We start from the raw sequence: 72,089 nt of genomic DNA, 5'->3' as shown, positions 1-72,089 counted from the left end.
CAGTGTTCTTGCCTGGAAAACGCCATGGACAGTGGAGCCTGGTGGGTTACGGGGGGCGCGGGTAGTAAAAGAGTCAGAAGCAACTTGGCGACAGAAGCAGCAGTAGCAGCAGCAGCATATACATTTAGCAACACTAATAGAGATAAATCATATTGTTGAATGAGATTGATAATAATGTTATATGCTATAATTTATTTCATTTATACAATATGTAACTGGCAAAACTAATAGATAAAAATCCTATTGTTGAATCTATTGTTGTTCTAGGGGCATAATAGGGGGCACAGACATATCAGTTAAAATTCAGGGTCACCTTAAAAAGTAATGTATATAACAGAAATGTGGAAATAGTCGGAGAAAGGCACTAAAACGGTCAATCTTTGAACAAATATATCTAATGATCACCATGGTAACAATCGTGACGGGGTAGCTATGGAAAAACATTTCCTTCACCATCTCAATAGATAATTTTCCTGAGGATGACCTATATTGAGGCTTTAACAGGATCACCTCTGTAGTTGAAAGAAAATTGCCACTTCCATAGGAAATTGCCTAGAAAACGACTTTCTCATAGAACCACCACCTGAGTCACTTCAAAATATAGTACATAAGGGACTGTTTTGAGAATGGTGAGAGCATTACTAGCATTCTAAGCGAGTGTTCCCAGAATCACTTAGACTAGGCTGAGTTCCAAACCATCCTTTTGTGTTGTTCCACAGGACTCTATAAATGAGGGATTTAAAACCCAGAAACTTCTCAAACTGAGGATGCGTCCATTCACAAGAATATTTAGTTGATTCTGAAAATATTTTATCATATATGTGTGTGTGTGTATGAGTGATCTTATTGGTGCAGAGAGGTGAATGCCTTATAGGAGGACCTCAAAAAAATCTCATTTGGGAAATTTGAAATATCCACTGCCACCTTGTAATGGTTTTTTCCTGCACGTGGGAAAAGGTGAAATTGATGGGCCATGATTTTTTCCTATTGTTCTTACTTAAAGAAGTATCAAGATACTTTCCTAAAAAATATGCTGCTACCTCTGTGGAAAATTCTCTGGGAAAGAGAATTTCTTGTGATGTGTAAATCCTTAGCTCATAGCAGCTTGGTTTAGGTATCAGTCTTGTTTTTTTGTGTTTCTGTGAAGGGATAAGGAGAAACTTGCCCTCAGTGCCCCAAATGAGGTGTGAGGCTTGTGAGTGGGTCTAATCATGGGCCCTCAATTTTTTCCCTAAGGTAAGTAATAAAAGGGGTTGGAACATCTTAATTCCTTCTGACATTAACCCAGTCCTGCTGGTAGAAAACTCTGCTGTACGTATTCAGCAAGTCGTTTGCCATTCACTACCACTTACTTCTGGGACTCCAAAACCATCTGGAAGATTAAAGAATCCCACTTCCAGCAGAGGGCAGGACAGTACAGGTGATATCTGGATATTGCTTGTCACTGTGGTTGAGATGGAATAAAGGGACAATGAAACTTTTGGCTGACATTTATGTCTTGAGGACTTACTATTTTTCTGTTTGTGATTAGCAGTTTCAACAAGCAGACTAACCCCAAATGGGAAGTATCTCTATTTTTGACAAGCCCTAGAACTATGTTCCCTTGCTATCTCCAGTTTTCTTGAAGAGATCTCTAGTCTTTTCCATTCTATTGGTTTCCTTTACTTTGCATTTTTCATTTAACAAGGCCTTCTTACCTCTCCTTGCTATTCGCTGGAACTCTGAATTCAGTCGGGTGTATCTGTCCCTTTCTCCCTTGTTTTTTGCTTCTCTTCTCTCCTCTGTTATATGTAAAGCCTCCTCAGACAACCACTTTGTCTGATGCTGGGAAAGACTGAAGGCAAAAGAAGAGGGTGGCAGAGGATAAGATGGTTAGATAGCATCACCGACTCAATGGACATGAATCTGAGAACTCCAAAAGACAGTAAAGGACAGGGAAGCCTGGTGTGCTGCCGTCCGTGGGGCTGCAAAGAGTCAGAAATGGCTTAGCGACTGAACAGCAACAAAGAACTGTACAGAAGCCACCCAATTTTTGACTGAATTTCTTCAAATATTGATCCCATGTACATGCAGATCTGAAATAAGGTGACAAACAAATATTAAAAATTTTTAGAAACAAATATAGTGGATGAGGGGAAAATGTGCTAACCTGATAACTTTGGAAGTGTGTGGAATTTTTAAGACTAAAGGCAAAAAAAAAAAACAACCCACAAAAACTGTGCATAAGTACTTTAAGTAAGTAAGTGTTAGTCACTCAGTCGTGCCCGACTCTTTGCGACCCCATGGACTGCAGCCCACCAGGCTCTTCTGTCCATGAGCTTTTCTAGGCAAGGATACTGGAGTGGGTTGCCATTTCCTTCTCCAGGGGATCTTCCCAACCCAGGGATCGAACCCAGGTCTCCTGCACTGCAGGCAAATTCTCTACCGACTGAGCTACAAGGGAAGCACTTTAGGTGGTAATATTTTTTTCTCCACAATGGTTTAGGGTGACAATTTTAATACTGCTATTCATGTATGTATGTTGGAATTGAAAATTTAAGTAAATAGATGGCAGGTGGTAGGAGCCAGGCGTCTCACTGCAGGAGTGAGACTTTACAGATAAACAAGTAGAGGGGCCAGAATGAGCCATGTGGTAGTGGATTATAAAGCTGGAGATACCAGTATGAACTCATGTTTAGCTTAAGCTTAATATAGATACAGATGGTTACATACAGAAATATTTGTGCGCGTGTGTGTGTGTGCGTGTGTGCGTGTGTGCGTGTGCGTGTGTGTGTGCGTGTGTGTGTGCTCTGTTGCTCAGTCGTGTCCAACTCTTTGCGACTCCATGGACTGTAGCCCATCAGGTTCCTCTGTCCATGGGATTCTCCAGGAAAATATTTATAGATATGTGTCTGTTTACAGGTCAATATACACACAGATATTTCCTTGCTCTATCGGCTTAGAAGGCCTGGAGGCAATGACACCTCAAAAGTAAAGAGCACAACTAGTGCTCAGATCTGGTTTCTAAGACCATTCTCCAGTCAAAGTAACAACAGATTGTTGGAGAAATGGCTAATTCTAGGACTGGCTCAGGCAATATACAACATGGAGGGGATTTCTTGTAGTGTCAGAAAGTAAGGAAGTGCTCAAAATGAAACAAAAATCTGCAATAATGGGGGTATGTCAAAGGAACACAGAAGCCAACTATAAGAGATCCTAATGGTCAAAACTGACACAATTTGAACAAAAACATAAAATAACTGATTATAATCCAATGTAAAATAAATAAATGTTTGTGAGTCCATAATAATATAAATTAATGATTGAATAAATAAATAAGTGGTGGACAAAACACAAATCTCTCCGGCAGAATTCCAAATAATTCATATAGATCCTCTACTCTCAAGGAGGGAGAACATGACTGCCACTCAAGTGTGACTGTGCATAGTGACATGCTTCCAAAAATTATAGTGTGGAAAGAGAAAGAAAAGAGTGACTTTACTGTGTAGAAACCTGGCAGACACTGACTCAGCTGGGTAATCAAGTCAACATCCATAGTTTGTCATGTTGACGGTATGTACTCTTGATACGCTGTTATGAAAACAGCACTTTAACTCTGTGGTCTTCCTCTCAAAAACTACATATTTGTCTGTCTAATAGTGAGAAAAATATGAGAGAGGCCATAATTGAGGAACATTCTACAAAATACCTAAACAATACTCTTTAAAAAGTGCCATCATCAAAAGCAAGTCTGAGAAAATGCCACAGCCAAGAAGAGCTTAATTAAATCTGACAACTAAATATAATGTGGTATCCTGAGTGAGACTCTGGAACAATAGAGCGAAATTTGGTGAAAACAAAGAAAATTTGAATGAAGATTTTACATGTATGTATAGGCTTTTAGCTAGTAAAAATCTGCCTGCAATGCAGGAGACCTGGGTTAAAGCTCTGGGTTGGTAACATCCTCTGGAGGAGGGCATGGCAACCCACTCCAGTATTCTTGCCTGGAGAATCCCCATGGACAGAGGAGCCTAGCGGGCTACAGTCCTTGAGGTCACAAAGAGTCAGACAGGACTGAGTGACTAAGCATAGTACAGCATAGACTTTTTAAATAGTAATATGTCAATACTGTTTTATTAATTCTAATAAATGCACCATACTAATGGAAAGATGTTAATAATGGGGGAGGACTTCCCTGGTGGTCTGGTGGCTAAAAATCCACTTGCCAATACAAGGAGCACTAGTTTGATCCCTGGTCCAAAAATATCCCACATGCCACAGAGCAACTAAGCCCATAGCCACAACTACTGAGCCCAGAAACTCAACTACTGAGCCTATGCACCACAACTATTGAAGCCCATGACCCCCGCCCATGCTCTGCAATAAGAGAAGCCCCCACAGTGAGAAACTCATGCACTACAACTAGAGAAAGCCCAAATGCAGCAACGAAGACCTAGCAGAGCCAAAAATTAATAAATAAAATTTTAATTGCAAAAAAAGAAAAAGCTAATTATTTTAACCATTATTCTCGCTGTGTACTTTGAGGTGATTTGATTCCTATTCAGTGCAAGCTGTCAACAAAGCTGTAGGGTCTTGTTATTAATACTTTGTAGTTTATAACCTATTAGGTATATTCTTTATCATTCTCACAATGATCTGTGTGATAGATGATACAGACAAGGAACTGTGGTTCAAAGAATTAAAGTTATTTCTCTAAGATCGTGTAACTGTAACATAAGGAGCAGGAATTCAAAGCTGAGTCTTCCAACTGAAAATTCTTTTCCACTTGTATTTCTTTCCAAATTTATCTGATTTCCAACAGGACAGGGACTCCCTAACCTTAACTCTGACCTAGCAAATTATTCATACTTTTTCTTCATCACCAGAAAGTAGTTTGTCAAGAATCACTGTCAAAAATTCTTAATCTGGTGAACTATATTGTCCTCCTAAATTTCACTCCATACCAAATTATTCAGACAGAGCTCCCATGGCCTATAGGCCTGAGATTCTGAAATTTTCTGTAATGTCTGATAGACCTTTTTGATCCATCACATTGAGTTACATCAATCATATCATCTTGAAGAACACATTGTAAAGAAAATAATGCAGTGTGATTAATATGAACAGATGTGACGTGGCACAATTAAGTTTCAGTCTAAGGACCCAAGGAGAAAAACACCTGGTGCTCTGTAAGGTTCACTGAACGAAGACTCCCTGTTAACAGAGTAAAGACAGTTTATAGCCTTTGTTTTCCCAAGTTGGAGAGAGAAGAAACACAATATATGTAAATAATGTAATGTGTGTTTATCCACTCTGTGTAGGCAGAGAATTTCCTCTGCCTGAAATCTAGTATTTCCCATTTCATTCCCAAGCCAAGTTTAACTTACCAGTGCTAATCCACAGGGGAAAACATATTGTTTTTGGAAGTAATTTATTATTATTATTATTATACATATGGATGAGAGAATTTCAAAATAATTCAATATATTACTTTCAGAAAAATAATTTTAATAGATTTGAAATGTAAATGATATTTTATCACAAATATTCTTGCATCATTTTAGATGATGAATTCTTAAAAGTTGTTTACACTGTTACCAAAGGTTGTGATCATTCCTTTGAAGGTCATCTTTTTGTTTAGTTTTACTTTATAATCTTTTTTTTTAGCTATTTTGCAGTATGTGGGATCATACCACCCCAATCAGGGATTCAACCTGTGCCCTCTGCAGTGGAAACTTGGAGTCTTAACCACTGGACTGACAGGGCAGTCTTGAGTTTTACTTTATAATTTAAGTCTATGTAAAACAAAGATCAAAATAAACTGCGAAGTGTGTTCTTCAGAGTTTCTTTTTTCATTATGTATTGAGAGATGTAACATTTGTATATTTGTATACCTTGGTAGAATAATAATTTATAATTAACCCAATGCTTTTAAAGCATATCTTTACTATCTTTGTTACTGAACGTAAGTTAATGTATCTGATACATGTGCTTGTGTATGCTCAGTTGCTCAGTCATGTCTGACTCTTTGAAACTCTATGGACTAAAGCCCGCCAGGCTCCTCTGTCCATGGGATTTTCCAGACAAGAATTCTGGAGTTGACATTTCCTCTGCTAATGGATCTTCCTGCCCCAAGGATCAAACCTGCATCTCCTGCTTGGCAGGTGGATTGTTTACCACTGAGCCACCTGGGAATCCCGTCCAATACACAGTGAGGCCAAATAAATCAAAACATCAGAGTTTGGAGCAGAATAAGGTTTATCACGAGGACCAAGAAAGGAGAACAAGTGAGTCATGCTCAAAACCCCTGAATTTCCCGATGGTTTGAGGGGAGGTTTTTATAGGCAAGATGTGGGGTGAAGACTGCAGGGTACATGACTTTTTCTGCTTGGTGGTGAGGTAACAGGGCCCCTTTTTAATGTTTCTCTCCTTCTTATCTCCATTTCTTTTTCTATCTAGCTTTTCTCTCTTCCTCTCCCCGCTCCCCATGCTTTCTTTTACAAAGAGAAGCCATGAAACTGCTCAGGACCCTGTGGGGCTCCCAGGCACAAACATCTTTGTGTATCCCCCATTCCTTGTTTGTAGGAAATAGGCTTCATTTAGCCTGCTTGACCTTCCCTGAGTTCCAAAAGGCAGGTTGAAATGGTTTCTAATCAGGGAAGGGAGGGAATGCAGAAAGAAAGGAGGAGCCATCAAGAATAATAGTGCAAGCTTGGGGCAGGATCTTGCTTCCTCCTCAAGGAATATCAGTCAGTCACTTCAGTCACTCAGTTGTGTCTGACTCTTTATGGACTGCAGCACACAAGATTTCACTGTCCAACTCCCGGAGCTTGCTCAAACTCATGTCCATCGAGTCACTGATGCCATCCACCCATCTCATCCTCTGTCATTCGCTTCTCCTCCTGCCTTCAATCTTTCCCAGCATCAGGGTCTTTTCTAATGAGTCAGTTCTTCAAATCAGAAAGTATGGCCAAAGTATTGGAGCTTCAACTTCATATCAATCCTTCCAACAAATATTCAGGATTGATTTCCTTTAGGATTGACTGGTTTGATCTCCTTGCAGTCCAAGGGTCTCTTAAGAGTCTTCTCCAACACCACAGTTCAAAAGCATCAATTCTTCGGTGCTCAGCTTTCTTTATAGTCCAACTCTCACATCCATGCATGACTACTGGAAAAACCATAGCTTTGACTAGATGGACCTTTGTCGGCAAAGTAATGTCTCTGCTTTTTAGCAGGCTGTCTAGGTTGGTCATAGCTTTTCTTCCAAGGAGCAAGTGTCATTTTATTTCATGGCTGCAGTCAGCATCTGCAGTAATATTAGAGCCCAAGAAATACAGGAATATATGTAACAGGAAATATGTGTTACAATATCTTTGAGTTCTTCTGTAGGAACTAAGGCCCCCATCCAGGTGGAGAATGGTAGCTTCAGGCTGAGCACAGCATTCCTGGGACACGGGAGACATGAGTTCGATCCCCAGTCCAGGAAGATTCCACATGCCACAAAGCAATTAAGTTCATGTGCTACAACTATTGAGTCCAAGCTCTAGAGCCCATGAGCCGAAACTACTGAGCCTGTTTGCCTCAACTACTGAAGCCTGTGCACCTAGAGCCTGTGCTCTGCAACAAGAGAAGCCACCGCAATCGGCCCACATATCACAGTTCAAGAGCATCCCTCCCCTGACCACCCCTGCTGGAGAACGCAACGGAAGGCCCAGCACAACAACAACAACAAAACACTTCTTCTCCCCATGAACCACTGGGGAGTTTGGGGGTTTTGAGCATGAGCCACCTGTTCTCCCTGCTTTTCCCTGTAATAAACCTTTCTTTGCTCCAAACTCTGATGTTTTGGTTGTTTCGTCTCACTGTACATTTGGCACATGAACTGAGCTTCTGTTTGGAAATACTCCCGTAACATGGATGGACCTAGAGATTATCATACTAAGTGAAATAAGCCAGACGGAGGAAAATATATATATATGGTTCATATGTGGAATCTAAAAAGAAAAAAAGAAAAGATACAAGTGAACTTATGTACATGACAGAAATGGACACACAGACATAGAAAACAAACTTATGGTTACCAAAGGTGAAGAATGGAGGGATAAATGAGAAGGTTGGAATTAACATATATACACTACTATATATAAAGTGGGTAACCAACAAAGATCTACTTCATAACACAGGGAACTATACTCGATATTTTGTAATAACCTATAAGGGAAAAGAATCTGAGATAAACTTTGTGTGTGTGTATTGTATGCAGGTCAGGAAGCAACAGTTAGAACTGGACATGGAACAATAGACTGGTTCCAAATAGGAAAAGGAGTTCGTCAAGTCTGTATATTGTCACCCTGTTTATTTAACTTGTATGCAGAGTACATCATGAGAAACGCTGGACTGGAAGAAACACAAACTGGAATCAAGATTGCCAGGAGAAATATCAATAACCTCAGATATGCAGATGACACCACCCTTATGGCAGAAAGTGAAGAGGAACTCAAAAGCCTCTTGATGAAAGTGAAAGAGGAGAGTGAAAAAGTTGGCTTAAAGCTCAACATTCAGAAAACGAAGATCATGGCATCTGGTCCCATCACTTCATGGAAAATAGATGGGGAAACAGTGGAAACAGTGTCATACTTTATTTTTCTGGGCTCCAAAATCACTACAGATGGTGACTGCAGCCATGAAATTAAAAGACGCTTACTCCTTGGAAGGAAAGTTATGACCAACCTAGATAGCATATTGAAAAGCAGAGACATTACTTTGCCAACAAAGGTCCGTCTAGTCAAGGCTATGGTTTTTCCTGTGGTCATGTATGGATGTGAGAGTTGGACTGTGAAGAAGGCTGAGCGCCAAAGAATTGATGCTTTTGAACTCTGGTGTTGGAGAAGACTCTTGAGAGTCCCTTGGACTGCAAGGAGATCTAACCAGTCCATTCTGAAGGAGATCAGCCCTGGGATTTCTTTGGAAGGAATGATGCTAAATCTGAAACTCCAGCACTTTGGCCACCTCATGCGAAGAGTTGACTCACTGGAAAAGACTCTGATGCTGGGAGAGATTGGGGGTGGGAGGAGAAGGGGATGACAGAGGATGAGATGGCTGGATGGCATTGCTGACTCGATGGACGTGAGTCTGGGTGAACTCATGGAGTTGGTGATGGACAGGGAGGCCTGGCGTGCTGCGATTCATGGGGTCGCAAAGAGTCGGACACGACTGAGCAACTGATCTGATCTGATCTGATGTGTGCATGTGTTTGTATAACTGAATCACTGTGCTATATGCCTGAAACTAACACATTATAAATCCACTATGCCTGTGTGTGTGTCTGTTAGTCAGTCGCTCAGTCGTGTCCAACTCTTTTCGACCCCATGAACTGTAGCTCGCCAGGCTTCTCTGTCCATCAAATTCTCCAGGTAAGAATACTGGAGTGAGTTGCCATTACCTTCTCCAGAGGATCTTCCCAACCCAGGGATTGAAACCTGGTCTCCTGCATCACAGGCAGATTCTTTACCATTTGAGCTACAGGCTTCAGTTAAAAAAGAAGAAGAAGAAAGAAAGGGACTTCCCTGATGATACAGTGGATAAGAACCTGCTTGCAGATGCAGGGTACATAGTTCAGTCACTTGTCAGGAAGATTCCACATGTCTTGGACCAATTAAGCCTGAGAGTCGCAACTTCTGAAGCCAGTACCCTAGAGTCTGTTCTCTACAAAAACAAAACCAAGCTATGGCAATGAGAAGCCCATGCATCACAATGAAGAGTAGACCCCTCTGGTTGCAACTAGAAAAAGCCTGTGTGCAGCAAGGAAGACCCAGGGCAGCCAAAATTTTTAGAAAGAAAGAAAGGAAGGAAGAAAGGTAGGAAGGAAGGAAGAAAAGGAACCCTCAGGATTCCAGCACTTAACTCTCAGCAGCCGCTTCCTGGGAAGCCTACTGTCAAAGATGAAACTGTTCAGAGTGCTCCATGTCAAGGTAGTTCTGTGACCGTGGACATGTGACTGGATTCCTATACCTGAGGTTTCTTATTTTTATACCTGAGATAATTACAGTCACATATCTCTTGGAGTGATTTGTGAGAATTAAATAAGGCAATTCCAAGGTGCTTACCGAAGAAGGCAATAGCACCCCACTCCAGTACTTTTGCCTAGAAAATCCCATGGACGGAGGAGCCTGGTAGGCTGCAGCCCATGGGGTCGCTAGAGTCGGACACAACTGAGCAACTTCACTTTCACTTTTCACTTTCATGCATTGGAGAAGGAAATGGCAACCCACTCCAGTGTTCTTGCCTGGAGAATCCCAAGGACGGGAAGCCTGGTGGGCTGCCATCTATGGGGTCGCACAGAGTCGGACACAACTGAAGCGACTTAGCAGCAACAGCAGCAGCAAGGTGCTTACGTGGGGTTTCCCAGGGGGAGCTAGTGGTAAAGGATCCTCCTGTAGCTGAAGGAGATGCAAGAGACACAGGTTCGATCCCTGGGTTCCCTGGAGGAGAAAATGGCAAACGACTCCAGTATTCTTGCCTGGGAAATCCAGGAACAGAGGAGCCTGGCAGGCTACAGTCCACAGGATCACAACAAGTCAGACATGACTGAGCATCTGAGCACAAAGTGCTTACATACTTAGTAGCAATAGCAATAATTAATAGTAATCGTACAAGGTCACTATGTCAGTTTCTTTTCCTCATTAATTAAGGAACTGACAGTTTAGCCTTTTTGTCGAAGCAACAGTTTTATCTCCTGATTTGGTCTCATTTCTCTTCATTAACACCCAAGAAAGGAGATCAAGATGACAGCAGCAGGTGGGAGGGGAGTTTAGAGATGGGTAAGTGTATATATGTATGACTGAGTCACTCTCCTGTGCATCTGCAACTATCACGACATTGTTAATTGGCTATACTCTAATACAAAATAAAAAGGTTTTCAAGAGAGAGAAGATGATAGGTACCCGTTTCTTCTCCTTTTTCCCTTCTCTAAGTGTATATTACAAGGCATTCAGCATGGTGCCATATCCTATGAGAACTAAAGAAGACTAGAACAATTTATGGGGAGATGAAAATTGGGATGGAGAGGCATTATAATCAAGCGACAAAACATTATTTCCAGTATCCCAGAGCCTTCATGGCAGTCGCTTCCAAACTGTCAAGCTCCGGGACTCTCTTCTTGAGATGTACCTACTTCAGCCATGCTGGAAGGCTTTCCATGCCCCAGACTTTCCAGTCTCTGTACTTTTGGTCTCTCTTCTCTACCTATCAAAATTCTGCTCGCTCTTCCAGAATTATCTCAAATGTTACCTCTGGGAACCGTTCCCAGGTGATGCCAGGTGAGATTAATTACCACTTCTCTCTGGTTCCACAGCTTGCCTATAACATTAGACCCAACACCTCCTGAAGATGGGATCTTGTCTTATTAATGTATTTATCCTTGGCAAGGAAATTCAGTTAATTTTTATAGAAGAATAAAAAGTAAAAATCTATGTATTATAGTAGGCATCTTATAGTCATATTGTTCTTAAATTTATTCAAATGATATTTTTTGGATGTTGAGTGCTTAAAAGATATTTATTCCATTTTGCCTGCATAGCACCCACTTTTTGAGATTCCCTCATGTAAGCAAAGTCACTAACAAGAAACAGAGATGTGTGGAGAGAGCACTGCAATGGAAGATTGGAAACCGGTTAACCTGATTCTGTTCCCGCTTTGCCACTCACTAACTGTATCGCCCTGAGAAGATCATGTCTTTGGGCCACAAGCAATTCATTTGTAAAGTAAAAAGCTCAGCTAGATGATTTCTAAGATCCTGTCCAGCTGTCATATTCTACCATTCTACAAATACCAGTCCTGAGGTCTTTCTATTACATTTCTTTATCCCAAGGACTTATTGATAACACTGAATTTAAATAAAAGTTTAAAATAAGATAAGGGTGGTGACTTCAAAACAACTGGACAATACTTATCTGTGGGACTTCTTGGCAGTCTAGTGGTTAAGACTCCTTCCACTGCAGGGGGCACAGGTTTCATCCCTGGCCAGGGAATTAAGATCATGGTGCAGCCAAAAAAGAAGAGTTATCTGTGATTAGGATGCTGGGACATTATTTTTCTGAAAAATGTGGGAAAGATATCAATGCAATATGTGGTCTTGATAGCTCTGAGTATGCAATCAATGAACCTTAGATCATGTTCTCTAGAAGAGCCAGAAATGGAGATTCTTGTTCAAATGACTTGTTGGAGCAATGTTCTCAGAAGGTGGTGGGGGGGGGGGGGGCCATATTTTTTACTTGTTAGTAGTTAACATTCTGAGCCCCTGTAGATGGGTACTTCATCTAACAAAAGTAATCTAGGCAAGCACAGGCACCATCCTATGATTAAATTCCTTTAAGTCTAAGCTATCCTTTCTGCAAAGGGAGAACTGAATGGATAGCTGTCCACCAAAGGGAAGACCTGAGCCTACCAGGAGAAACAATAACTGGCCTGTGGATGTCAAGACCCAGGACCCATGGATAATACTTTTGATAAAAACAGAGCTCTTGACAGTTTACAAACCTCTATATAACACATGGGGCTTTGGATTAATTTGCTCTACAAGTTTGGTGCTTCCTCTTGTGTATGTATTTTTCCTCTTGACTAAACTTTTTGGGTTATTTTTGGACTGGAGAATTCCAGGGACTGTACAGTCCATGAGGTCACAAAGAGTTGGACATGAATGAGTGACTTTCACTTTCATGCTGCAAGTAAGTAAGTTATTGCCAGCCTACTGGGTTGTGCAGAGTGTTCACTACAACTCTCAATATAAGCTAGGTTCTGTGCGTCAAGAATGTGTCTAATAGATAGGCAAAGTCCTATTTAAATCACTTCCTTCCTGAAAGAGAGAGACTGCAAAAGATGACTCCAGGGCTTCTAGCCCTGGAGAATAGTACTAGCAAGTAAGACAGAAAATACTGGAAAAGCAAGCTTGTAGGACAAGCATTTGAATTTCTTCAAAGAACTTAGTCCTCTACTGTGCACACAGATGTCTCTTAAGAGTTCTCCCTTGTGGAATGCTTTGCATCCTTTTTGTTGTTGCTTGCTTGGGCTTTGCTTCTTGAATCTGATAACTCCTTCTTGCCTAACATCATCTCTGTAACCCCTCTGGATTCAACTCTTACTCTTTTCTCCCTAATTGCAAAGTTTCAAACTGTTTCTTGCATTCTTAGCCACTTTGATAGGTATTACAATATATGCTGTCCTTTATCCATGTCTTTTATAAACAGGGACTAACCTCATTTTTCCATGCATAGCCTTGAATTGAGGAACCCAAACGAAGAAGCAGCCCAGATTTCCCAGTCACCAGGGAAAAGAAATATTTTATTTATCTTTGAGGACTCAAGTCTTCAGGAAAGTTTGGATCTCTAAGACAGTGGTTCTCAGTTAGGGGCAATTTTGCCCCAGGGATGTCTGGCAATGTTTGTACATTTTTGATTTTCACAGTAGGGAAAAGAGTGCTACTGATGTCTAGTAGGTAGAGGGCAATGGCACCCCCACTCCAGTACTCTTGCCTGGAAAATCGCATGGACGGAGGAGCCTGGTGGGCTGCAGTCCATGGGGTCGCTAAGAGTCGGACACGACTGAGCAACTTCACTTTGACTTTTCACTTTCATGCATTGGAGGAGAAAATGGCAACCCACTCCAGTGTTCTTGCCTGGAGAATCCCAGGGATGGGGGAGCCTGGTGGGCTGCTGTCTATGGGGTCGCACAGAGTCGGACACGACTGAAGCGACTTAGCAGCAGTAGTAGCAGCAGCAGTAGGTAGAAGCTGGGGTTTCCCTGGTGACTCAGCAGTAAAGAATCTACATGCAATGCAGAAGACACAAGTTCAATCCCTGGGTCAGGATGATCCCCTGGAGAAGGAAATAATAAATGCCTGGCAAATCCCTTGAACAGAGGAGACTGGTGAGCTACAGTCCCTGGGGTTGCAAAAGAGTCGGAAACGACTTAGCGACTAAACAACAGCAGGAAGAGACCAGGGATGCTGCGAAGCATCTTATGATGCACAGGACAACCCCTAAGAATGAAGAATTGTCTAGTCTAAAATTTGAACAGTGCAGAAGATCAAATCTAGAATACTAAGCGTATTAGCCTCTCTCACGTCAAGGCTCCACAACTTGGCTCTTCTCTTTACTGGAATTGCAAAATCATCTTCTGCAGATAACAAAAAGACATCTGTTTTTATTAACAAAGGGCCCCCCAATCTCTTGCTCAGGCTACTTCAGCTGCCAATGCAGGAGGTGACCAAGGAATTCCTTAGTGGACTTGCCGCTGGTCTCCATGGTCTGATCACTCCCTCTAGTGGTAAGCATTGAAAATGCAGCTCAGTTCAGTTCAGTCCCCGAGTCGTGTCGGGCGGACTCTGCGACCCCATAGACAGCAGTACACCAGGCCTTCCTGTACATCACCAACTCCCAGAGTTTACTCCAACGAATGTACATTGAGTCAGTGACGCCATACAACTATCTCATCCTCTGTCGTCCCCTTCTCCCACCTTCAATCTTTCCCTGCATCAGGGTCTTTTCAAATGAGTTCAGCTCTTCACATCAGGTGGCCAAAGTACTGGAGTTTCAGTTTCAGCATCTGTCCTTCCAATGAACACTCAGGACTGATCTCCTTTAGGATGGATTGCTTGGATCTCCTTGCAGTCCAAGGGACTCGCAAGAGTCTTCTCCAACACCACAGTTCAAAAGCATCAATTCTTCGGTGCTCAGCTTTTTTTATGGTCCAACTCTCACATGCATACATGACTACTGGAAAAACCATAGCTTTGGCTAGATGGACCTTTGCTGGCAAAGTAATGTCTCTGCTTTTTAATATGTTGTCTAGGTAGGTCATAACTTTTGTTTAGCTAGAAGGACAGAATTCCCCAACTGCTGGCATCAATGCAAGGAGAGTGGTATTGGGAATTAGTTTAAGATATTTTAATAGATTGTGGCGCTAGTGGTAAAGAACCTGCCTGCCAATGCTGGAGACAAAGAGACGTGGGTTCGACCCCTGGGTTGTGAAGATTTCCTGGAGGAGGGCATAGCAACCCACTCCAGTATTCTTTGTCTGGAGAGCCCCATGGACAGAGAAGCCTGGCGGACTTCAGTCCATAGCGTTGTGAAGAGTCGGACACAACTAAAGCGACTTAGAATGCACACTTAATAGAGTATCCCCGTGCCTTCAACTTCCAAAAACAAACATATTTTTTTAAGCCTTGCTGAGTAGCATGAGAGATGTTAAGTTCCCCAATCAGGGATCCAACCTGTGCCCCCTGCATTGGGAACATGGAATCTTAACCACTGGACTGACAGGGAAATCCCAAGAATATATATGTTAAAAACACACCAGAACTTAAAAAAAAAGCCACCATGAGACCAGCTTGAAAAAGATTTATTCAGTTACAGTGTAAAAATTGTTCATTTTTTATGATGAACCCCTTGGATTCAGAGTACAAATATGAGCTCAGATGTTTAGTAACTGTATGATCTAGGTCAAGTAACTTTTCAAAGCCTCAGTTTCTTCATTTGCTAAAAAAGAAAAGAAAAGAAAAGAAAAATGTTCCTTTTCCTGTGTAATAGTACCTATCCTATATGGTTTAGTTACAAGTAAGTGAACTGTTGTGTGTGAATCACTAAAAATGGTCTTTGGCATTCAACAAATGGCAGATATAATGCACATTAAGTTATTTGGACAGGCAGCATTTGTCACTTTCTTGCTTTGCATTATATGGGAAAAATAAGACGCGTACAGTGCCTCCCCTCTGGCCTGCTCAAAAACTACCCCAGGCTATTGCCACACAAAGGTGCCTGCTTTGTGACATCATAGAAACATCCCACGGTTACTGTTAACAATCCCATTGGAGGTTTCAAGCTGGAAGCCTCTGCCCACAGCCTTCTTGTGAGAGCTGCCACAGCAGTCTCCTTGGAGGTGCGGATGCACTGCCTCCCCAAATAACGTCCTTTCACGATCTGAAATTTCAGGGTGTGCAAGCCGTAAAATCCGACCAGAAGGTCCTTTAGTCAGACAACTTTGTAACTTTTGTTCCCCTTGAGCCAGCAGGTGGAATGAAAATTATTCATAAGTAAACGTGGTGTTGTTGTTCAGTCACTAAGTCGTGTCCAACTCTTTGTGACATCATGGACTGCAGCAGGCCAGGCTTCCATGTTCTGCACTCTCTTCCAGAGTTTGCTCAAACTCATGTCCATTGATTCGGTGATGCCATCCAATCATCTTACCCTCTGTTGCCCACTTGTTTCCTGCCCTCAACCTTTCCCAGCATCAAAGTATTTTCTAATGAGTCGACTCTTTGCATCAGGTGGCCAAAATATTGGAGTTTCAGCTTCAGCAACAGTCTTTCCAATGAATATTCAGACTTGATTTCCTTTAGGATTGACTGGTTTGATCTTCTTGCAGTCCGAGGGACTGTCAAGAGTCTTCTTCAGCACCATAATTTGAAAGCATCACTTCTTTGGCACTCAGCCTTCTTTACGGTCCAACTCTCACATCCAAACATGACTAATAGAACTATAGCTTTGACTAGATGGACCTTTGTCGGCAAAGTAATGTCTCTGCTTTTTAAAACACTGTCTAGGTTTGTCATAGCTTTTCTTCCAAGGAACAAGTGTCTTTTAACTTTGTGTGTAGAAAATAAATTAACTCTGAATATACATAACATATATATATTGTATATATGCATTAATAATACATTTAAACATTAATAATACAATATAATAATTCTAAAATCTTGCAGAAAGACCATTTACACAATAAATGAATTTTATGATTGCAACTGAATGCTACTGTGCATAATCTCTTTACACACAGTAACTCTGACAAAATTGCTAACATTCATGTAACTATTTACTTAAAGCGAAAAATAATTAACATCTTTTAATCCCAGCAAAAATCTGTTCACTGACCTATGATAATTTAAAAGCTTTCTTACCTTTCCAATTTTGGGAAATTTCTTCAGAGGTTATTTTCTAATTCCTTCAACATCTTATAGGTGGTGACTTGATAAATGAACATATGAATCACTCTGTCAATCAACAGATTTATGGCTCGTTTAGAAGGAAAATATTCTTGTGGAGCAAACAGACCTGACAACTAATTTCATAAGGGACACACTGATTGAGACAGTGTACCTGAAAGCACCTTAGAACGATGTTTGGAACATAATAAGGATTTAAGTAAGGTCATTAGAATTTCAATCTAAATGTAATGCACCTCTGAGTTGCTTATTTTAACATATATAAAAATACAGAAATTATAGAGACAATAATAGAATAAAAATTTCTGCATAAATTATTCTAAAAATACTTTTTGAATAAGTGAATTTCAGAAGTTTCTTAGAGCTAATTATTATTTTAATAAATGTTTCCTCATTTTTTTTCTGTAAAATTTGTTACAGATGTGAGATCATATTCTAAATTATCTCATTCTGCCATTATGGCTTTCTATTATAATATATTCTTTCCTTATAAGCACTAAAAAACATTTGAAAATATAATATTAATAGCTCCCTAAAGCACTTTAAATTCTTTGATTTACAATTTCCCTGTTGTTGGGCAATAAGTTTGTTTTTTATTGTTTGTTTCTTGTTTTTTAACATTATCAGTTTAGTTCAATTGCTCAGTCACGTCCGACTCTTTGTGATCCCATGGACTGCAACACGCCAGGTTTCCCTGTCCATCACCAACTCTCAGAGCTTGTTCAAACTCACGTCCATCGAGTTGGTGATGCCATCCAACCATCTTATCCTCTATCATTCCCTTCTCCTGCTTTCAGTCTTTCCCAGAATTAGAGTCTTTTCCAATTAGTCCATTCTTTGCATCAGTTGGCCAAAGTACTGGAGCTTCAGCTTCAGCATCAGTCCTTCCAATGAATATTCAGGGTTGATTTCCCTTAGGATTGACTGGTTTGATCTCCTTGAGGTCCAAGGGACTCTCAAGAGTCTTCTCCAACACCACGGTTCAAAAGCATCAATTCTTTGGCACTCAGATTTTTTTATATATAACTTGGACTGCAAGGAGATCCAACCAGTCCATTCTGAAGGAGATCAGCCCTGGGATTTCTTTGGACGGAATGATGCTAAAGCTGAAACTCCAGTACTTTGGCCACCTCATGCGAAGAGCTGACTCATTGGAAAAGACTCTGATGCTGGGAGGGGTTGGGGGCAGGAGGAGAAGGGGACGACAGAGGATGAGATGGCTGGATGGCATCACTGACTCGATGGACGTGAGTCTGAGTGAACTCCAGGAATTGATGATGGACAGGGAGGCCTGGCGTGCTGTGATTCATGGGGTCGCAAAGAGTCAGACACGACTGAGCGACTGAACTGAACTGAACAGCTGTAATGAACACTAATGCAAATTTGCATCTTTTATTTCTTTTTTATGTAATTTTATTTATTTATTTTTGGCTGTGCTGGGTCTTCATTGCTCTTCGGGTTTTCTCTAGTTGTGGTGAGCAGGAGCTCCTCTCTAGTTGCAGTGCACGGGCTTCTCATTGTGGTGGCTTCTCCTGTTGCAGAGCTCAGGCTCTAGGTGCACGGGCTCCAGCAGTTGTGGCACATGGGCTCAGTCATCGCAACTCCTGGGCTCTTAGAGCACAGGCTTAGTTGCATGTGGGGTCTTCCCAAACTAAAGATGGAACCTGTGTCTGCTGCACTGGCAGGCAAGTTCCTTACTACTTGAGCCCCTGGGGAAATCCATAGTTGGGGTGCACTAATAGATATATAATGCTTGCCAAACTGAATTAATATGATTAAATAAGACAGCATATTAACACGGTGAAAGGAAAAAGGGATCATGTTCATGTATTACACAGCAATCTTTCTTTCTAGATTTCATTGACATCAACTTGTCATTGTTCAATAATGCCAGGACTTCAGTGAGAGCGTCAAATACATGATCAGACCACTGAGTTATAATTAACAATCAACTGATAAAGATTTGGGGTGGTGAGGGGAAACTTTTATTTATTTTTTTTGATAATTTTTCTGACCATCCTGGTCTTAAAAAAAAAAATTTCATGATTATTCTTAACATGAGACAGCCTCTCTTTTTAATGCTCTAGTTCTAAACATTTCATTAGCTCAAGATATATAATAGATTTTGTATACCAAACAAACAAACGTAAATTTTTTAGTTTTAAAACACCTTTTTATGGGAAAAGGCAATATTTTTAAAATTTCATGGGAGAAGTTCTGCTTCTAATGATGATGGGAAAAGGTCAAACAAGACTGAATCCTCCACAGAAAACAATAATAAAATCTGAACCTAATACAATAGTAACTAGCAAGGAAATTAAAAGATGCCTGCTCCTTGGAAGAAAAGCTATGACAAACCTAGACAGCATAGTAAATAGCAGAGACATTACTTTGCTGACAAAGGTCCGTCTAATCAAAGCTATGGTTTTTCTAGTAGTCATGTATGCATGTGAGAATTGGACCATAAAGAAAGCTGAGCACCAAAGAATTGATGCTTTCAAACTGTAGTGTTGGAAAAGACTCTTAAGAGTACCTTGGACTGCAAGGAGATCAAACCAGTCAATCCTAACTAAAGGGAATCAATCCTGAATATTCACTGGAAGGACTGATGCTGAAGCTGAAGCTCCAGTACTTTGACTGCCTGATGCAAAGAGCCAACTCATAGGAAAAGATCCTGATGCTGGAAAAGATAGAAGGCAGGAAGAGAAGAGGTCAACAGAGGATGAGATGGTTGGATGGCATCACCAACTCAATAAACATGAGCTTGAGCAAGCTGTGGGAGGTGGTGAAGCCTGGTGTGCTGCAGTCCATGGGGTTGCAAAGAGTTGGACACAACTGAACAACAACAAAAGCACTAGAAAGTAAAGAGAAAGAGATAGATTATGATGGAGCATACTCCTCTAGAAAAGTGGAGTTCTCATTTTCTGAAACTTTCATCCTGAGGCCAAGTGCAAATGGTGCTGAAAACAGTGAAGACACGATTGAAAATAGTCAGGTAAACCAGAAAACTGAAGGTCATAAAACTGAAGCTCTTCCGTCTGCTCATGAAAGAGAACAGGTAAATTTTGGGGAAAAAAAAATCAGAAAGGGGACTCTGAAATTGTTCCCACACATATCTTTGACCCATTAATTACACATGTGTGAAACAGAAAGCATCTTGGCCAATAGTAATCCATCTGAAAGGAGACTAAAGCTGCCACCCAAGAAACAAAGTTTGCAATTCAATTTTGCATAGATTGATAATTGAAAGGATTTACAAGACTCCACAGAGGTCACAGTTGGCCTCTATATCTGTGAGCTCCACATGTTTGGAATCAACCAATCATGGATCAAAAATATTCAGAAAAAGAGAAATTCCAGTGAGTTCCAAATAGCAAAACTTGAATTTGTCTTGCGCTAGCAACTATCTGCATAACATTTACATTGTATTTAAAACTATTTACATAGTGTTTACATTATATCAAGTATTAGAATAATGTACAAATGATTTAAAGTATAGGGGAGGATATAAGTAAGTTATGTGCAAATACTATGTCACTTTATATAAAGTCCATGAGTAGCATTGGATTTTGGTATCTGCTGGGCCAATACTCCAAGGATACTAAAGGATGAATGTACTCATATACAATTTTATTAAAGGCAAAAGCTATTGTACAGCAAGAGAAGAAAGGTAAAAAAAGAAAAAAAGAGAGAGCGAGCACTGAGGGTGTTTGAAACCTCTAGGCACAGCTCCTCAGGGTCTGTTATATCCACAAATGAATACGTATTTCACCTTGGGGTTGAATTGCCAAGATTTCTCTGATAAATCTTAGTTTCAGGAGAGCTGCCCAAAAGTTTCCAGAAAGTCCTTTTCTGCTCTTCTGGGTATAAAGCCAATCTCAAAAGTTTAACTGGTCATGGCAGGTGTAATTTATCAATAAACAAGCCAGTCTTGGGTGTCTCCAGGGAAGCTTTGAACTTAGAATATTATAAATCATTAGTTAGCTCACTGACCTTTTCTTGGCCAAGATAAGGTGCCAGACTGCCAGATGTCCCTGGAGATAAACATAGAGCTGGTCTAGTCCAGCTCTAAAACAATTTTATCCTCACAAATCCCAATGAGATAATTGCCTTCTAAAACAAAACAAATAGCACACATCAGGGGAAAGTAATAGAATCCAGAATCTCAACAACTTACCATTTATAATTCCTAGAGTATAATTAAAATTTGCCTGACATATGAGAAACCAGATAAATGGAACACATTGCCAATAGAAAAGAAAATCAATTATGAGCAATTCTGAGATACAACACAGGAGACAAGTGTTTTATCCCTGTTCTGGGAAGGTCCCACGTTCCATGGAGCAACTAAGTCTGTGCGCCACAACTTCTGAGCCTGTGCTCTAGAGCCCAAGAACCACAACTGCTGAAGCCCATGCACCTAGAGCCTGGGCTCTTCAACAACAGAAGCCACCAAAATGTAGCCTCTGAGCAGCAACGAAGATCCAGCATAGCCAAAAATAAATAAATAAAATTATATATATATATATATGGCTTTTGGAAAATTAAAAAAAGAAAATGCTTAAAGAAAAAAATTGTCAACTCTAGATTCTACATCCAGTAAAAGATATTCTTGAAAATAAAGGCAAAACAAAGAATAAAATCTATAGATCTATCCCAATGCCATCTCAAAATCCTAACAGTTCTTTTTTTATTATTAATCTTTTGTGTATACATGAAAATGGAGATGATGATTTTTAAAAATCATATGAAAGTGCAGAGCCATGTCCACCCAATAAAATTTTTTAATGAATAAACATTTATTTTAGAACATTTTGATAAAAATTTACATGAAAATTAAAGAGTAGTACAGAGCATCACCGTGTACTCCTAACTCCCTCACATAGTTCCCCCTACTATCAACATCACTCTAGTATGGTAAATTTGTTACAACGAATGAACCAATATTGATTCAGTATTATTAGCTAAAAGACATAATTTAAATCTAGATTAATTCTTTGCATAGTATAGCTCTATAGATTTCAAAGAAGACATAATATCCTTTATCTAACTTTACAGTTTCACGTATAATAGTTTCACTGCCTTAAAAATGCCCTGTGCTTCACCTAATCATCCTTCTTCCCTCCCCCAAATCCCTGGAAACCACTGATCTCCTTAATATCTTTACGGTTTTGCCTTTTCCAGAATGTGATGTGGCTGGAATCACAAAGATGTAGCCTTTTCAGATGTCTTCTTTCATTTAGTAATAGTCATTTAAGGTTTCTGTATTTCTTGGGGTGACCTGATAGCTCATTTCTTTTATCACTAATTAATATTCAATTGTATGGGTGAATCACTGTGTACATATGTTGATTCACCTATTGAAGGGCATCTTGGTTGTCTCAGGTTTGGGGCAATTATAAATAAGGATACTATAAATAATGATTTTCAGGGTTTTGTGTGGACAAAAGTTTTAGAAGGTAAAAGTAAAACTAAAAGTAAGTAAAACTTTTAGAAGGAAACAGGAGAGAATAGCTTCTTGATTTTGGTTAGGTAGGCAAACATTTCTTAAAAGATTTTAAAAAGTGCTAATTATAGAGAAAAATGGATAATTTAGACTATATTACATCTATATTTTTGTAATCAAAAGAAACAACTAAGCAAGTGAATAGGCAACCCAGAAAAAGAAAAGCTATTTACAATACACTTATCTAACAAAGGACTCATAGAATAAAGAACTCCTACAAAATGACAGACAACCCAAAAGACCTGTACTAGCATGTTCAGAGGATCATCAAAGTAGAAACTACCCAAAGGTCCATTAACAGTAGAAAAGAAATTGTGACATACAGAGGAATATTACACAATAATGATGAATGATTTATGGCTGCCTGCAAGAATATGGATGAAAATGAAAGAAGCCAGACACACAAAAAAGTACATTCTTTAAGATTGAATTTAAAGACAGGAGAAAAATAGGAAAGAATGAACAGTGAGTACTCTTATGGGGCATGTATTAATGAAAGGAAGTGTCTTCAAGGAAAGCTGCTGCTACTGCTGCTAAGTCTCGTCAGTCGTGTCCGACTCTGTGCGACCCCATAGATGACAGCCCACCAGGCTCCCCCGTCCCTGGGATTCTCCAGGCAAGAATACTGGAGTGGGTTGCCATTTCCTTCTCCAATGCATGAAAGTGAAAAGTGAAAGTGAAGTCATTCAGTCATGCCCGACTCTTAGTGACCCCATGGACTGCAGCCTACCAGGCTCCTCCGTCCATGGGATTTTCCAGGCAAGAGTACTGGAGTGGGGTGCCACTCCATCAAGGAAAGCTATGGGGATGCTATTGATGTAATTTTTTATTTCTTGATAAACACTGGTTAAACAGGTGTATTTTATTTGCAAAAATCTTTCAAACTGCACATTTGGTATATGTTCCTTCTTCTTTAAGTATGTTACATATTAAGAAGTTGGAATAAAACAAGAGACAGAAAGAATTATCCAAAGCAAAATTAAATAGCAAGTAAGTGGCAAAGGAAGAGTTCTAACTTCTAGCCTGGAATTCAGACTCATTCACTCAGAGGCTGAGGACACAGTGAGGGCTGGACAAAAAGGCCATTATTATGAAGGGTCTCCTATTCAGGAAGGGTCTCAAATGAGAATTTTTTTATATCATTTCCAAATAAGATTATACATACAGATAGGAGATAAACTGACAGTTTGAAGAGTATGTTCATCAAAAATCTTTAAACATTGCCAGCTCATCCTGCCTCATGATAAAACTATTGGACAATTTTATATTGTTTTAGTAGATCCTATAATTTATGATATGAATAGCACAGTTATATATCTTTATGGAGACTTATATTAAAATTATTAACTAATTTAAATTTTAAAGTTTATCAAGCACTTTGTAATATGGTTTTGGCATGTCTTCATTGTTAAGGACATTGAAAACCTCCCAAACAAAGGGCTTATCTTAGAATTACCTCTAATTAAAGGAGAATTAAATATCTCTAAACATTTAATTAGAATTAGAATTACAAAGAACTACTAAAGAAATAATAGGCTTTCCATAAATGTTTCTTGATCTAAAATTAGTTTTCAATGCCTAATTAAGGTCTAAAATAAAGACTGATTTTATGTCCTACCTGGTTTAGTGGTCAATTCATTGAAAATGTCTACTAAAGCTGACAATATTTTAGAATTTAGTCTAAATACACAATATGCTATTTTCTTATAGATGGGTATAATCAAAAAGTCTGATTGACAACCTTGGTAATCTTTTCCCCAATGGATAAACTGTTTCATAAAAAGCCAACAAAATTATTGAAACTCTTTATAAAAAGTATTCATATAAGGAGAATCACATCTGTGTAAATCCATTGTTTCTATTAATGTCTTAGATTTAAGAAATTTCTATTGTCTATAATAATCATAATGATTTCTTTCACTTTCCACATGTTAATATTTTGAACTTTAATAGTTAAAATCCATTTGTACTTTATTCAAGAATGAAAATAAAAGAACTATTAAAATTATTGAAGGGAAATTGGTAATTGGAATGAATCCATCTAACACTACATGAATCTCCAATAGATTAAAAAAGTCACCTGAACCTCCCAAACATATCAAGGTTGCTGTTGTGACTGGAAATTTTATAAAACAGGACTGCCAGGAGAATACTGAACACACCTAGTTGCTGCTGCTTGCCAGATCACATGTTGGGTGATAACAACCTCCTACCAGTATTTCAACATGAGTGGCCCAGGGCCAGGAAATTGACAGGGTTGCCAGGGTGGGCTGAAGAGGGTCACTGTAAAACATAAAGGAAATCCCACTGAATATGAATAAATTTGAACTTCACATGATGTAGGATTCAAGTTACTTATGAAGCAAATATTTAGAAAGCATTATGAAGCATTAAGAACACATATTAACTTCATACTAAAAGCATTTAAAATATTCTTGCCATATTTAGGGGCAGATACATAACTTGAAGGCTTCCCAGATGGCACTAGTGGTAAAGAACCTGCCTGCTAATGCAGGAGGCGCCAGAGATGTGGGTTTGATCCCTGTGTCTGGATGATCTTCTGGAGGAAGGCATGGCAACCCACTCCAGTATTCTTGCCTGGAGAATCCCATGGACAGAGGAGCCTGGTGGCTACGGTCCATAGGGTCACAAAGAGTCAGACGCTACTGAAGTGACTTAGCATGCATGCACATAACTTGAGATGGGGCCATTTAAACGTAAAATTGTTAAATTTCATATCCCTATACATTCTTAAAATGCTCCAATTCTTCCGGCATCTTCTTTCATCTCACGGCTTTTGCTTCCATTTCTTAACATCAGGAATCCAGGAGCTAATTCCATTTTCCAATGTACTAAATTGCACTACATAAACAGTACACAGTTTCCCTGTTTTATGTCTGTAATTTACTTTTAAAAATTTTACCAAAGATGCAGTACCATAAATGTGTGTGTTGGTTGGTTGTTACATATAGAGTTACATATAGAGTCTGGCTACTTAATCAAGAACACATGAAAAGATGCTCAACATCACTCATTATCAGAGAAATGCAAATGAAAACCACAATGAGGTACCATCTCATACTGGTCAGAATGGCTGCTATCAAAATGTCTACAAACAATAAATGCTGGAGAGGGTGTGGAGAAAAGGGAACCCTCTTATGCTGTTGGTGGGAATGCAAACTTGTACAGCCACTATGGAGAAGAGTGTGGCGATTCCTTAAAAAACTGAAAATAGAACTGCCATACGACCCAGCAATCCCACTGCTGGACATACACACCGAGGAAACCAGAATTGAAAGAGACACGTGTACCCCAATGTTCATCGCAGCACTGTTTACAATAGCCAAGACATGGAAGCAACCTAGATGTCCATCAGCAGACAAATGGATAAGAAAGCTGGGGTGCATATACACAATGGAGTATTCAGTTCAATTCACTTCAGTCGCTCAGTCGTGTCCGACTCTTTGCGACCCCATGAATTGCAGCACGCCAGGCCTCCCTGTCCATCACCATCTCCCTTACTCAGCCATTAAAAAGAATACATTTGAATCAGTTCTAATGGGGTGGATGAAACTGGAGCCTATTATACAGAGTGAAGTAAGTCGGAAAGAAAAACACCAATACAATATATTAATGCATATGTATGGAATTTAGAAAGATGGACGATGACCCTATATGCGAGACAGCAAAAAAGACACAGATGTATAGAACAGTCTTTTGGACTCGGTGGGAGAAGGTGAGGGTGGGATGATCTGAGAGAATAGCATTGAAACATGTATATTACCATATGTGAAACAGATTGCCAGTCCAGGTTCCATGCATGAGACAGGGTGCTCAGGGCTGGTGCACTGGGATGACCCTGAGGGATGGGATGGGGAGGCGAGGTGGGAGGGGGGTTCAGGCTGGGGAACACATGTACACCCATGGTGGATTCATGTGAAGGTATGGCAAAAACCACCACAGTATTGTAAAGTAATTAGTCTCCAATTAAAATAAATTTAAAATAATAAATAAATAAAGAATTCATGGTTTGGCATGGGTGGCAAACATACACCAAAAAGGCAACCTCGGAGACTACAAGTGCTTCTGTATTCATGTCTTTGAAAAACACCAGTTATTTTCTAATTTGCATCCTGAATGTCAGATACAGATTTTTACTGACAAAATTAATGATTTGTTAATTAGCATAATTAATGGTAGAAACAGGCTCTCCTTGGTGAAATGAGTGGTATTCAATTTTCGTAGGTTGGCTATAATTTAAGATTGGTGTGAATAGGGTTTAAGAAACTAGTCACTTGACTCTCAAATGGCCCTGTACCCAGTCACTGGCTGGGAGGATATCCGGTGGCTGAGTCTTTCTATAACAATCAAGTGCAGTTTCTGGAATATTGTCACTTCTGCTTTAAGAGAACTTTTCATGCAAGGTGGTGGTCTCAGCACCTAAAAAGAACAGAGAGTTGGGACTTTGTAGAGAATGCAAAGCAAGCTGTATGAAATGTTTAGGGTCTGCTTACTAATAAGTGTTTATTAAATAAATATTTAAATATGAAGTCAAACTTGATCTAAGGCTTGTTTTACTTTGAGCTGGTACTAGTGTCATGAGGGAATAACTTTAATACACCCCTCAGGTTTTTGCGATGATCACTAATATACGCCAAAAAGAACTAAAAGTCAGTTAGATCAAATTTAGGTGAGTTCCTAGGCCCTTTATTTCTGCATATTCCTGTAAAAATTTATATCTTCAGTCTTCTAAAACTATCTTTGTAAGTCACAATGGTAAACTAATTTTTGTTCATTTTTGTTTTACCTTCTCCAAAAAATACTTTCACTTCCATTTTCACCTTCTTAAAAACTCTAGTGTCTTAGTCCAAAAATCAAACTTAATGATGGAAAATCCAGCCTCCAAACAGAATGACTAAGTCAGATGCTATAGATCTGAAAGAAGTTTGGATGTCCTTAACCTATACTTCCGGAGAAAGCGATGGCACCCCACTCCAGTACTCTTGCCCGGAAAACCCCATGGATGGAGGAGCCTGGTGGGCTGCAGTCCATAGGGTCGCTGAGGGTCAGACACGACTGAGCGACTTCACTTTCACTTTTCACTTTCATGCATTGGAGAAGGAAATGGCAATCCACTCCAGTGATCTTGCCTAGAGAATCCCAGGGACGGCGGAGCCTGGTGGGCTGCTGTCTATGGGGTCGCACAGAGTCGGACACGACTGAAGCAACTTAGCAGCAGCAGCAGCAACCTATACTTCACTGGGTGATAATATTCTGACTTTATATTGGGCTGACCTTGACCTCAAGGGTTTTGTTATAGGTGACCACATGAATCTCCAAGAATTAAAAAAGTCACATAAACCTTCCAAACATATTAAGTCTGCTATGACAGATTTGGATCTTGTTTTTATATCAGTAACCACTTGAGACCTACAACTCATTTCCAGTAGCAAATAATTATTAAGAAAATAGGAGTCTCTCTTAAAAATCAACTGGGGTTTTTAAATTTTGTCATTCTTAGAGCTATGTGTTCTAAATTACTTTTCAATACATATAAAATTTATAATTACTAGGAAGCATGATGCCTTAAAGATAACTGTGTTGCTTCATGCTATTCTAAATAAAATTCTATGAAATTTTGTGACGGCTAAAAGGAGATGTATAAAGCTGTCCATAGGTACCTTTTCCTGTGCACCAAGGAGACTTAGACATACAACAGAAAGGCATTTTAACGACTTTGGTAAGTGGTGCTTTAACCAAGCATATAAATATTTTTTTTTATTTGGGAATTTTAATCTTGGCTGACTTTTGAAGCAACGTTAAGTCTTTTCTTTTTCTTGGCATCAACTCAACAACTACGTATGTTCATACATTTGTTATTATAATTATATGTTTGTTCATGTTCTTGATTGTTTGCAAACTTTTTGCACATAAAGAAATCACGTGGACTTAAAAATGGTCTCTATGTTCTCCAAATTTCTACCGCATCTACTACAAAGCCAAACATAAGGTCATGGCGAATGATTATGCTAATGAGGTAACTCCTTTATTGAATGATTTGCAATTTTTATTCTACTTTGTCCTAAAATAAATGTTTATTCTATTCATCCTAAAATATTATAATATTTGGAAGATGATATTTAGCTGACTTAAACTGTTAGAGCAAACAATTAATTGTCAGTCCATTCAAAAGCCACATTGTCTTTTCTAATATAATCAGAACTAACCTATGTGCAAAATCAAGAGTTTCAGATCCAAAACCTCCAGCTTTGCTTCTGGTAATATTTTTGTTGTTTGTTTTTCATTTTTTTTTAAGTGGGCACACCATTAATAGGGTGCTAAAAAATGCAAGCTCCTTTCATGGTCAACATAGAGAAAAAGAACAGGTTTTTTTGAAAAAAGGTCTCAAACTAATATTATTTTTCTTACCATTATGTGCTTACTTTTTCAAAGTTCAGTTAAAGAAAAGCCAGAGCCTCAGGTTGAATAAAGTTCAACCTGATACTGTTTTTGTCTTTCTTGCATAACTAAAATACCCTCACCAGAATGCTTCCTGAGACAAAATAAATATTTGCTGAATAAATGAATGTAAACATTGAGAAATGATCATAAAAATTAGCCAAGCTTAATAAAAAAGGGTGAAGAAATTTAAAGTCAAAGAATTAGACGCTGATTTTCACTCTGTACAGAAGGTGGAGCCAAAGACATATTTATCTACTGGCTGGGATTCTTTCCTGTTAAACAAAACAAACAAGTCTTTTTTTTTTTTTTTGACAAATACTTTTTCTTTGTGCGGCCTCACAGTAAGATTGACTTGGAAACAGGTGTAGGCTACAGAATAAGTTCAGATTTTACCCAGGTTGAGACAATCTTTTATCTTTAAATCACTCACATGGATGACAGATAAGTAAATGGTAACCAAGTTTCAGTTAAGTGAATACTCTGGAGTTCTGAAGTACATTGTCAGACCCCAGAAATATTTATCTATTGAAAAAGGATGCTAGCACAAGTCAGTAAAATGCTGGGAAATCTACACTATTCCAAGGAAAATATGATTGACCACCTGTCACTTTAAGAACACATTTTCTAGCTAGATTTATCAGTTTAGGTAGAGTATTTCTGAATATGCATACTTTTGAGGTTGCAAATTAACTTCTTCCTTTCAGTCCAATAAATATTAGATAAAACAGAAATTTGGTGCCTGGATAGAATTACTGATGTTAAAGAAAGGAAATCCATCTGACAATGCTATCTTAATCCAATACAAAATCATCCCAGACATTGCCCCCAGCCCTGGCCCAGTTTTAGATAATCCTTTTATTCTTCTAAAGCTGACTTCGTATTCCAGCAGAGGTACTGCAAACTTCAACTCTGATCAATCTGTTCTATTCGGAGGCAGCTGATAACCTCATCTACCTTATTTGAGAAGTTATCTTCAAACTCTAGCTTCCTAAAGCACACACTCTCCACTTTAAAACTTTTTTTTTTTTTTCCCTTTATGGTCTGCATTCACTCTCAATTTAAAGGAGTAATTGCCCTTTTCAAGCAGTCCCTGGTAGCTCAGTCAGTAAAGGATCTGCCTGCAATGCAGGAGACCAGGGTTTCATCCCCTGGAGAAGGAAATGGCAACCCACTCCAGTACTCTTGCCTGGAGAATTCCATGGACAGAGGAGCCTGACGGGCTACAGTCCATGAGGTCGCAATAGTTGGACATGACTTAGCAACTAAACCCACTCCCTTTGCAAAATTAAGGCTGCCCCAAGTACCAGGGTGATATTTTCCTCACAAATAAGCCCACTCTCCTTTACCTGATTCCACCTTGCCTCTTCTTTCATTCTTTTTCTTTGCCTACACTAAAGGAGGAAATCCGCTGAGTCTGTGCGTGCTTTTTGGTCCACTGCCTATAGCCTACCTCTTAGTTATATTACCTGTACCTGTGGTTTCAAATATCAATTCTATGAATATAATCCCAAATTCACAACACTTTTAACCTGAACTTCACAACCCATGTTTTAAACTGCCAGTCAGGTATCTTCACCAAGATGTTTCAGTTCTTCAAACTAAATTTTCCAAACTGAAATCATTAAATCTCTTTCAGCAAATCAGTTCTTCCTACCAACTTACTTTTTTGTGTTAGTAATATTTTCCCAATCAAAACTCCAAAATCAGTTTTCACATTCCTCTCCCTTGTCCTCCCAATTCAATCTGTCATCAAGTTCTAGGGCTGGAAAGGACGAGTACCTTCTGGTCCTTTTTGACTCCTAGTCCCCTAATTCAGGTTCCTCGGGTTCTTATAATTCACTCCTGTACCATTACAATATTCTCCTTACTAGTCTTCAATCTATGGCAATCAATTGTTTTTTAATGTTCACGCTACTCACTGAAGTGGGAGAGTTGGTGTGAGATAAGCACTTAAAAGCCTTAAAAATTAATCCGTTCATCTCTTAAAATTTCAAAAATTGCTATTTCGAAACAAAGGTAAAAATTAGAAAAATGCAGTTGGTTTTCACATTAAGAAATACTTCTCATGATTCTGAAAAATATCGTGCTCATCACTGTGCAACATGGGTAAAACAGAGTCCAAAGCCTGGCTCATCGTGGCGCCTAAAGAACTCTGCAGATGACAGAATTCTCAATGCCTGCCTCTCATCCCTCATAGGGCAGTATAGCCTAGCAAATCGGGCCACATCCATTTCTTATGCATTGACAAGGCCTGAAAATCAGAGAATATATAGTTCTGTAAAGTCAGTGTTTATATTAATGAAATGGTATTTTTGAGAATCTGAGGAAAACACGTTTAAAAAATCTATCCACAATTTTTGCAAAAGATGCCAATGGAGATAAACTTCTAAGGTCAGATAAATGGGATACTTTATAGAAAATATATTATTGGTCAAAATATAACTCACCAGCACTGCTACAGTATGAAATATAATAGGAATTGCTACTAGACATTTGGAGAAGCTTCAGGTGTCCATGAAAGATAACTGTGGTCAAGGCTCAGTGGCCTAGCTCTTTCTGAGCTCTATTACTCATAGGATCAAATCTTGGTGGTATTATTTCAAAAGAAGAGAGGATCACATAGGATGTCTTCATCTCTTTCATGAATGATTTTTGTGGCAATCACTCTAGAAATAAAAGATATAATACAGTCCATATGTTAAGAGAACTTATTTAATTACTGGCTAATGCTATAACTAATCTCTTGGGCTTAGAAAATGGTTCAAGTGATTCTCATGAGTAACTTAATTTGGTACAAAGAGGTTCTTTCTTTCTCTTTGCAGTTGGTCACATAAGCAACAGACTGAAAAGAAAAGGAACCAAAACATTTAGATAACAATATCTTTTTATACATCTAACAAAACAGAATCAGAAATAAACATAATTTTTCATTAAAAAAAAAAACCCTGCTGTAAAATAGCCAATTCCAACTTTTCCTTAATGTAACTAATTCTGAATTAGCATTTTAGGAAATTTTAAAACATAAAGTGGATGATTTCAGTAATAAGTGTACTTGATAAATCCTTTTACAAAAATAAGCCAAATAGTTACATAAATTAAAAGAAGCACAGATTTCTTCCCTTTTTTTAAGAGGGAGGGAAAGCATATTTTCTTAAAATAAAAAGAGTAAATCATATTTTCATGAATGTGTTCTGAATCAAGGAAAGTAATTTTTAGTTAGGACCAAACAGACTCATCTGAAGGAAAGGACAATACGAATATAAGACTGAAGCAATAGTCATGGACTACTGATCTTGAAGACTTGAAAATCAGATTATTATTTCTACTTCTTTGTTCCCTTTATTTAACATAAAGAAAAACGTACCCTTAGAAATAGCATGGTCAGCAAATAAGAGAGCAAAACTGTGTCTTAATGCTACAACATTTCAGAAGATGTTTTAGTAACACCTATTAAGGTGTTTTATTTTAATGAAATGAAATTTAGGGGAGGATATCTATCAGAAAACACTTGCGATCATCTTTTATTCTAATATTTGTACTAGTGACAAAAGAGTAAAGAGTATTAAAGCTGGATCAGTTTGCCTTGTTTCCAGATAATAATGGCCAATAATTTCCAGAGAATTCCCTGCCCAGCCTCAGGAGCATCACTGAAGCCAGTTTATGGGAAGTGTCCTGCCACAGCCTCTAGCATGGCATCTGGAGTGTCCTCAAAGAATCTGTCCACTCTAAGATTGAGGCCACATGACTCAGGCTATTATAAATCCTAAGCCAGAGGGCTGAAGAGGGAGGACCCTGGAAGTGGTGGGAAAGCACATAAAAACTGTATGTGGAGCTCTGGGGGCATCAGGCAGAAAACTATCCAGTGGGCTTTAAAAAGGCAGATGGTCTCAAGAAAAGTTGATAGTTTCGGGACCCACTCAATGTCAACTTAACATGTGTATTTCACAAAAAAATAACCTGCTATTTCACTACAAAAGAGATTTCATTTTTTGTGAGTTGGCACGAATGCGGCTGAGATAGTATAAATTTTCAGTTCCCTGGAGATCTGGTAGGGGTCAGACATCTAGATCTTCATAGTCAAAATGTATTACATATAAAGTAGTTATATCTATTGTTTTATAAAACAATAAGCTGCAGTAAAGAATAAAATTCAAAGCTGTCATGAGGTTGGAGGGTGGATTTGGGATGGGTATATCACCATGAAATGTTCCTTTTTGAAATTTCTCTCCCATCTCCATTTCCTTTGTTCGTTGTCCCTACTTAAACTAAGAAGAAAGGAATTCGCTGGTGAAAGAACTCACTCACATCCACCCACCTTTAACTTCACACACCTTTGTCCAGTAGGAAACAAAGTCTGTGCTGGCTATATTCTTTTCCACCACTTTAACTTACTACAGCACACATATATATTACAGTAAGTAAACTTTTAGAAAAGGTTGTATTATTCTAAAACACATTACTTTTTTTTTTTTTTAATCCCCGAACTTTTGGTGAGAAAAGCACTAACTGAAACCCATAATTGTATTTGTAAGCAGTGACTTAAGCAGTGGCACTCACGTCTCTACTGCTACTTCGTCTCGTCAGCACATTTACAGCACAATTTTGTCTGGACCTGGCTACTCCTTCTTTCCCCAACCCGTCCACGTTCTCCGGCCCGCTCTCCACCCCCCTGCCCGCCTTTCCTCTTCTCCTCCCCTTTCTTCTAGCCCCTCCCTCCCTGTTGAGTCAGTGGCTTGAAACTTTTAAAAGCTCTGTGCTCCAAGTAAGAAAAAAGCTTTTACGAGGTATCAGCACTTTTCTTTCATTAGGGGGAAGGAGTGAGGAAAGTACCAAACAGCAGCAGACTTTTAAACTTTAAATAGACAGGTCTGAGTGCCTGGGCTTGCTTTTTCATCTTTCTTCATCCTCTGAGGAGTTCAATCACTTGGCTTGCCTACTTCACTTCTTTTAAGAGAAAGAGTAAGTTTTTAAAAGAACTTTACCTAACCGTGTCTTTTTCTAGCAGTGAAACTTTTCTAAAGTTTTTAAATATGTTAAATGTAGCTTTCATATGACACAATAAAGGGAATGATGAACTTGAAGATGTCTGTAGTTTTAAAGTTAAAATTAAACTTACGGTATTTACTTTTTGACTGCTGAAAAGTTTTTCTTTTAATAATGCAACAGGTAAATAAGATTCACATCTTTCTGATGAGGATAAAGAACTAATTTACTGGATATTTCGTTTTCCATTTTAGACTGTAATTTTACTTTTGGGGGTGATCAGTAACAGTCTAGGTGCTTTGTAACTTTTTGGGGGGGGGGAGGGCGAGGTTAGGGGCCTACGTTGGGGGTTTGACTGACAATACAAAAATCAAAGTGCAAATTTGCTTAACGTGCTTGCTATAGAATTCTACGCTTTGTTCTTTTTCATATGGAAATCTTGACTGATGTTCTATAGCCTTGCAAAGCAAACTTCCTAACAAAGTGCTTTGTTAAGATCTTGCGGTTACTTGACTTCCACGTGGTTCCTTCCTAGAATTTTACCCAGTAAACAAAAGGTATAAAAATCAGAGTTGTGATATTGAGGTTCTTAAAGCCACAGTAAAGGGTTACTTTATGTTAGCAGCACTATGGAAAAATCTTGAGACTCGCAAGAGAGCCACCATTGACTCGACCACGCTGGCAATTCAGGAGGTGAAATCCCTTGAATGGGTGATGGTTACTTACAAAGCATGAACAGAGGGAGAACAGAAGTCTCGGAAAGAGTGTATGCCTGGGTGTTTTTCCAAAAGGTCTCGTAAGGCAGGGGCTCCTAGAAAGAATAGGAATCTAAATGTCTTAAAACAGCCCCTTAGAGGGAGCTCCCCCCACCCCACGCCACCCCATCTTCCGCTTGTCCGATCCTGTAACAAACTTCAGACCTCTGGGGCAACTTTTTTGAGTCGCTGGGTGCTGCCAGTAGGCAAAGATAACGCGGATTTGTTATTTAAAAGGGTTCAATTTCTCACATGCTCTTATGGGTAACACACATTCTGTTAGCTAGAAATACAACCTTGCGTTTTCGTGTCCGGTAGGGGTTTTGTCTGATCTAACTCCACAGACTATTAAGTTTAAATTTTTGGTGTGACCCTGCAGTTTGAAGTATTTGCACCAGAGAAGGTTGAAAAGCAAAGAAAAATGAAAGCTTTCGGAAGGAGGACGGGGGCCTGGGGCCCGGCGGGAGCGGGGTGCCTCCTGCCATCTTAGCATCCGCCCGGCTCGCCCGGGGCTCCTGCGCTGTCTGAGCCCTGGCGATTTGCAAAGGTTTGCTCAAAGGAGTCCTTCCGATCCTCTCTAGTCTAACCCTGAGCAGGTCCGAGTTCCGCCACTGGGAAGGAAGCGGGAGGGGGAGAGCGGCAGGGGGCGGGGGACGGGGGGTGGGGGAGATGGACTGTGTGCCAAATAGTAAAAAGAAGAGCAAATGATTAATTGAATTAACTGTATCAATCTAATTTCCCCTCCAACACCCACTCCCGCAGTGGTTTTTTTTTTTTTTTTTTGGAACTTGCTGAATCCTACTGTATAAACTGTAAGGAAACCTGAGCGCCTTGGGAATTACCTACCGTACCTAACTGGCACTTCTAACTCTTCTGTAAGTTCTCGAAACTTCTCAAGAATGAGGGTGGAGTGGGGAGAGCGGAGGAAGCCCCATCATGAGATGAGTAAAGTGCTAATGACGTGTCCGGAGGCAAATCAGTTCCAGAATTCGGGAACTCAGATCTTCCCCGGTTCCTAGCAGCGGCTCGCCCACCCCATCCTTTTCGCTAGTCATCCAAATATTTACAGAGCATCTCTGATAAAGCCTATCAAAAGTTCTCCTTAACCAACCGCATCCTCACCCTAGGGCGTGCCTATTTTTCTCTCTAGGAGTACAAAGTGGGGTTGGGAAGAGGAGAGCTATAAACTGTTGGAAAAACAGACATGGCTTTACTTGGAGGTGGGTTTAATTTCTTTTGCTTCCCAAACCAAGTTGGTAATGAAAAGATGCTTAATTTCCCCCTCTGAAAACTGGACACATATGAAGTTAGTCTAAAATGCCTTGGGCACTTTGAAGAATAGATGATGAAAAAAATTTTTAAAGGCCTAACTTGTCCAGGAATTGCTGAGAATAAAAGCCTCTAGTAATACAGAGATCTCATTAAATTAACTCCGTCTCAGAGAATGAAAAAAATCCAGGGAAAAAAACACTTCATGGAAAAGAGTAATTAATTCCTCTATGTAGGCCAGGTTGCCTGAAATTGCCTCTGTCCTGGCAACGTGTACGTGGAGTGCTTTTTAGTTTCCGAAGTCAGTACAGTTTTCACCTGTCCTTTGCCTGCAAAATGCAGTGGTAATGCGTTGATCCTACTGCAGTGGCTTTGATCCCACTATGTTCCATATTTTTCTACTACCTTTTATGGTTTATCACTGCTGCCCTATCCACTCAATTCCTGGCCCTTTACAGTGTAATTCTTACATTGCTCACCCTTCCTGGAAACACAGTGTCAAAGCAAGCATCTGAAAGGGTGTGTTTTCAGATATTGAGAGTTGTTTTGTTACTTACATGTCTTCAATTCCTACCTAGAGGAGAGTGGGAACCTCACAATAAACTGCATTCCTTCCTTTCTCTGGTGATGTGCAGAGATGCAGCTGGGTATGAGCCTCAGCGCCTCTCTATATATGATACCCGAGGGAAGGGAATGATAGGAAAGTCACCAGTGATTAATACCTCCTACTCCACCTTTCCGGTTCTGACTTCCCTTCAAGATTCTCAGTTGTTGAAATTGTTGAAGCGTATCTACACACGTTAGTTCAGTTCTGGAGAGACAAGTTATTATCTGGTGTTTACCATTAATGTCAGTATTCAATATAGATAAGTCAGATTTCAAAAAAATCCCTGGAGTTCAGTGGGAGTTCTCCCTCCTCCCCCTCTTCAGATAAGCACCTAAATTCTCTACTTTGTCTCCACATTGCCTGTCTAGGTTCCCCATTTGCCTGTGTATGTACACACTGTCTTTTGCCAAAGGTAAAACACAGACCATGCTGAGCCATTTATATAGAAGTTTTATATATATAAATTTTTCCATAAGAGTTTCTTAATTTTCAGTAACCTTCGCATCCAAGTTTTCCTAGCTGTCTAAATACTTTATTTAACAGACGTGTTTTGGGACGTCCCTGGTGGTCCAGTGGTGAAAATGCCTTTCTTCCACTGTAGGGAGTGCAAGTTCAATCCCTGGTGGGGGAACTAAGATCCCTCATGCCACGTGGCACCGTCAAAAAAAGAAAGTGTTTTATGGAATGTCTAAAATTCACAGTAATATAAAAAATACATAGTGGGTTTTTTTTAGCAATTTCTGTAAGGCAGATGCATTCTCTAGTGTATGACTTTTTCCATGATTTAGAGAAGATGTCTCCAAATAGAAACACAAATACAGGCAGACCTTTTTCATGGTCTTTTCTCTTCAATAATTGATAAAGGGTAAATTTGTTTCAATCTCTTTGAGGTTGCTATTGTACTCATTTCAGGAGCTTTTGGTTACCATTAGGAAAATGTTAATCACTTCTTAGGTATTATTTTGCTAAAGGAAAGAATACCAAAGTTAGAAAATAAAAGGGCTATATCTATATCTAAAAATCATTTAAAGAGGAATGAAACTTTATTGAGCTTTTACTAAGAGCTTCATGTTCATGAGTTACTCATTCAGTGTTCATTAAGGAAAGAAGATTTAATACACTTGTGAGGGCTTTTGCCTCCATCCAATGGCAATCTAAGAACACAGCTTTTAGCCTGCAGCTTCTGACTTAGGCTCTTTCTTGTATCACCATCAGTGACCATGAGAAACTTCTGCTAGTGGGGAGTTGAGTGATAGCTGTTGGACTAGGGAGAGGATTATCTATTTTTGTAGGTGTCATCTTCTCTTTGGATGGAGTTCCTCACTCCTCCACTCCCATCTCACATCATTGTTCTGTGGAGGCTGATGTAGATTGACTATGTGATGAAAAGAGGTGAGAGCCAAGGTGAAAAGGCACGTGTGTTCCCCATCCCACCCGCAAAAAATCAATGCCACACATCAGGTACACGTCAGAAGAAATGTAGCAGCATTGCATTCTTTACAAAAGAATCTAAGGCTAATCATGGAGCCATGGGCAGAATTTTAAATAGAGTAGATGTTTACACGAAATAGGTTTGATACACCAGGGCTTCCCTGGTGGCTCAGACAGTAAAAAAAAATCTGCCTGCAATGCAGGAAACCCGCGTCTGATCCCTGGGTTGGAAAGATTTCCCTGGCAAAGGGAGTGGCTAAGGCTGCAGTATTCTTGCCTGGAGAATTCCATGGACAAGAGGAGCCTGGAGGGCTACAGTCTATGGGGTTGCAAAGAGTTAGACGCGACTGAGCAACTAGCACACCACAGAGTTAGGCTGACTACCCACATATAAGGAAGCAAAGGTTGTTTATTATCTGATGAATATATATTTTTCATAGTACCTGATTCAAGTCACTGAACTGCCTAACACACCCTCAACCTATGTAGAGATGTTACATTAACTGGGATTGATACCAGCTGTTACTCTTCTAAGAGCCCCAATCTTACCCCAAGATTTATCATTCTTGAAATAAACACAAGTTTTAACAGGTTATTTCTTGCACTGCAAGATACCGTGGGATCTCTCTCAGCAACAGTTGAATTGTGTAGTCCAGTCAGAATTCAAATCCTGCGGAATTGGACAAAAAAAAAAACCAAGTTTTTTTGTTGTTTCTTTGAAATCTTAACCTGTAAAACAGCATAATAGTGAAACTGCATAAATATCTATGATACCAGATACATTTTGCAAGAATTCCAAATCACTATGACCTTGTCTAATAAATTCAAGACCTTGTTTAACAAATTCTTTGTTAAAGAGCCTGTTTTCTTAATTTAATCATACTACTTGCTCAGGAATCATTAAAATATATTGCTACAACAGACAGTTCTCTGTTACAGCAATTATCACTTGAAAGATTGAATAGTTTTTATCATATGAGATGTTGACAATACTTTTTTTAACTGTGTAAGTCCCTTTTTAATTAATTTGAAACTTCAGAAGTTTGGGATAGGTAACTATAATTAAGAGAGTCCCAAGGAGGTAATAAACAAACAAACAAAACTGGTGAAACCTGGTACCTTTTTTGTTACAGGCCCCTTTCAATTCACTCAATAGATACTCGGTATCTCTCAACTCTTTTAAGCACTGGAGATACAGCAGTGGACACAAGAAACTCCCATATAGAAGTCACATTCTAGTTGAGAAAAGCAGATAGAAGTCCTTGTCATGGAGGCAGACAAACAATAAACAGATAAGTACATATAATATGTCATTATATGGACCATTAAAAAACAAAAAAAGAACAGGGGGAGTAGCCAGTGACAGGCCTGGAGTACTGGCTGAAGAGATGAGACCAGAGCCAGCCATGGGGATGGGACAGAGTTGATCAAGGCAGATCAGCTTGTTAGTTTTTTTCAGATTGTTTGAGGGGAGTAGATTGGCAAGCAGGGTAACAGGCTGTCAATGTGTAACCTGAAGAGAGGTGACGTGTAACCTGGTGATGGCTGAGATCAGGCTAAGAGCTGGGGTGGTGGTGAGACTCCTAGTCTGTTTTGGGGGGAACACAAAACCTATAGCATTTGCTGACAGATTGAACATGGGTTATGTTAATTGAATGTGGGTGTGAATACTACCCAAAGCACATCTAGCTGTTGTAACTATAAGAGGAATGGTCACAACTGAGCCCACTCAAAGTCATTCACCACAGGGGAGAGGGGGTCTTACAAAAATTAAAGAAAAACATTAGAATTTACTGCTCAGTTTTGAAGTTTATAATTTGGGGGAGGGGGTCCACACTGCATGGCAAGCCGGCATGCCAGATCCTAGTTCCCCAACCAGGGATGGAACCCCTGGCCCCTGCTGCAGTGGAAGCACCAGGGAAGTCCCAAGAGGCTTATAATTTTTGGCTTAGGATATTAGAAACACACATGGCACTTCCTCCTCCCCGACTGCCCACCTCCAAATCCATTAAATGATTTTGTCAGGAAGCAATCCTGTTTACCTTTTTTTTTTTTCACTCACTCAACAGATTATAGTATCTCTTCTTACGAAAAATCTTTAAAATTGAAAGTAAAATATATTCTAATTCTCTTAATCATTATTGGGACATTTATGACATAGTGTCTTGATTATAGCTTTGGCACAGTGATATGTTACTATATCTCTGAAAAAGGAGACAGTCAAAAGTAACTTAAAATTGAAGGTTTATTTTCCACTTTGAATAAAGTATTTGAGTCTTTGTGTTCGCGGGGAGCAGCCAATGGAGGTAGAGGGTCAGGGGCTGTACAGTAACAGGTAAGCTCTGTTCCCAGGTGCCCAGAGAGTTCTGCTCCTCACCCTGAACCCTCCCCACATTGCAGAGAGTCCAGAAGGTGCTTGGGCAGGTCACCCTTAGGGTGACTGAGGTTTTGGCTTCTAGTCTAGAGGGCCATGAAGAGCCATGAAAAATGTGATCTAACATGGTACGGAGAGGACATGGTCCAACTGCTGTCAAGCATTTGCTACTAACAAGAACTTTGTACAGCTCCTTAGCCTAGACCTTAATCTATATATAAACTTCCACCTTGGGAACATAGCAGTGAAGAAATGAGTATACATGATATATGCTCAACTGCCATGATTTTCTAAAGTATCAAAGAGAATACTTATCTCATACTGTTGAATGTGAGTGAGGTGTATAGTCTATAAATCAATGCTGGGGGATTCTGTAAACATCATCATGACTGCTCCTTATAAAAAGGCATTAATTTTTCAACCCTGACTTGGAAAAATTAAACCAATAATGGGGATGAGGGGACAAACAGTTAGTAGAATTTCTAATTCACAGCAAAGTGAATGACTCCCAAAAAGGTTTTGCTACCTCTCTTTGAAAATCACAAGCATTATAAGCCATTACATTAACCACTGACCGTCTCTATGATAGTGCTAATAACAGGTATCTACATGTTACAGGATACAAGTTTTCCAACTGGATAATTCATATCGACAGATGAACCAGTGTAACTTCATTAATTAATGCAAATGACAACTGTATGGCTCCTTAAAGAAAAGACAACTTTGCTACTACCTGGAGAGCTGCCCAGTAACCAGTTCACACACTGGTGGCAGTATAGGTTATTTTTGTGGAATCTCAGAACTATATGGTAGTCAGGTTTTATTTTCCATAGAGTATAAAGAAACTTAGTAATTATTTGTCACAAACATCAGTATATTTTGTTTGAAATAATAATGGAACATTGACTAAAATCTCATTGTGCCTGAAACTTTTTTTTTTTCCTTAAGCTCAATCGTGTGAATGTGATGAGATTGTGTAGTTTATCATTTTATACTTGATTGTTTTTGTGGCTCATCTTCCCTACCCCCCACAACTGGAGTATTGAGCAAAAGCAGATGACACTGGCAAAATAGTGAAATTCTCTACAAACAGAATCAGGGCCAATTTACACATCATCACATCGAAACTGTCTATTGATAGAGCTCCAGAAATTCTGCTCTATTTGTTTGACCCTCATGGACTGTATTTCTTCATTCCCAGTGCAGTGTCTTCTGCTAAATTGTAGGTTTTTTCTTTGACATTCTCTCACATCAAACTGTCTGTCAAAGCTAAATTACTCCCTCTCACTTCAAGCCTTTCCCTGGCTATTTAACTCTTTGTCAATCCTCCTAGCCTTTTTTCTTGCTTGACTGCTCATTCCATACATCAGTTTCACTGGCACTTTACCATCTAAAATGGCCCTTCCTAGTGGGGAAGCTCCTGTTCTTTATGACCACTGACAGAAGGGCGTTAATTCCTATAACCTGCCCGCTCATCTCCACTCATTATACCCTCTCACCTCCCCAGTCAGTCTCTGGCACCAGTCTCTGGATTGTCATCAAAAAATACACACTGACTGCTAATTTAGATAGCTGATAACAGTTTCACTTTATGGATCAGCCATCTCCTCTTTGTTCCATCCAGGAAATCCCAGGCCGGGTTTCCAATTCATTTTTTCTGGCCTCTATAGCCAGGAGGTACAAGGAGTAGGCAGAAGTGTAATATTGCTTAGTGGAGAAGAAGATTCCCCTGGATTTCATTTACTTCACATAAGGAGAACAGGCTCATAGTTTAATTCCAGCTGAAAAACTTCTATATATTAAGACAGCAAACTTATTTGTCAGAAACCTATTTAATCCTACTTTTAGTTATACTCTTTAAAATTCAGTGAGTTCCTGCCTGGGAAGTCTTTGCTTTGCTTGTTTTTAATTATTAACTAATTTTTGACTGTTTCATCCTGTTATGAACCCTCCAATAACTCTCTGCTGAAAATTAGACTGTATTCTCTATGACTGCCTCATGCAATATTATTCATTTCTTCCCAGATTTCAGCCCCTGATAAGATTTTATATATCAAAGCATGAGAACATTTCTAACTTTTACTCAGCTTAACTTCAATTTTAAGATGAGTGTTGTGCATTGGAAAGCCTTGGTCTTGGGATTGAAAGTCTTTTTCTGGCCTTACTGATAGGTGAATATTTTCAAAACTTCCCTGGCGGCCCAGATGGTAAAGAACCTGCCTGCAGTATAGGAGACCTGGGTCCAATCCCTAAATTGAGAAAATCCCATGGAAAAGAGAATGGCTATTCACTCCAGTATTCTTTCCTGGAGAATTCCATGGACAGAGAAGCCTGGCCGGCTACGGGCCATGGGGTCACAAAGAGTCAGATATGACTGAGTCACTTAACACTTTTAAGGACCTCAGTTTTCATCAATTGAATGGACTACTGGCAATTAAAAGTATAAATTGAACTAATAACTTTGGGGATTCCTGTCATCTCTATACACTTGAGGCTATTTCTCATCCCCAGTAATGGGGAAGTCCTAGGCTTAAGATATCAAGGTAGTGATAGGAAGTTAAGAAGAGTGTGTGGGCTGAGGGTCCAAAATCCAGTAAAGGAACTCGAAAGTATACAGGAATCCAAAGATGAAAAACAACCATTTTTACTACAGATAACAGATTACTTTTTATTTTGCAGGCTATAATTAGCATTGAGGCCAACTGAACTCTTACTTGAAATGTTACGTGCATTTAGTATTTGTTTTTGAAAGTAGGTTCCTGCATCTAGGGATACAGCGTGTCACGATGGTACCTTTGAGCACAGCATATTTGCCTCTGGGTGGAAGACAGACGTCCAAACCACATAAGTCAGTGCTTAAGAAAAAACAGAAGTATAAATGACCACAGTACAGAGTATGCACAAAGACACTTGAAATACCAAGGAGAAACATTTCAGTTTACAATTGGGAATAATGTGCTATATGTAATAGGATTGAGGTTTGAAAACAGATCATGTGCATGTGCATGGGTATGGGAGTTTTTACCTCAAGGCTTAGGTACCCATAGGTTTTGAATACTACACATCAGCATTTCGCTTAGGTAGGCATGCAGATACAGGCCTATCAGACAAGAATGAGCCTCATTTTTCAGACAATAAAATAAGCAGAGACATTTAGCACTGACAGCTTCTCAAGCGACAGGGTGAGACAGTGGCTGAGCAAGTAATACCTCTTCACAAGGTTAAGATCTCACTTTACTTGGCACATAGGCTGTGCTCTTTCTAAAACTTAGCATATATCAAGAAAATCTGAGACCTCTTTTCAGGGGAAAATGGAATCATTTGCACTTGTGGGCTGTTTTTTTTTGTTTTTGGAAGGAAATATTTTGTAATATTTTGACTGTTGGCTGAAAGAAACTGCATATTAAGCTAATAATTTGGATCTGTGATTATTTAGTTGTCTTTTGCTTTCTTTTCAGGCAGTACCCAGGCAACATGGGTGACTGGAGTGCCTTAGGCAAACTCCTTGACAAGGTTCAAGCCTACTCCACGGCTGGAGGGAAGGTGTGGCTGTCAGTCCTTTTCATTTTCCGAATCCTGCTACTGGGGACAGCGGTTGAGTCAGCCTGGGGTGATGAGCAGTCTGCCTTTCGTTGTAACACTCAACAACCTGGTTGTGAAAATGTCTGCTATGACAAATCCTTCCCAATCTCTCATGTGCGCTTCTGGGTCCTGCAGATCATATTTGTGTCTGTTCCCACACTCCTGTACCTGGCTCATGTGTTCTACGTGATGCGAAAGGAAGAGAAGCTGAACAAGAAGGAGGAGGAACTCAAAGTTGTTGCCCAAACTGATGGTGCCAACGTGGACATGCACTTGAAGCAGATTGAAATTAAGAAGTTCAAGTATGGCATTGAAGAGCACGGCAAGGTGAAGATGCGAGGGGGCTTGCTGAGAACCTACATCATCAGTATCCTCTTCAAGTCTGTCTTCGAGGTGGCCTTCTTGCTGATCCAGTGGTACATCTATGGGTTCAGCTTGAGTGCCGTTTACACTTGCAAAAGAGATCCCTGCCCACATCAGGTGGACTGTTTCCTTTCTCGGCCCACGGAGAAAACCATCTTCATCATCTTCATGCTTGTCGTGTCATTGGTGTCTCTTGCCTTGAACATCATCGAACTCTTCTATGTCTTCTTCAAGGGTGTTAAGGATCGTGTGAAGGGAAAGAGCGATCCTTACCACACTACCACTGGCCCACTGAGCCCCTCCAAAGACTGTGGATCTCCAAAATATGCTTATTTCAATGGCTGCTCCTCCCCAACCGCTCCTCTCTCGCCCATGTCTCCTCCCGGGTACAAGCTGGTCACCGGAGACAGAAACAATTCTTCCTGCCGCAATTACAACAAACAAGCAAGTGAGCAAAACTGGGCCAATTACAGCGCAGAACAAAATCGAATGGGGCAGGCAGGCAGCACCATCTCTAACTCCCACGCACAGCCTTTTGATTTCCCAGACGACCACCAGAATTCTAAAAAGCTTGATGCTGGCCACGAACTACAGCCTCTCGCCATTGTGGACCAGCGGCCTTCCAGCAGAGCCAGCAGTCGCGCCAGCAGCCGACCCCGGCCTGATGACCTAGAGATCTAGGTCCAGTTGAGATCCCACTCAGTTGTGGAGAAGAAACAGGTGCTATAAAAAATGCACCTTAGGTGTTCATTTTGTTTCATTGGAGGTGGTACTCAACAGCCTTGCCATGAGGCTTAGAAAACACAAAGACATTAGAATACCTGGTTCATTGGGGGTGTTAGGGATAGGCGAGTGGAGAGGGAGGGGATGAGGGAGGTACATGTTGGTATTTAATGTAGGTGATTCAAACAGCTTAAGTTCTAAGTAAAAGTTGCATTAGGTGATCCATAGGTAAGGGCTTTTTCTTTCCCACACACCCCTAAGAATAGTTCTGTGTATGTGAAAGAGTCAGTGATATTTTTGGTTAAATATTTTTTTGTTCTACCAAGAAACTGAAATAAGTTTGACCAGGAGAAAATCCTTTCTGAACATTTTACTTATCTTTATCAAGAAAAAGACAGAGGATTGTCTTTATGTCCCTGCTAAAAACATTCCATTGTTAAAATTTGCACTTTGAAGGTAAGCTTTGTAGGCCTGACCCTCCAGGTGTCAATGAACTTCGCTACTAGATTTTTTTATTCGTGGTATCAGTTAAGAGTTCAGACAAGGCCCACAAAAGAAGACTTTCCATGCATTTGCAAATCTCAGCCAGTTATCTTTACATTCTTTTTTTACATTCACTTGCATATAGTATTACCATCACTTTGCATCATTCCTCAACTACTATTCATATTCGTTTAATGATTTCTATAAACATTTTAAAGACAGTTGGGATATCACTTAACATTTTTTGAGTTAGAGTCAGGGAAGCAAGCCATGCTCAATATTTAACAGTCACTTGTCTGTGAATGTGTGTGGAAGAGTGTTTTATTTGTCATGTATTGGTACAAGTAGATGCAGTATAAACTCACAAACACAGATTTGAAAATAATGCACACATGGTGTTCAAATTTGAACCTTTCTCATGGATTTTATGGTGTGGGCCAATATGGTGTTTACATTATATAATTCCTGCTGTGCAAATAAAGCACATTTTTTTTCCCTAAGATATTTTTTCTCCATGTATCCTATTAAGGATACTGGGTTTTTTTTAATTTAGATTCTTTTTCTCTTTTCTTTCTTTTTTTTTTTTTTTTTTAGAATATAGCAGTAATGCTATTGCTGAAAGGAATGATTTTCTTTTTCTGAAATATAATCATTGATGCTTGAATGATAGAATTTTAGTACTGTAAACAGGCTTTAGTAATTAATGTGAGAGACTTAGAAGAAATGCTTAGAGTGGACTCTGAAGTGTGCCTAAATGAATTTTGCAGTAACTGGTATTCTTGGTTTTGTCCTACTTAATACACATTCATTCAGAATTTGTATTCTATTTTGAGTTTGACAGTCTTTTGGAGTAACCAGCAACTTTGATGTTTGCACTAAGATTTTATCTGGAATGCAAGAGAGGTTGAAAGAGGTTTCAGTAGTGCACATGTAACTAATTTATTTGAAATTTATCCTAAAGAAATCTACCAGTTTCTTCAAATGCTGTTTAAAAATTCATCACAGATGATTAGTGAAAATACAAAATATCATACTTTTCTTGTTGCATGTCAGCTACATAAAGAGTTTTGTACAATGAGAAATACTAATTTGTTTGACATTCCATGTTAAACTGCTGCCATGTTCAGCTTCATTGCATGTAATGTAGACCTAGTCCATCGATCATGTGTTCTGGAGAGTGTTCTTTATTCAATAAAGTTTTAATTTAGTATAAAGATAGCCTTTATAGCCCGTGTGATTTTTAAAACTTCTATTGCATCTATTCACAATTATCAAAGACAGTTCCATGGATTATGAGGAGTTGGACAAAAAAGATTCACAAGATTCCAGAATCTTCTTGTGTAAGCCACCAGGGAAGCCCCTTTAAAAGAATAGTTTTTATTGTTAACTAGATTCAGTGCAACATTGATTAACATTTTTGAGTATTTATTCAACAGAGAAGATAATGGATAAGAATGAAGAATTTCGAATATAAAATTAATGAAAGTGAAAGTCATGTCTGACTCTTTGTGACCCATGGGCTATATAGTCCATGGAATTCTCTAGGCCAGAATACTGGAGTGGGTAGCCTTTCCCTTCTCCATGGGGATCTTTCCAACCCAGGGATTGAACCCAGGTCTCCCTCATTGCAGGCAGATTCTTTACCAGCTGAGCCACAAGGGATACCCCAGGAATACTGGAGTGGGTAGTCTATCCTGTCTCCAGCAGATCTTCCCAACCCAGGAATTGAACCAGGGTCTCCTGCATTGCAGGCAGATTCTTCACTGAGCTATCAGGGAAGCCCCCCAAAATTAATGAGATGTATTTAAAATAAGATAATAGTGAGTAATTCAGTAGGTCTATATATGACAGAAGTAAGACTAGAAAGAGGGTGCTGAAATTTTAAAACTATAGGGTCTTACAGGTAAAAAAGAATTAGAGCAGGGTTGGTTTGAGTATGGTTATGCTCTGTGACAAAAGAGTGAAACAGATTCTATTATCCCAAAACATTGTGAAAACACAGAAAAATTGATTTTAAAAATTCTTAACACCCAAGGAAAATTAAACCATTCAGAGGTACAAGATCAATTCCAGGCAACTGAAAGTATTGCTGTAATTTAAAATATAAAATGTGTTAGCACTTTTAAGTCACATTTCAAGAAAGTTATTTTTATTTTTTGGCCACACCACACAGCATGTGTGATCTTAGTTCCCTGACAGTTATTGAACCTGTGTCCCCTACCATGGAAGTATAGTCTTAACCACTGGACCACCAGGGAAGTCCCAAAAGCTTCTTTCTAAAATTGTTTACGTGAATACTCACTGCAAAGCAAACTAGTAGATTTCTGAGCATAAAAATATTACTAGTTTAGAAATAACCTGGTTAAATTTGGTGGCTAGATGTGCCTAAAGTCAAAGGATTATCTAATCAGTCTCAGAGTCAATATAATTGGTAGCATCAACGTTTCTTCAAGTGTTAACATTCAGCTGGCTGAGACTCTGAAGGGAGAGGCAAATTTTCTCTGTGCGTGTATGTGTCTGCATTTACTGTGGAAAAGAGACAAACATGGTGTATTTGAATGTGTGTGTGTATTCAAATACAAATGGCTTATAGGGTATGTATATATATATAGAGAGAGAGAGAGAGAGAGAAAAATGGACACATAGACTACTGAGTGTAGATTTCTGATGCATGTGTGTGGAAGTGAGAGGGCAAGTTATGCTTTTAAAAAATAGTCCATTTTAAACTTTCCCCAAATCTTAAAGCTTGTCACTATTTTAAAAAAAATCCAGGCATATTATAAATACACAGTTTTAAACTGCAAAAGTATATGAAATGGAAAATCAAATCTCACCTCTCCTCATTCTCCAACACAGACATCATGGAAGTTCTAATTCCACTGGAAAGCACTGTTAAAGTTTCAGACATCAACCATATATCAGATACTTTGTTAAGTAGTGGAGATTATTAGAATGACCCCATAGTTCCATGCCCTGTGAAACTTACAATATAAATCCTTTCAATGTAAATGCTGTTTTACATATCTTAATTGGTGACTTATTTTCCACAACAAAAATTGAGCTGTTTTAAAATTATGAAAAAGCTGAAATTTCATTCTACGAATATTTTCTAGATACTCACTTTTGGCATAAAATTCCATGTTTACAAAGTTGGAAAATTTCAAATCTTCTAAGAATAGCAGAACTTTCTATGTGGAAATGTTCTATTTTGTGCTCTATGGTAGCCACTAGCCACATGTGGCTACTGAAGCACTCGAATAGCTAGTGAGTCTGAGGAAAAGGATTATTTTAATTTTAAATAGCTGATCTGGCTAATGGCTATCAAATTGGGCAGTACAGTCTAAAGTCTGCTAGAAGAAAAAAAAATATTGGGTCAAAATGGGGGAGAGGATGGTCATGTTATAAAAACAGGAAAGAGAAATTTCAGGGTCCTTTTAATAGTCTTATAATAGTATGTCTTACTCTGTAAACATAGAAAAAACTCTTATGTTAAGCAAAGCCTCTATTGTTACATGAAATTTTCTAGTCTTGTTAGATAGTCATGTATTTTATATTACCACTGTTTTACTTCAGAATTTCATACACAAATTTGTGCTGCTTATTTTTAAAAGTGGTAGGATTGTCTAAAGTCTTTGAATATCGAAGTTCAGTGCCCTTTTTTGGTTCAGTACATTCGCACCCTAGCTCCTGTGTGTCTTCACGAAGCTTCTAGGCCACGGATTGTTCTTTCACCTTATTTTAAGAGACTTGTTGAAGCTCTACCTGCCCAGATTGTTAGTTCCCTGCCCACACACTGCCTCTCCTAAAAATTCCAAACTTCAAATTCCAACATGCCAAGACATCTGTGCTTTGTACTTGGAGGGAGAGAAAAATAATGAAGTTTGGGGGCTTATTAAAGTCTTCAAGTGAGTTATTTTTATAAACAGTGCACCAACAGTGCAGAAACATGTTTATAATCTTTACTGGCTCCAAGATTCTGTTTTTACCTTTTCTCAGTTGGGCAAATATAGCTGAGCCCTTGGCAGGTCAGAATTTGCAGCTGGCAATTTTCAGATCTCAAGAACAGACGTGGAACTTTGCTTCAAGAAGAGAGTAAGAAGAATATCACGTAAAGAAGAAAGCAAACTTGGAGGAAAAAGTTTGCGTTTGTTTCCTGGTCTTCAAAAGTGTTGAAATTTTAAGTCAGATGATTTCTTCTGGTCTCCGGATGTTTCTCTCCAACGACCAAATGCTTATTTGGGCTGTGACGTGTAGAGTAATTTCAATGCCCACACACTTTCCTGTTGAATATAAAAACTGTCTCAAGAGGCACCCACTTTAGAAAGCAAACCCTGGGCTCAAGTCTTATTTAATACAACGAGCCATCTGTCCCTATGAGATATGGAATGAAACACAGCCTGTGCGGGGAGGGGGAACATTTGTGCTGGAATCTCTTAGCCAGTTGCTTTTTACAAAACTGTTCATCAGAATTAGTATAGACAGTAATAGAGATTTTAGTTGCTATGAAAGCAGAAACCATGAGGGTTATTTTATTTTGAAAGTAAATCGAGAGAAATCTAAGACTGCCTTCTGCTTTGAACAGAATGGGTCAGAGTTCTTCATTTCATATATTCAGGTATATTTATTAATTTTGAATACAGTTAACTAATTTAGAAACCCTTCCCTGCAAAAATGTAAACTAACCCTAAGCTTAAACTGTGAGAAAAAAGCTTAAATTGAGGTTAATTAAAAGAACTCTGGAGGGTAAAGAGTAAAAGGTTGAGATTCTTTAAAACATTACTTGAAGCCTCAACTCCACCCAGAGTCCTAGGGTATAAATCGGACATTGCTTTTGATGTGACTGTGGCTCGTATTCAAGTTTTTCTCAACTCAGAGCAACTGGAATTAAATCGACATTTATAATTTACTAGCATATTAGTTTCTAATCATTCAAACTACTCACTATAGTCAAAGATAGACACAACCAAAGAGCTAGTTAAAGAAAATGTTTACTCTGAAACAATTTTCCATATGTTGGCCAAGGTTGTCAATGACTGCCTTTTCTTGGGCAGGTAATTTAAAAATATTTGGGGGGAACCACTTTAACTTTATGAGTTTCAAACTTCAGTGACTGAAGTAATTTGGAAGTTAAATGTAACTATATCCAGCATCGTATCATCTGTAATTCAAAGTAAATATAAAACTATAATAGATTTGCCTGTTACATTATTTCTGTATACTTGAAATATTATATCATATAATTTTTATTTATGATTTATAATTTTTAAATAAAAAATGACAGGTACAAGCAATTATAATGTGATTAAAGTTATTTCTTTCAGTTTAGAACTTTCAATCATATTTCTTCCCCAGTTTCACAAATTCCTTTTCTTCTTTTCCTTACACACATTTAGACCAGTTTTGTTATTGGGTTCTGTTTGTCGATTTGTGGTATCAAACATTTCTTTTTTCTCATATATACCTTATATCTTGCTCCCCTAAATATTTACCTTTTAACAAGCCAGTACCAAGTTAAACATTTCGATAGTAACTCTGGAATAATCTAGCAGGATTTAACATTTGTAATTAAAGAGTATCATCAAAAATGATCAAAAGAATTATTTAATTTTCATCTTTACTCTGGTCCTCACTTGTCTGGAGGACTTGAAGCACTTTGTGATTAAAGAGGGTCAATGCTGTAGCTGATGGTTACCCAAAACTCCAAACATGGCAAATGTGGGAATCATGGAATCATTTGGCATTTGGCCAGTCTCTTTGGTCAGCATTATAACCAAGCTCTGCCTCTATCCTGATGATTCTACATGATGATTAGCTATTATGCGTGAGAGAAAAAGAGCTAAAGAAGCTATAATGTATCATAAAGTGAAAGTGAAGTTGCTTAGTCGTGTCCGACTGTTTGCAACCCCATAGACTGTAGCCTACCAGGCTCCTCTGTCCATGGGATTTTCCAGGCAATAGTACTGGAGTGGGTTGCCACTTCCTTCTCCATAATGTATCATAAGTAACATCAAATTAAAGAAAGGTTTCAGAGTGGGAACATATCCATATAAAAGTACTCTAACCTTATAAGATAAAGAACAGTAACTCTAATAGGAAAAAAAAGTGTAGTTAGCTAGTTAGTTAAGAAATTTACAGCTTTTCTTATTTGTTCACAGCAGCACTTAAGCTTTGGAAATAAAGCATGGAAACAAACAAAAATTCACTCTTTAAATTTGTTATGAGTCAGTCTACCAAAGAGCTAATCCCATAGTTTGTGATGACAAAGATAAGCTGATTGATTCAGGTATTTAGACAGGGTTTTGTTTTTCATTTAAAAGATATTTTTAACAGTTGTCTCAATTTGCGGTTAAATGCAAGATGACCTTTAAAAAGCAGGCATTGTTTTTAAAAGCCACATTACGATAAAGCTGCAAATGTTTTCAAGAATTAGAAACATGCACGTTTTAAGATTTTCCAAAAATCCCAGGACTTCTGGGGAATTTCCAATATCTGTGAGATAGAAACTCTGTTGCCTCTTAAAAAGTGTGCACAAAACTCAGATAATCAATAAAACAGTGCTCTGTGCTGAAATAATATGTCAAGCAAAAATAATGTAAGTGGAACTAGATGAGAGATTTGCAGGAAAAGGGTATCTGAAAAAATTCTTGCCATGTTAAATAAGATTTGGTCTTGTGTTCATCCTTACACATTACACATTTTTAAAAGATGGTGCTTTAAACAAGACTCATGCCCTTTCTTGTTATTTTTAGTATCTCCCCGAACCATAAACACAACCATATGTTGGGGCAAAGCTGTATTGATGGTTTGGATGTGGAGTACTTACTTTTATTTTTACCATTAAGTTCCATTTATAGCAAGTAATGTGTATTTTCCATCAATGATCAGATTTTGCATATTTTTAGTTGTTTGTGGACTAAAGGTTTGAGGAGTAGAATACGCTTCCTCTCACACTCTTCAGTGCCCATAAATTCAAACATGAATTATTTGAGAGTCTATCTAGGTATACTTTAGAAGAAAAAAATGTTTCTACATTTATGGTTCTAGGAGTTTTTGAGGTTGGCAGAAGTACAGGTAAACTGGAACTATCTGGGGAAGTACTTGTCATCTCTTCTCCACGTGACCCTGAACGAGATATATAACCTCTGAGTCTCAGTTCTCCAGCTCTAAAGAAAATAGAAATTCATTCCTTCAAGTGTATTGTGATGATTAAATGAGATGTCAGTGAACTGTGTAGGACAGTCCTTGATAAATTGGTGGCATTAACTAATGGCTATGATCTCTCCCAAGGGAAATGAGCAAAGGGAAAAGTAATGCTGTCAGGAAAAAAAAATCCAGTATAGTGAAATTCTGAGTGTCAAAATGTACCTCTGTGTTTTCTACTTCTGTAAAAACTGTAATAAGTAAAACAGTGATGGGACAATTGGTGTGATCACAAAGCTATTGAGAAATAAACCTTAGTGTCCAACACCACATTTAGTAATACACAGGAGGACTAGAAAAGACCATTATAAATACGAAAAGAACACAAGGTGAGAATACTTCAAATAAATTTGGTTCCTACAGTAGATTGGAGCACATAATCCCTTGCAGAACTCTGAGAATCTTATGAATAAATATTAAGCTTATAAGGAATAAGGGTCAGAATGTGTCCCCACGCATTGTAGACAGACACTTTACCGTCTGAGACACCAGGGAAGCCCTATATGACAGCTAGGAGTATTATTAATATCAAGGAAATGAGTGGAGAAGAGAGAAAGAATGAATTTCCAGTTTAGAAATCTTTAATGACTCCTTTTGTCTGGAAATAATGGCTGCAATCCTTTAGCCTGTCTCTAAGACATGACATCAGCCGGATCTGACTTTTCTACAATCTCATCGCTCTTCGTAGCCTTCTGAGTCACACTGTTCTTAACTTTCCTAGTACCTCCAAAGCTCTCAGTTTCTATCACCTGTGACCCTTGCACAAATGGTTCCCTGTGAGTCACATTCTTCTTTCTCTTTGCTGACCTGGACTGCCAGTTATTTCTCCAGCAAAAATGAGTTTATTTGGGATCAGCAGAGAATCGCAATTTAGAGTCTGCAACCACAGCAAGCCACAGGCAAGGCCCACATAGCAAGGAAAGGAGGATGCTTTCATAGAGGGGAAAAGGAAGTTGGGAGGGCTGAAGTAAACAGAGTCCATGGCTTTTCCTTGGCTGAGTTGTTGTCAGGAAAGAAGAGGAATCTTTCTTCTTCCTATTGGGCTTTGCTATTGGAGTTGGTGTGAGAGTCTTCTTCTGACTCCATTTAATTAAGGCTTCTGTTTATTAATTTTTTACATCTTTTACTAACTCCTACTCACCCTTCAGTTCTCAGCTGAAAACTTGAGCCTTCCTGGGACCTCTCTAATTTTCTGGGGCTGCCCATTTTATACTCCCATGGCACCTTGCTCTCTTCTTTGCAACATGGACTGAATGGTTTAGTGTTTGACTTCCCTAATACAGATCTTCCTTGGCTTAAGATTGGGTTATGTCTTGATAAACACATTGTAAGTAAAAAATGTATTTAATAGGCTTAACCTACCGAAAATCATAGCTTAACCTAACCTAACTTAAACATACTCAGAACACTTATGTTAGCCCAGAGTTGGGCAAAATCATCTTTACACAAAGCCAATTTAAGATAGAGTGTTGAATACTTCATGTAATTTATTGAATACTGTATTGAAAGTGAAAAACAGAACATCTGTACAGGTATAAAATGTTTTTAAGTGTATTGGCTCTTTATTCTCATGATTGCAGGGCTGACTGCAGCTGCCCATTATCATGAGGGAATTTTGTACTGTATATCACTCACTGAGGAAAAGTTCAAAATTCAAAATTTGAAGTATAGTTTCTACTAAATGAATTTCATGAAGTAAAAAAATAACTCCAACCATTGTAAGTCAGGGACTCACTATGAAAACAGGAGCGTTTTTTCTTTTTCTCTGCTGTATCAATAATGCCTAGTGTTTTGTCTGGCAAAGCAATATATTGACCGCTAATTAATATATGCAATTGTAGCAGACTGAATTCTCTGGCTCTAAGTCAAATATATTTCCATTAGGGAAATAGATACATACAATGAAACTAGCCATCCACATCAAATTCTTCCCCCATTTTCTATGTTCATCAAACTACCTCCTCAGTAAATTCATATACCCTCTTCTGCACAACAAACCTGAGACAGAATTATTATCTTCATCTTACGGAAGTATAAACTGAGGCTAAGAAACTTGACCAAAGTCAGTAGCAGCAAGTGACCCAATTAAGTTCTGTAACCATGTCTGCATCTTCACCCACTCTGCTCTCCTAAATGCCCTTATTAGTGAGAGGATCAGGCTGATCAGAGAATGTGAGGCTCTGGTCCAATATTTACATTTATTTTTAATTATAAATGTGTACAGTGGTTTCCTAATTTTTACAACTGCCTCATATTTTCGGAAAAACTTAGGCCTCCATTCAGGAAATAGATCAGCTCTTGGTAAACTGACATTTGAGCTGAAAAAAATGTAGAACCATACCCTAGATTACTGGGATTTCACTAAGACCCTGCTGTTGTGTGACACCCTCTGTGAATAGTTAAGATCAACTCTAGAGAATGGCTCTACATCTAACTGGTGGCATCAGTTGCAAATTTTCCTTTTTTTTTCCTTCCTTTCTTGCTACTGCTCCTGTTACTGTTGAATCTTCCTCTCTTCCTCCTCTTCTTACCCCTCCTTCTTTTTTTACTTATAGAAGCGACTATAAATTCTCATCACAAATGCTAACAAAGCAGAAGTATGTAAAAAAATGAAGGCCCCTTCCAACCTATTCCCTAAAGAGAAGCAAACTACACACAGATATACATACAACTTGTGAATTATTTATTTTTATATTTTTATAACTTCCATGTGGACCTACATCTTTTTAATGGCCTTATAATATTCCATAAGGATGACTAGTCAATACTGTAATTATCCCTGTATTGTTGAGCATTTCAGTGTTTTCCCAATATGTAATTTTTACAGATATTACTACAATACTTGTATTCATATCCTAGACATGTTTTTAAAATTAAAAGAAGACACTTTAGTAGGGAAAAATGTTCTTTTTTCCCTCAATGGCATATGTCAAATATTTCACTGTGCTCCATAGCCAGTGTATGGTTATTAACATTATTGACATGTGTTTGGCTAATGATAGAAAATGTCTTGATCATGATGGCAATTTTTGGTTTAGTATAATATGAAGCATTATCTTTCATAATGTCCAAGAATTTTGCTAAGGGAAGATCAAGAACTCTGCCAGAGACCTTTATTTCATCTGTGCTCAGCAATTTCTTTTCACTTTCTGCCTAGCTAGCTGCTTTGATACAAAGATCTATAATTAAAGGACAAGATAAATTTCAGTATGACATACTATACCACTGTGAAAATCAAGGAACAGCTCAGACTGCCAAACTTCTATGTCATTCTTTCCTAATAAACACCAGTTATTTATGTTGCAAATAGAGCACACATCTTTTCCAAATAATATTCAACAAGCTTACAAAAGTAATGGGTATTTATTAGAGAAAATTTGAGAGAAATTTAAAAGTTAACAACAACAACAACAACAACAACAAAAAAACAAGAAAGAAAAGAATTATTTAATTTCAACATCCAAAGGAAAGAATGACTAAACATGGAGATTTTATTCTGACTCTGACAAAGTTCAGAGAAGGCAATGGCACCCACTCCAGTACTCTTGCCTGGAAAATCCCATGGATGGAGGAGCCCGGTAGGCTACAGTCCATGGGGTTGCTAAAGAGTCGGGAACAACTGAGCGACTTCACTTTCACTTTTCACTTTCATGCATTGGAGAAGGAAATGGCAACCTACTCCAGTGTTCTTGCCTGGAGAATCCCAGGGACAGCAGAGCCTAGTGGGCTGCCGTCTATGGGGTCGCACAGAGTTGTACACGACTGAAGGACTTAGCAACTGTAGCAGCAGCATGAAAAAGTTAGCCTTTATTTTGAAAATATTTGTGATAGTTTTTATATTAAATCTACAACCTTCAATTTTTTTAGACTTAAACTTAAAATGTAAACATGTTTGCATTAACAAATCTTTTACCAGAGATCAAATTACCAACATCTGCTGGATCATCGAAACGGCAAGAAAGTTCCAGAAAAACATCTATTTCTGCTTTATTGACTATGCCAAAGCCTTTGACTGTGTGGATCACAATAAACTGGGAAATTCTGAAAGAGATGGGAATACCAGACCACCTGACTGGCCTCTTGAGAAACCTATATGCGGGTCAGGAAGCAACAGTTAGAACTGGACATGGAACAACAGACTGGTTCCAAATAGGAAAAGGAGTACGTTAAGGCTGTATGTTGTCACCCTGCTTATTTAACTTATATGCAGAGTACATCATGAGAAATGCTGGACTGGAAGAAGCACAAGCTGGAATCAAGAATGCCAGGAGAAATATCAATAACCTCAGATATGCAGATGACACCACCCTTATGGCAGAAATTGAACAGGAACTAAAAAGCCTCTTGATGAAAGTGAAAGTGGAGAGTGAAAAAGTTGGCTTAAAGCTCAACATTCAGAAAACGAAGATCATGGCATCTGGTCCCATCATTTCATGGCAAATAGATGGCGAAACAGTGGAAACAGTGACAGACTTTATTTTGGGGGGCTCCAAAATCACAGCAGATGGTGACTGCAGCCATGAAATTAAAAGACGCTTACTCCTTGGAAGAAAAGTTATGACCAACCTAGATAGCATATTGAAAAGCAGAGACATTACTTTGCCAATAAAGGTCCATCTAATCAAGGCTATGGTTTTTCCAGTGGTCATGTATGGATGTGAGAGTTGGACTGTGAAGAAAGTGGAGTGCCAAAGAATTGATGTTTTTAAACTGTGGTGTTGGAGAAGACTCTTGAGAGTCCCTTGGACTGCAAGGAGATCCAACCAGTCCATCCTAATGGAGATCAGTCCTGGGTGTTCTTTGGAAGGACTGATGCTAAAGCTGAAACTCCAATACTTTGGCCACCTGATGTGAAGGGTTGACTCATTGGAAAGACCCTGATGCTGGGAGGGATTGGGGGCAGGAGGAGAAGGGGACGACAGAGGATGAGATGGCTGGATGGCATCACCGACTCGATGGACATGAGTTTGGGTGAACTCTGGGAGTTGGTGATGGACAGGGAGGCCTGGCATACTGCGATTCGTGGGGTCGCAAAGAGTCAGACACAACTGAGCAACTGAACTGAACTGAACTGAAACATTTGAACCATTGTTTAGCTAATCATTCTATTGTTGAACATTTAAGTTGTTTTCAACTTTTTACTCTAAGTAACATTTAATGAACAAATTTATTTTTTAAATAAGATATGTTTATTACAAAAATTAGAATATTTTAAAGACTTTTGAACTGAGTGAAAATTATATTTGATACATTTTTATTGCTGTTTCGATAGGTCAAAACTCTCTTTTTTATTTCAATTTATATTATATTAGTTAATGGTGACAAGAATAATATAGATTTTATATAGAGATGCCTATGGTATTTTTTCTCATATGAAATGAATATTTATGAACTTCGCCTTTTGCTCTTTTGTGATCTTAGCACTTTTAAGAGTTTTTTTGATAATAAAACGTCTAACCACTTGTCTTTTTATGCAATGGCTCTTTTTCTAGCTTATTATGTGATTTTAGTCTTTAAAATACTTGTCTGTTTTGGGAATGAAATTTCTTAGATTTTGTGTAGTGAAAATTTTGATCTTTACTTTTAAGGTTAGAAAACCCTATCTTTCGCCAGATATCTTTTACCTTGATTGTTGTTGCTAAGTCACTTCAGTCGTGTCCGACTCTATGTGACCCCATAGACAGCAGCCCACCAGGCTCCCCCGTCCCTGGGATTTTCCAGGCAAGAACACTGGAGTGGGTTGCCATTTCCTTCTCCAATTCAGGAAAGCGAAAGGTGAAAGTGAAGTCGTTCAGTCATGTCCGACTTAGCAACCCCATGGTCAATCACAATTTTACTTTAGCTGGTCATTTTACACTTTTTATTTTACAAATGATTTTTTAGTACTTCTATTTTTGGAGTAGAATGTATTTTAAGGCATCCTTTGCTTTTTTCCTGAATAGTCAATTGATTGCCTCTATGTCATTTTCTTTTTAAAAAGCATCCTTTATTAAGATGAAAACTAAGGTTATTCCTATGATAAAAAATATTCTACATATAAAAACAACAAATCAAAAGATGATTAACACATGTACCAAATTCTCAGGCACCAAGAGCAAGGAAAGGGTTGATGTCAGAGTGTATACAAGGGAGATCCCTACCTGGGCAGGTGAGAAGGGGGTTGTGCCTGGAGGTGAGTACTCCTATAAAAAGGTCAGCTGTGGGGAATTTCCCTGGGATCCAGTGGTTAAGGCTTTGCGCTCCTAATGCAGGGGGTCAGGGTTCAATCCCTGGTCATGGAACCAAATCTTGCGTGTTGCAGCTAACACCAGCGCAGACAGGTTAGCTGTGGGATGGGAAGAGTCACCTTGGACCCGTGGTGCTTGCCATCCATCAGCTGAAGGAGTTGAAGGCTACTGCCACCAGGCTCCACAAAGACATTCCAGGGACTCTCCTGGAAAAGGGTAAAGAACTCGGAGTTTGTAGCTCTCTTCTCTATCTTCAGCAAAGCTCTGCTCTTTTTCTTGTTTAAATGTGAGATATCTTTGAAGAAATGAGTCCAGTGTTTTTTTTTAAGTAACTTTTTGTTACAGAAATTTTCAAAACTACTTGAATTAGCAAAAATAATATAATGAATGCCCATACTTTTCCTAATAATTATTTTGCCTTTCTTATTTCATCTTTCCTTCACTCCATTTTTCTTTTTTCATCTTGAACATTTTAAGACAGATCCCAGATATCCGATCATTTCATCTGTAAATAATCTAGTGTGTTTCTCTACTCAAGAAAGACACTTATTTTCCAAATATAATTACCATGCCTTTATTATATGTAACAAAACTAACAGTAATTTCTTAATATCAGCTAATAATCTAGAGCTCAGGGTTGTCTTTTTACAATTGATTTCTTTGCACGTGAGACAAAGTCCATATGTTGCATTTTGTGTGTTTCTTAAGTCTCTGTCTCTTCCTAACTTTCTATGACATTGAAATTTTTGCCAAACAATTTTTAAATTGTCCATCTGTTTCTGATTGATTTGATGCTTCCTGTATTATATTATAATTTATATATAATAGAATCAGTTCTGGTCCATTAATCTGTTTTACTGAACTGTATCTAGTCTTATGTTATAATGATACCATAAAAGTTATTTTAATTTCAGATAGGTTTTATTATTTAGAAGAACGTTTTAGAGCTCAATCTACTATTTCACAATCTATTTTTCTTAAATGTTCTTACCTATTTTTTCTTCCAAACGTTACCCTAGATCCTTAAACTTTCTGAAAACAAAAAATGGATTTCTAAATCCAGAGATTTGGGTGACAGGCTCTTACCTAAAAGACTTACACAAACCATTAATTTCTGGAGTTATCTATTTTCAATTTTTCTCTGCATAAATATTTTCTGAAACAAAATCTAGAAACCATGTCTGTTCAATACCTTAATTTAGTTCAAAAAGTAATATTGAGTCAAGAAATTATTTTCTGGTAAACCAACTGGACTTAATGCAAAAGAAAAGAAATGCCACAGGGGAGAACTTGGTTTGCCGCGGTTTAAGCAACAGATGAAAACATTTTTCTCTGCTGAATTGAGTCCAGGGTAAAAGTGAAAAGGTGAGAAGCTAGAGATAATGTTTATGAAATCAAGGTAAGAGTTTAAAAACATTTGACTGATTTAATAGTCTTGATCAAGAAGGAGTAGAATTAAGAATGAAAGGCAAGGGGTTAAGCATATGACTTTTCATTCATACTCTAAAAAATAATTTTCTTTGAGATCCAACCCCACTGCAAACAGAACTTTAGATGACCAATTATTTTCATTTTACCCTCTATCTTGGTGTGCTAAGTCCACAGTCTACTGCTATATGTAAATATTGTGAGGATTAAATCTCAAGCTTTTGCAACCTGTTTAACTTGTTTGTAGGATGAAATCGGTTAGATTTTGACATCCAAAATTGCTTAGGGATAACTGGCTGATTTTTCAACTTATACTAAGACACTGTGTATCTAGGTGAAAAGTCAATTAAAGATAAATTAGGTATATTTTCTGAGGGTACCAAAATGTAGGATCCCAAAATATGGGCCTCAAAAATACAACTGACCGTTTTACTCCTGGCAAACATTCTGCTTATTAGGCCAGCAGGACGACCAACCTGAGACATGTGATCGTCAGATATTTTCTGGGTTGTTTTTGCCTCAAAGAAAGACAATTCAATGGATTGGCTCACATTAGGAAAGCTGCTGCTGCTGCTGCTGCTGCTAAGTCGCTTCAGTTGTGTCCGACTCTGTGCGACCCCAGAGACAGCAGCCCACCAGGCTCCCCCGTCCCTGGGATTCTCTAGACAAAAACACTGGAGTGGGTTGCCATTTCCTTCTCCGGTGCATAAAAGTGAAAAGTGAAAGTGAAGTCGCTCAGTTGTGTCTGACTCTTAGCGACCCCATGGACTGCGGCCCACCAGGGTCCTCCATCCATGGGATTTTCCAGGCAAGAGTACTGGAGTGGGGTGCCATTGCCTTCTCCGATTAGGAAAGCTAGCACATGCCATTTCAGTCAGTTGCTGCCAAAAGCTGTGTTTTCTCATATTTTAATTTGACAGTGACTGGGGTCTCTCACAAATCACAAACACACTAGTGCAAATTTCTTCTACCTGGCATGATGGATGGTAAACTATCTCCCCACTCTACTTGTTGGCCCAGAACCAACCAAATGTCAGGAATATGGTAACTCCTGACATTTTGTGAGGCAAGGAAGTTAGATTTTATCTCTTTTCTTCTCCTTATTTTACTTTTCATATTCTCTTTTAAACAATGTGATTAATTTTTACTCAGACATGATTCCATTGTGCATTTTAACTATTAACCCTCAGTTTAAGAAACGTCCCTTAATGTCTGGTGGATTAACACACAGGTCCAGACACAGATCACATGGTAAAAGGGAGCAAGGAGTCTTCTGGAAAATAAATTATCCTAAGAGTACCAGCACAGCCCTGAAAATGTCAGGCTTTCTCCTAATTCCATGTTTCTGCATATGGGATTCACATTGTCTGCAGAGTGTTTCTTCACCTAACTAACCCTTTCCCATCTTTCACAAACTGTCTTGATCATCATATCTTTTCTAGACAGCCCCTCCAGTCTAGGTTAAGGACTTCTACCCTGTGCTTCTATGGTCATATACTCCTCTCTGTCATAGCATTGATTATATTATATTGTAACTATCTTTTTTTGTTCCCTACCTTTTCTAGTGGAATGTTAACTTACTGATGGCAGGAACCGGGCTTATCATTTTCTCTGTGTTTATATATACACATGGTGGTGGTGGTGGTGGTGGTTTAGCTACTAGTTATGTCTGACTCTTTCAACACCATGGACTGTAGCTCGCCAGGCTACTCTGTCCATGGGACTTCCCAGGCAAGAATACTGGAGCAGGTTGCCATTTCCTTCTCCAGGACATATACACATACAAACACATTTATATGGTATTTGTATATTTTTTATGAACCATGTAATAGTAGATTAGTAGTTAATCATAATTTTTAAAAATTCTATTCTAGTTCACACTAATGATAGTAAGTGAAATGATACACAGATATTTTAAGAAAAAAGTTAATTTCCCACCTAAAAAGCCAGAATATTTCTTAAAGAGCAACAACATGACATTCTGTCAGGGAGTATATGCTATCGGCATAATTTGTCATTGATGATAATAACCTTGAATTACTTGATTAATACCATGTCTATCAGGTCTTTCCTCCTCAGAGAACCATTTTACCTTCCTGAATTTCTTTTCCTTTGGGATGGTTTTGATCACTGCCACCTCGACAATATTAGGAACCTCTGTCCATAGTTCTTCAGGCACTCTGTCTACATCTAATCCCTTGAATCTATTCATCACCTTCACTGTATAACCATTTGATTTAGGTCATAACCTATTGGCTTAGTAGTTTTCCTTACTTTTTTCAATTTAAGCCTGAATTTTGCAATAAAGAGCTCATGATCTGAGTCACAGTCAGCTCCCGGTGTTGACTATAGAACTTCTTCACCTTCAGCTGCAAAGAACATAATCAATCTGATCTTGGTATTGACCACGTAGTGATGTAACATATAAAGTTGTCTCTTGGGTTATTGGAAAAGGATATTTGCTATGACCAACATGTTCTCTTGAGAAAACTCTGTGAGCCTTTGCCCTGCTTCATTTTGTACTCCAAGGCCAAACTTGCCTGTTATTCTAGGTATAATTTGACTTTCTACTTTTGCATTCCAATACTCTATGCTGAATAGAGCATCTTTCTTGGTGTTAGTTCTAGAGTTGTGGTAGGTATTCATTGTACCAGTCAACTTCAGCTTCTTCAGCATCAGTGGTTGGGGCATAGACTTGGATTTCTGTAATGTTGAATGGTTTGCCTTGGAAATGAACCGAGATCATTCTGTCATTTTTGAGGTGGAAACTAAGTACTGAATTTTGGATTCTTTTATTGACTATGAGGAAATGCAAAAGAAATGCAAGAAGGCAAAGTTGTTGTCTGAGGAGGCTTTACAAACAGTTGAGGAAAGAGGAGAAGTGAAAGGCAAGGGAGAAAGGGAAAGATATATCAAACTGAATGCAGAGGTCCAAAGAATAGCAAGGAGAGATAAGAAGACTTTCTTAAATGAATAATGTAAAGAAATAGAGGAAAATAATAGAACGGGAAAGACTAGAGATCTCTTCAAGAAAATTGTAAATATCAAGAGTATTTCATGTAAGGATGGAAACGATAAAGTGCAAAAACAGTAAGGACATAACAACAGAAGCAGAAGAGACTAAGAAGAGATGGCAAGAATACACAGAACTATACAAGAAAGCTCTTAAAACTCAGATAACCATGATGGTGTGGTCATTCACCTCAAGCCAGACATTTTGGAATGTGAAGTCAAGTAGGCCTTAGGAAACATTACCATGAATAAAGCTAGTGGGTGATGGAATTCAGCTGAGCCATTTAAAATCCTAAAAGATTTAGATGTTAAAGTACCGCACTTAATATGTCAGCAAATTTGGAAAACTCAGCAGTGGCCACAGGACTGGAAAAGGTCAGTTTTCATTCCAATCTCGAAGAGGGCAATGCCACAGAACGTGCAAACTACTGTACAATTGCACTCATTTCACATGCTAGCAAGATAATGCTCAAAATCCTAAAGCTAGGCTTCAGTAGTCCATGAACCAAGAACTTCCAGATGCACAAAGAGGGTTTAGGAAAGGCAGAAGATACAGAGATAAAATTGCCAATGTTCATTGGATCATAGAGAAAGCAAGGGAGTTCCAGAACAACATCTATTTCTGGTTCATTGATTATGTGAAAGCCTTTGACTGTGTGAATCATAACAAACTGTGGAAAATTCTTCAAGTGATGGAAGTACCAGGCCACCCTACTTCTCCTTACCCCAGAAGTATGTATGCGGGTCAAGAAGCAACAGTTAGAACCAGACATTGAACAACCGACTGCTTCAAAATGAGGAAAGAAGAACGTATATCAAGGCTGTATATTATCACCCTGCTTATTTAAGTTCTATGCAGGGTATATCATGAAAAATCCTGGGCTGGATGAATCACAAACTTGAGTTAAGATTGCTGGGAGAAATATCAACAGCCTCTGATATGCAGATGATACCACTCTAATGGTAGAAAGTAAAGAGGAACTAAAGAGACTCTTGATGAAGGTGAAAAAGGAGAGTGAAAAAGGTGACTTAAAGCTCATCATTCAAAAAACTAAGATCATGGCATCTAGCTCTATCACTTCACGGCAAACAGAAGGGCAAAAAGTGGAAGCAGTGGCAGATTTGACTTTCTTGGGATCCAAAATCTCTGCAGATGGTGACTGCAGCCATGAAATTAAAAGGCACTTGCTCCTTGGAAGGAAAGGTATGACAAACTTAGACAACTTTTTGAAAAGCATAGACATTACTTTGCCAACAAAGGTCCATATAGTCTAAGCAATGGTTTCTTCACTAGTCATGTATTGATATGAGAGCTGGACAATAAAGAAGGCTGAGCACTGAAGAACTAATGCTTTTGAATTATGGTGCTGGAGAAGACTCTTGAGAGTCCCTTGGACAGAAAGGAGATCAAACCAGTCAATCCTAAAGGAAATGAACCCTGAATATTCATTGGAAGGACTGAAGTTGAAACTGAAGCTCCAGTACTTTGGCCACTTACAGTGAAGAGCAGACTCATTGGAAAAGACCTTGATTCTGGAAAAGATTGAAAGTGGAAGGAGAAGTGGGCAGCAGAGATGATTAGATAGCATCACCGATTCAATGGACGTGAATTTGAGCAAACAGGGGGAGCCAGTGGAGGACAGAAGATCCTGGAGTGCTGCAGTCCATGGGGTCACAAATAGTAAGACGTGACTTAGGGACTGAATAACAACAGGTTTCTCCACTGTAAAGTAACTATCCATACTCTGTTGCTTGGCAGTGAGTCATTATATCCAGCCCACACTCAAGGAGAGAGGGAATTAACCTTCATTTCCTAGAGGAGAATATCTACATTTTATTTTTAATTCTCCTTTGAGGAGGATTAGTCCACTCCCTCTTTTATTTATTCCCTCAATTATTTATTTGTATTAGTATGAACTCCTGTCTATTTTACGCTTTGGATTATGATCCAATAGCTTGGTATTTATTGTATTGTTCCAATTGTTCTAGGTTTGGCCAGTGTGAGATCTTTCAGAATGACTCCTGTGTACCTTTCACATGCCTCTGCCCTCTTGTGTTTTGAGCATTTATTTACTTTCTTCTGTTAAAGATGCTGCAGGTCCATCCTGTATGAGGCTTACCTCTGCCACAGTGCTAGAAAAGCCATTTCTCTTTTTGTTTACTATATTAGAAATAAGAACTGGGTGTCAGAGTCCTGGGTGCTATTTGCATAGCCTTGCTTTTAGTGAGGAGTACTGGGGAATATACATTAAGTAATGTATTCACAAAACCTATAATCATTTATCTGTCTATGATCAATGTATCTGTAAAACTAAACAGGAGTTCATATTGATGTCTCAACTGTTATCACATGGTTTGTTCTAGACTTTTCTAGTTGACTTTAATTTCTTTCTATGATAGTGAGAAGAAAGCTGGCTCTCATAATCTAACATTAATTTACCTATTTATTCATCCTTAATATAGATATTTTTTCAGAATTGTTAAAACATACTCCAGTTAAAACAAATTTGAAAACCAGAGTACAATGTTTATTTTGTCTTTAGCCTTACAATTTCTGGTCAAAATATGGTTTTCCAAAGTTACTTGGGTCAGTTCCTTCTACTGCACCTACTTCAGAGAGGTCATGTCCTATATTTATAATGCAGTTCAATTCATTTGTTACAATCTGAATTTGATAAGCAGATTGTTTCAAATTTGGCCTGTAGTTTTCCTTCAAACTGCCTTCTGTGTCCTTGAGTATCTCTTATCTTTTCTGAGTACTTCCTTACTTTCTGGCATCAAAAGATATTTAAGGGTCATATTTAACTCTGCCTATACCAGCCCCAGAATCAGTCATTTATTCAAGGGTTCCTGGGGATATCATTGCTTTAGGCTCTTTTAGTGGACAGATTTCAGTTTTAATTAAATTTATTAACTTAATTAAATTAAATTTATAGTCATCAGCTTTACCTATATGAACCATTCTTAGCTTTTAGAAAGATTTCAAACCAAAATTTTATAAACAGAGCAAGGTCTTTTTGGTTTCCTATATATTATTAACTCTCTCATCACTCTTTTGTTAATGCTCAGTTGCTTCAGTTGTGTCTGACTCTTTGCAACCTCATGGCCCAATAGGCTTTTCTGTCAATGGGATTTTTCAGGTAAGAATACTGGAGTGGGTTGCCATTTCCTCCTCCAGGGTCTTTTATTAATGATTTTTTTTTAAGTTTTTGCATGATTTCTTTTTCTAAAGATATAGTCTGACTTGGCGTTAGCTCTTCTTGAATTTGGCTGCCTTATGTGTCTTCATATAGCTGGATTCCAAACTTTAAATATGGGTTCTGTTCTTTAGAAAACGGAAGGAATAAAGTCAAAGTAAAAGGTTTCTTGTTGTTTTTTTTTTTTTATTTCAGTCACTTACTCCCTTAACTATCTTTTTCTTTTTTCTCCCATTTTTTAAAGATAAATTGATATACAGCACTGTTTAAGGTATACACAGCACAATGATTGACTTATAACACTTCTTGACATGATTATAACAATAAATATAGTGAATATCCATCATCTCATAAAGATTTATATTTAAAGAAATTGAAAAAAAGTTTTTCCTTGTGATGAGAACTCTTCAGATTTACTTTCTTGACAATTTTCATGTGTAACATATAGCAGTGTTGATTATCAGAGGCTTCTTTGGATGACTACCAAGGTAAATGAAAATTAGCTGGGCACATAGATCAAACTGAAGCTCAGTCTACTTCCACGGTCAGTGTAGACCCACCCTGACACGATAAGACAGCCCAAACCATGACACCTGGAGCCCTTGAGTGGCCCTTCTGAATTCACCATGCTTATTGCTCTGGTTTGGTTTGGTTTTGTCTTAAAAAAAAAAAAAAAATCCTGTTTAGAAAGCATCACATGACGTTGCCTTAGATTTGGGTAACACATAAAATGCCATCAATTTGTTTAGTCTCTGCATAAATATTTGAAATATTAATATTTCAAGATATTGCCTGCAGTATCTTTAACATCTTTTCTCTAGGCTTTCATTCAGCATTTGAACATGCCCAAGTCTTTCCCACAAAGAACACAAAACAAAACCAATACAACAAAAGTAACTTTTCCCATGTCAGCATGTGTCAAGCAAAAACCTGCTTTTTTCCTGACCCTTCACAGTCAAACTTCTTGAAAGAATCTCTTCTCTATTCTATTTAAACATGTCCCATTTATGCTTCTACCCACTGAAATCTTATTTCTGCTGCATGTCCAAGAAAAGTCATTCTCATGTGGTATTCCATGACATAAATTGTCAAAACAAAGGGATAGTTTTCTATCCTTGCTCAGTCCTTAGGACTCATATGTCACTATTAACAGTTCCCGCCTTTGGGCTCAGAACTGTCTTCTGGAAAATACTTGGATGTCTCAAAGGAAAGCAAAACACAACATGTTCAAGAAAAATTTAATCTCATTCCCCAAAACTGTTCCTTAACTGGAATTCTGTAGGTCAGAAATGGTACCACTATCTATTCCATGAGTGGGTATAACTTCGGTCATTAATATTTACATTTTCACTACTTCACAGTATGTTGATATATTGATTTGGGGGACACAATGATATTTCGTGAAGTAGAATGCAAAATTACTAACTAAATAAGAAAAATGTATTCCCTTTTGTCCCAATCACAATCTACCTGAGACCTTGTTATGCAACCAAAAGTAAAGTTTTTAAGTAGAACCTGGAATGTGTGCTACTCCAAGCACTTGGAAATTAGGGAAGAAGATGGCATCTAAGAGTTAAACCAGTAAAATCTGCACTGATTCAATACGAAATATCAACAACCTCAGATAGGCAGATGGTACCACGTTAATGGGAGAGGAACTAAAGAGCCTCTTGATGAAGGTGAAAGAGGAGACTGAAAAAGCTGGCTTAAAGTTCAACATTCAGAAAACTAAGATCATGGCATCTGGTCCCATCACTTCATGGAAAAAGATGGGGAAAAAGTGTAAACAGAGACAACTTTTATTTTCCTGGGCTCCAAAATCACTGTGCACAGTGACTGCAGTCATGAAATGAAAAGACACTTGGTCCTTGGAAGGAAAGCTATGACAAACCTCAGTTCAGTTCAGTTCAGTCACTCAGTCATGTCCGACTCTTTGCAACCCACTGACTCAGCACGCCAGGCCTCCCTGTTCATCACCAATTCCAGGGGTTTACTCAAACTAATGTCCATTGAGTCGGTGATGCCATCCAACCATCTCATCCTCTGTTGTCCCCTTCTCCTCCCGCCTTCAATCTTTCCCAGCATCAGAGTCCTTTCAAATGAGTCAGTTCTTCGCATCAGGCAGCCAAAGTATTGGAGTTTCAGCTTTAACATCAGTCCTTCCAATAAATATTCAGGATTTATTTCCTTTAGAATATACTGGTTGGATCTCCTTGCAGCCTAAGAGTCTTTTCCAACACCACAGTTCAAAAGTATCAGTTCTTTGGTGCTCAGCTTTCTTTATAGTCCAACTCTCACATCCATACATGACAACTGGTAAAGCCTTCACTAGATGGACCTTTGTTGGCAAAGTAGTGTCGCTGCTTTTCAATATGCTGTTTGGGTTGGTCATAACTTTCCTGCCAAGGAGTGAATGTCTTTTAATTTCATGGTTGCAGTCACCATCTGCAGTGATTTTGGAGCCCAGAAAAATAAAGTCAGCTACTGTTTCCACTGTTTCCCCATCTATTTGCCTTGAAGTGATAGGACAAGATGCCATGATCTTAGTCTTCTGAATGTTGAGCTTTAAGCCAACTTTTTCACTGTCCTCTTTCACTTTCATCAAGAGGCTCATTAGTTCCTCTTCACTTTCTGCCATAAGGATGGTGTCATCTGTTTATCTGAGGTTATTGATATTTCTCCCGGCAATCTTGATTCCAGATTATGCTTTATCCAGCCCAGCATTTCTCATGATGTACTCTACATATAAGTTAAATAAGCAGGGTGACAATATACAGCCTTGACATACTCCTTTTCCTATTTGGAACCAGTCTGTTGTTCCACGTCCAGTTCTAACTGTTGCTTCCTGACCTGCATACAGGTTTCTCAAGAGTCAGGTCAGGTGGTCTGGTATTCCCGTCTCTTGAAGAATTTTCCACAGTTTGTGGTAATCCACACAGTCAAAGGCTTTGGCATAGTCAATAAAGCAGAAATAGGTGTTCTTCTGAAACTCTCTTGTTTTTTCGATGAGGCAGCGGATGTTGGCAATTTGATCCCTGGTTGCTCTGCCTTTTCTAAAACCAGCTTGAACATCTGGAAGTTCGTGGTTCATGTATTGCTGAAGCCTGGCTTGGAGAATTTTGAGCATTACTTTACTAGTGTGTGAGATGAGTGCAATTGTGTGGTAGTTTGGGCATTCTTTGGCATTGCCTTTCTTTGGGATTGGAATGAAAACTGACCTTTTCCAGTCTTGTGGCCACTGCTGAGTTTTCCAGATTTGCTGGCATATTGAGTGCAGCACTTTCACAGCATCATCTTTTAGGATTTGAAATAGCTCAACTAGAATTTCATCACCTCCACTATCTTTGTTTGTAGTGATGCTTCCTATGGCCCACTTAATTTTGCATTCCATGATTTCTGGCTCTACGTGGGTGATCATACCATCGAGATCATCTGTGTCATGAAGATCTTTTTTTGTGTAGTTGTTCTGTGTATTCTTGCCACCTCTTCTTAATATCTCTGTTTCTGTTAGGTCCATACCATTTCTGTCCTTTATTGAGCCTATCTTTGCATGAGATGTTCCCTCAGTATCTCTAATTTTCTTGAAGAGGTCTCTAGTCTGTCCCATTCTATTGTTTTCCTCTCTTTCTTTACATTGATCACTGAGGAAGGCTTTCTTATATCTCCTTGCTATTCTTTGGAACTCTGAATTCAAATGGAGATATCTTTCCTTTTCTCCTTTGCTTTTTGCTTCTCTTCTTTTCGCAGCTATTTGTAAGGCCTCCTCAGACAACCATTTTGCTTTTTTGCATTTCCTTTTCTCGGGGATGGTCTTGATCCCTATCACCTGTACAATGTCATGAACCTCATTTCATAGTTCATCAGGCACTCTATCAGATCTAGTCCCTTAAATCTATTTATCACTTCCACTGTATAATCATAAGGAATTTGACTTAGGTTGTACCTGAATGGTCTAGTGGTTTTCCCCACTTTCTTCAATTTAAGTTTGAATTTGGCAAGAAGGAGTTCATGATCTGAGGCACAGTCAGCTCCTGGTCTTGTTTTTGCTGACTATATAGAGCTTCTCCATCTTTGGCTGCAAAAATATAATCAATCTGATTTCAGTGTTGACCATCTGGTGATGTCCATGTATAGAGTCTTCTCTTGTGTTATTGGAAGAGGGTGTTTGCTATGACCAGTGCATTCTCTTGGCAAAACTCTATTAGCCTCTGCCCTGCTTCATTCTGTACTCCAAGGCCAAATTTGATCTTTACTCCAGGTGTTTCTTGACTTCTTACTTTTGCATTCTAGTCCCCTACAATGAAAAGGACATCTTTTTTGTGTGTTAGTTCTAGAAGGTCTTGTAGGTCTTCATAGAACCGTTCAACTTCAACTTCTACAGCATTACTGATTGGGGCATAGACTTGGATTACTGTGATATTGAATGGCTTGCCTTGGAATCGAACAGAGATCATTCTGTCATTTTTGAGATTGTATCCAAGTACTGCATTTCAGAATCTTTTGTTGACTATGAGTTCTACTTCATTTCTTCTAAGGGATTCCTGCCCACAGTAGTAGATATAATGGTCATCTGAGTTAAAGTCACCCATTCCAGTCCATTTTAGTTTGCTGATTCCTAAAATGTCAGCACTCACCCATCTCCTGTTGGACCACTTCCAATTTGCCCTGATTCACGGACCTAACTTTCAGGTTCCTACGCAATATTGCTCTTTACAGCCTTGGGTCTTGTTTCCAGTCACATCCACAACTGGGTATTGTTTTTGTTTTGGCTCCATGTCTGCATTCTTTCTGGAGTTATTTCTCCACTGATCTCCAGTAGTATATTGGGCACCTACCAACCTGGGGAGTTCATCTTTCAGTGACAAATCTAGACAGCATACTAAAAATCAGAGACATTACTTTGCCAGCAAAGATCCATTTGGTCAAACTATGGTTTTCCCAGTAGTCATGTATGGATGTAAGAGTTAGACCATAAAGAAGGCTGAGCATTGAAGAATTGATGCTTTTGAATTATGGTGCTGGAGAATACTCTTGGGAGTCCCTTGGACAGGAAGGAGATAAAACCAGTCAACCCTAAAGGAAATGAACCCTTAACATTCATTGGAAAGACTGATCCTGAAGCTGAAGTCCAATACTTTGGCCCCCTGATGTGAGGAGCTGACTTGTTGGAAGAGATCGTAATGCAGGGAAAGATTGAAAGCAGAAAAAAGAGGGTGACAGAGGATGAGATGGTTGGATGGCATCAGTGATTCAATGAACATGAGTGTGAACAAACTCCAGGAGACAGTGAACTACAAGGAAGCCTGGAGTGCTGCAATCCATGGGATCACAAAGAGTTGGACACAACCTAATGACTGAACAACATCAGTGAAAGTAACACAACCTGCTTTCAGGGAGACAAATTTTACTCCTTCCTTGTAGTTTTACTCCTTCCTTGTAGTAGTCTGATCTTCCTTGCTGTTTTACTTCCTTTGGTTTCAGATTGGGACCTTAGGTCAGCTGCAGTCCCAAA

The 72,089-nt window shown here is 38.7% G+C and overlaps 1 protein-coding gene across 1 annotated transcript; it reads left to right on the top strand.

Annotated features, from left to right (window-relative positions):
• Window positions 1–33,695: 33,695 nt before the first annotated feature.
• GJA1 (gap junction protein alpha 1) lies at window positions 33,696–46,731 on the top strand. Its single transcript, XM_019967139.2, has 2 exons — window positions 33,696–33,902; window positions 43,821–46,731. Exon 2 carries the CDS (start codon window positions 43,837–43,839, stop codon window positions 44,986–44,988), a length of 1,152 nt encoding a protein of 383 aa, XP_019822698.1. The 5' UTR covers window positions 33,696–33,902; window positions 43,821–43,836; the 3' UTR covers window positions 44,989–46,731.
• Window positions 46,732–72,089: the final 25,358 nt, after the last annotated feature.

This window comes from Bos indicus, chromosome 9, assembly GCF_029378745.1.
Source record: "Bos indicus isolate NIAB-ARS_2022 breed Sahiwal x Tharparkar chromosome 9, NIAB-ARS_B.indTharparkar_mat_pri_1.0, whole genome shotgun sequence".
NCBI lineage: Eukaryota > Metazoa > Chordata > Mammalia > Artiodactyla > Bovidae > Bos > Bos indicus.
This window is presented reverse-complemented; position numbering and strand designations above follow the sequence as displayed.

Bases quoted from the DNA above. Each gene is read 5' to 3' on its own strand.
- GJA1 (XM_019967139.2), top strand. From the start codon at position 43,837: ATGGGTGACTGGAGTGCCTTAGGCAAACTCCTTGACAAGGTTCAAGCC.